The 72,089-nt window shown below is 40.7% G+C and overlaps 2 protein-coding genes across 3 annotated transcripts in view; both read left to right on the top strand.

The window, feature by feature from the left end:
* Positions 1–1,879, top strand: part of CPNE4 (copine 4) — a 433,799-nt gene extending 431,920 nt beyond the window's left edge. For both annotated transcript variants that reach the window (XM_072651321.1, XM_072651322.1), the window contains exon 16: positions 1,285–1,879. In XM_072651321.1, coding sequence (XP_072507422.1) covers positions 1,285–1,419 — 135 coding nt within the window. In that variant the 3' untranslated portion in view covers positions 1,420–1,879. The remainder of the gene's footprint in view (positions 1–1,284) is intronic.
* A 15,367-nt stretch (positions 1,880–17,246) lies between these two features.
* MRPL3 (mitochondrial ribosomal protein L3) lies at positions 17,247–51,856 on the top strand. The gene is made up of 10 exons (XM_072651323.1): positions 17,247–17,566; positions 19,130–19,314; positions 20,556–20,647; positions 21,470–21,568; positions 28,392–28,491; positions 33,639–33,699; positions 43,007–43,115; positions 45,924–46,001; positions 47,479–47,556; positions 51,503–51,856. The coding sequence occupies exons 1-10, from the start codon at positions 17,274–17,276 to the stop codon at positions 51,656–51,658; spliced, it is 1,251 nt and encodes a 416-aa protein (XP_072507424.1). The 5' UTR covers positions 17,247–17,273; the 3' UTR covers positions 51,659–51,856.
* Positions 51,857–72,089: the final 20,233 nt, after the last annotated feature.

Below are 72,089 nucleotides of genomic sequence, written 5' to 3'. Positions count from 1 at the left end.
TGTATACTCTCTCTATACATATATATCTTTATACATAAGTACATATGTGTGTAGATAGATGTAGATATGAGTATAAATTTAGAGCTATAGAAGGGCTATAAAAGTTTATCTATTTAAACCCCTTCATTTTACAAGGAAACTGAAGACCTTGTCCAAGGTTTCACAGTAGTAAGTGGCAGATCCAGGAGAAAGAGAGAGGGAGAGGGAGACAAAGAGGGAGAGAGAGAGAGAGAGAGGAAGAGGGAGAGGGAGAGGAAGAGAGAAGGAGGAAGGGAGAGGGAGAGAGAGAAAGAGAGAGAGGGAGGAAGGGAGAGGGAGAGGAAGAGGGAGAGGGAGAGACACACCTAGTATCTTTAGTACCTTTGCCAAGAAAATCCCAAATAGTGCCATCAAGAACTGAACACAACGGAAATGAACCAACAAATACACACACACATACATATGTGTGTATGCGTATATACATATATATATATGCATACACACATATCTAGGATCATACACACATGTATATCTTATCTAGACTTACAAATGTATAGCTAAAGCAATGATGTTGAAGTAGAAATAGAGATAAAAGAGAGATAAAAGGAGAAATACATTCCAGCAAAAAGTGGATGATGAGCTGTACATGACCTCAGCATCTCATCCTCCACCTCCATGCATTTGTAGTCTGTCCCCCATAAAACAAACATATTCCCTTTTCACTTTTACGTTTCCACCTCCTTATCTTCTTTTAAGGTTCCAGTGAAGTACCACCTCCCAGGGAAAAGGTTTTCCCGATTCTCTGAAAGTCACTGAACTTTCTCTTAAATTATCACATATTATGTGAATAGATACTTAACCCACCTCCCAGTACAACGTAAGCTCCTTGAGGGATAAATGTACTAGAATTTTGTCTGCCTTCCCCCAGGGCAGCCTTGTACCACATCTCTCTCAGTAGGTATTTTTAAAATGTCTGTTGAACATTCAATCAAATTGAATCAAAGTGGGCAGAGGTGTCAAGCATACAGCCTACAATACTCCCAAATTTATCCCAAACTAGATTAAAATGTAATTGGGAAACATTTAACAAAATAAAAATACAACAGAACATAGAAAATGTTAATGTGTGGTATTCTATGTCCATAAAAGGTGGCAGGGATCCTTAGGTACCGTATATTTGAACCTGACACCACTGCTGTAGAGGCCCAAGAGGGCATTGTTGAATGAGAGATGCCTGCCTAGAGCCCATGATTCCCATTCCCAGCCTTTAGAAATATGTCAGTCCACGTGCCTTCTCTCCTACAGGCGTCTCCAGCCGCACTGGCAAAGAGCGTTTTGGCTGAAGTTCCAAATCAAGTCGTGGACTATTACAACGGCAAAGGAATCAAACCCAAATGCTCCTCAGATATGTATGAGTCTTCCAGGACACTGGCACCATGAACTTCTCCACACACTTTTACAGAGTTCTCAAATATTATTCCTGCTAATACTTAATATTCCTACTATTCCAGTACTTAAAAAAATTAAAATAGCACGTTTTGGTGATTTTTAACTGACATTTTTTTTCTGCATGTGTAGCCCCAAGGCTTGGATCTGTTAAGCAGTTGTATTGTTGAAGACTTTTTATGAAGAAAAAAAAAAAAGAATTTACTCTTTACATTACAGCATGTCGCCTTGAAATAAAATGGTATCTGTATCTGTTTTTTATACAGGTTTGTTGAAATTTTGCTAAATTTCTTATTATCTTTACACTGTAAAGCATTTTGAAATATTTATTGAGCATCCATAGCCAAAAAAAAAGTATTTGGTTTTCTCTGCTAAAGGATGAAAGATTTTTTCAAAATGGCAGATGCATGGACTGTATTTTGCATGTTTCCAATAAAAATAATACCATTTTGCAGTTGATGTCTATGATTCTTCTCTGCCAAGATCGCTTTGTTCTTGTCAGGCTCTGCTTAGGGAACGGAGTGACACAGAGAGGCACAGGTTTCTTGAAGTAGCCCTGGGTCTTCTAAAAGACTTGGGCATTGAATGGGAAGATCAGCTCATACAGGACATCGCTATACTGCTTGAGAAGTGCACCATCTCTATGCCAGCAGCAGAATGACCACAGCAAACTACAAAGATATGAGAATGAAGGAAGGAGACTGAATCCACCAGGTCCACACTACAATGTCTCATTGCTTCATTACTGCACCTCTTACTACAGAATAGAGAAGCTTGGCCCAGCCCTGTCCTCCATGTTAACTAGCCTGCAGGGATGGTTCCATCTTTTGTCAGCCCCAAAGTTGTATAGATCTCAATGGAACTTGCCAATTCAATGCACAGAAAATAAGGCCATGTAATAGGACTTCAAGGAGGTCTCTAAGTTGGTTTTGTCCTTTCACTTAAAGTGACAAACTGTGTTTTGAGAAATTACCTAAAAGCATCAAGATGTTGGGGGGGGGGCGGGAATTAATGATTCCTTGATTTTTTTTCTGGAATGTTTTTAAGCCACAAATTTGAATGTTTTATTTCTATAAATCTCATGGAGTCACCATATCAAAGTTTGAATCCCAGCTCTTCCATGAACTATCTGTGTGATGTGAGGCAAGCCAATTAACTTCTCTGGACCTCAGTTTTCCTCAAATAGAAAATGGAGCATTAAGACCTCATGGCCTCTGAGATCTCTTCCAACTCTCGATCTATTCCTCTCATGAATAGAAGGGGCAGGTGCTTTATAAGCATGGACAGTAGAAAGTGCAATGGTTTTCCTTTAGAAGGATGAGGAAATAAATTTCAAGTCAATATTAAGCATTATTATTATTTTTTGTGTATGTTTTGATTCATTGTTACTTGTTTTTTTTAACGTGTAAATCAGAGACTTTGTGTGATCTACACTATCTTCCCAGTAGCTCCTAACTCTGCAAATCCATGTCAGCCAAATGCACAACATTCTGGGAATGATGGTGAAATGTTTGACTGAAAAACATCATCAATATTTAAACTGTATTGTTTTATGAATAAATTGGGTACTACAACATCCCTTTTTAAGAGTTGTGTTCTTGTTACTGTTTTCAAGACCATTTCCTAGTGATAATGTGGGTTGTGTGGGTGATGGGGCCCCTCCTCATTGAGAGTCCACTTTGCTCCAACACCACTAGGGCACAGATAGCCATTCTAGAGACATGTCTCTAACAACATAGGAAATATTGACTCTTCAGATGCTGAAACTCCCTGACTACTGCTCCTGGTCATTCACTGAGTTATCAATAGGCTTGAGGTATGTAGTGGTGAGTCTCAAATTGATTACAGAATAGTGAGCAGCTATTTTCCTATTATAGATTGAGTTCTCAATTAAAACAGGGTGTTTATATGGCATGTCAAGGTATCTATATGGTAACCAAGCACCTGCTGATGGACACATAGGAAGGGTATTTGGAGAGCATAGGATGGCAAATGAGTTACCCATCTCCTGCACAAGAACCTACATGATCAAGGAGATACTACTGCCATCCTCAGAGTCACTGGCCAGAGTTGTTCATTGTGTGATCCTCTTCTACCAAAAATCCATCCTCAGATACCTCACATGTCCATTTTGATGCAGTAACCAAGACTTTAGTAATGGCATCTTTCTACCTGATAAAATGGCTTTCATCAAAGTGACCCCAGTAGCTGGGCCTCCATCAATATATTTCCTAAGGATTTTCTCATAGTAGAAAGAAAGGGGGTACAAATAATAACAGTGGCTAGGTCATAGACTTATAGGTGGAAGGGACCTGAGAAGTCATCAAGTTCAACCTCATCATTTTACAGATTTGGAGACTGAGGCCAAGGGAGATGAAGTGACTTGTGGGGGATAACACGTTTTCAGTGACAGAGCTAAGATTTGAGTTTGGGTCCTCTGATTCCAACTACCTCTCTCTGTGTGCTTCATCGCCACTAAGAAGGGATATTGAAAAGTGGATTCCTTTTGTCTCTGGTTGAGACAGCTGAAATCCCATCTAAAACTTTGAGATGCTCTGATTCAGTGAACATTTCCATCATCGAACAAAAACAGCAAAATTATATTGGAGCAAAGAGGACACATTCATCCCTTCAGAAGATGGGCAGGCAAGTCTGCCTTTGTACACTACTGCCAGTTAACCCAAAACGCAGCCATTTGGGGAAACTCACAATTTCCTAGTATTATGCCCAAAGTCTCGATAGAAGATCTCCAATAAAACACTATTTAATATAACAAAATTCAAATACAAAACAATGTGTTTAGACCCTAAGATTTTGCTAATGAAATCTGAGTTTTAGCTTCCAGTATTGGAAAAGATTGGACAGCTTAATTACTAGCTTTGTTCCTGTCTCTACCCCACCCTCTTTGATCTTCTGTTACGTTTTTTTAAGTTTTCCAATTTTTCTCCCTCACTCCAACCCTCTTTCCCCACATCCCAATTTTGACTGGTCCCCTTATGAGCTGCTGGAAATGTTTTGTGCCAGTATATGGATAACTCAGGTCTGTGATCACAGATGGGTATAGAAGGCTTACTCTCTGCCTTCTGGACAGATTTGGGGACAGCTCTATGATGGGGTCCACCTGTGAGCACTGTGTGTAAATATCCAAAGGATCTGTAAATTCCTAAGCTTAGGAACCTCCTAGTGTGGGAACTCCTTTCACTAAAGATTGGCAATTCATCTATGACTTAGTAAATAAACCCTAGGGAATTCCCTGGGGGACATCTTGGCTAATCAGATGGCAGGCAAGTGTCAGAGGCAGGGTTCAAGCCCAGGCCTTCCTGACACCAAGTCTAGCACTCTCTCCACTCCACTGCTTGGTCTCTTGTCCCCCTGCTACTAGAATGAAAAAGGCTCATGTCCACAGACACCTTATAGGTACATGTTTCAGGGTCTGCCATTAGGCCTAATTTCTTGCCTAGGAATAAAAATGACTTGAGACACAACTCAGTTCCTTTGTTACATACATGGTCAAATTCACTCAAGACCATGCTTTTTTACATCCTTTACATCTACCCTGTTCCCTTTTCTCCATTTACACCTCCACAGCCCTAGTTTCTATCCTCATCATCTGAACTATCAAATCACCAGGACACATCCCTTGGACTCTGAAAATAGTCTAATTGCTCTCCCTGCCTTATATTTCCCATCCCAGCCCCATTTCTAGTTTCCCATATCTACCATCAGCTGCCAAATTGATATTCCTATAGCACAGGTTGGTCATTCCAGACCCCTGCTCAAGGAATTCCAGGGGCTCCCTACTACTTCTCTGTTTGGCATTTCAAGCCCTTCAAATCTGGCCTCAGCCTCTCCTTCGAGGCTTATGGAGCATTTCTCCTCTTCACACCCAACAGGCTCACTTGGTATGACATCTCCCATCTCCCTGGGCCTTTGCACTGTCTGATCCTAGTACCCACCTAGCACAGAGCCTGGCACATATAACAAACTTAATAAATGCTTAGTGAATGAATAGAAATGTATATATATATATATGTACATGTGAGAGAACATTAGCCCCTGGACAATCACATGAGATAAGAAAGGAGTCTTAGCAGGTCTATTAGCTAAACAACCCCCATTGTTCCTAATGATTCTTCCAATCAGACTGCCCATATGAAGGGTGTAAAGAAGAAAATTCTGTCCTTGGTGGTTCAGTGATTTATGGCTTTCAAAATGGAGATCTCCTTTACTTCTCTGCATATTAAGTCCATGTCTTTGTCACATAGAAACCTTCTAAAAGACGTTTAGTTTGCATTTGGAATTCACATTCATATTCCCAATAATACAGTACTCTAAGGATAACATCATTACATCAACGAATGCAATCAGGAAACCTGAGGCCAACTTGAGTGGGATGGGATACGATGGGATAGGGTGGGATGGGATGGGATGCTGAAAGCACATAATCTCACATGGCCAAAAAGAACTGAGTTAGCTTAGAACATCATCTCATTTTTCAGAACGATCCACTGAAAATTCAATATGAAACTAATGAATTGAAGATGATTAAACAGTACCACTCGTGAGGTGGCTTCCAGGACATGACTGAAAAATGAATAAACAAGAAGTGATCATATCTTTTCTTGATATATTCAGCAATATTAGCTGGTGAACCATCAATAAAGCACATGTTCTCTATATGTCTAGAGAAATGCTACAGTACTTCCATGGTGCCATGATATGATCAATGTGAGTGTTCTCTCCAAGGGTACAAATTTCATCTCAACCACATTTTTTCCATTAGTGGGATTCTTATCTATGACTTCCCATAAATTTTCCATGGGGCATCTACCCAATGCACTAGAGAACATCCTCTAAATCCTGTACCGTGACATGAATATCAGGGCAGTCCACAGGCCATCTATCTCTTATCCATTTCTCTGGCCACTTGTCTGATGCAATAGAGGAAAAAATATCTAGTACTTATATAAACTTTAAGGCTAACACAAAGCTTTACCTATGTACTACAGGTATTATTATTCCCATGCTATCGGTGAGGAAACTGAGGCTCAGAGGTCTGTGATACCATAGTTAGTAGGTTTCAGAGGCAGGATCACAACCGAGTTCTAATATTCATATAGCTAAACCACACTTTCCCTACTAGGACTCAAGATACAGATGGGCCTCAAACATAACATAACCATCTATAACGGGATCCCATGTCAGGTACAAGTTATTGATTATAACCTTAAGACCAAATATACACTGTTGGGAAGGGTGCTGTCTTACCATGAGAAGGCACTGTGACATAGTGAACACAGTGCTGGACTTGGAGTTTGAAAGCCCTGGATTTGAATCCTTCCTCGGACACTGATTAGCCACATGGTCTTGGACTTCACCACTCTGGGGATGGAGAGGGTTGGAGTGAGGATCAAAGGAGAAAGCATCTAAAGAGCTTTGGAAACATCAAAGCATCATGTAAATGTTTGCTCTGGTTATTGCCCACTTCTCTTCCTCCTAGAGCTCACCTTCTAAGGTGGCACCATCATCATAGGGGCAGCTAGGCAATAAGATGTCATTATTGCCTCCTAGAAATTACAGCTTAAAACCTCCACAAATCCCTTGTGCTCTTCCTGGTTTCAAATAGGATACTATCTATCTTTGATAAAATATAAACTCTCTCAACATTCCCTTCCAAACAACTTCAAAATAACACCTCAACTGAATTTTGGAGTGGCAGAGCCAACAGAAAGTCAGAGTGAGACATTTTTCAAGTCCAAGATAACATAGGAGGTCAGGAGGAAAGCTGTTTGACATGAGGGAGGAGGTTAGCTTAGGACCCAAATAGGTGCAACAGCAGTGGTGGGACTTAGTGGTGGTGACAGGAGCAGCAGTAGCAGCTTTGGAAGCTCGCAGTCAGAGATGGTAAGGTAATCTGGCAAATGGTCAGAAAGAGATAACAGAGGGCTCCCATCCCATTGCCTATATCCACTTCTGGGCTATGCTTCAAGGGCAGAGAGGAGCACTTTCAATTATGAGGGAGCAGAGTCTCCAAGGAGAAGAATGACTTCAAGTCACAAGGGAAAAGAGGCCCACAAGAGCAATATCAATTGCAATCTCAAGAAATCAGGGCCCTTCCTGGGTAAGGACCAGAGCACAGGCCAGAACAGCAGTCATCAAACCTTTCTTCAGATCACACCACCTTGGAAAGCATCAAAAACTTCCCAACTCCCAGCACTAGATTTGAAAACAAGAGCACAAAAAAAAAAAAAAAAAAAAAAAGCCTGAAGTTTGAGACAGTGCCCTTGCCTCTATATATCAGGAACAGAGTCCAACTTTACCATATAGTTCAAGTCAAAAAATAGGCTACAAAAAATAAACAAACAACCAAAAAAGAATCTGACTATAAAAGCTACTATGATAACAGGAAAGATCAAAACACAAACTCAGAAGACAACAACGTCTAAAGTCTCAAAGAAAAAGATATGAACTAGACGCAAACTCAACAAGAATTCCTGGAAGAGCAAAAATTGATTTTCAAAACCAAATAAGAGTGGTAAAGGGGAAAAAATGTATGAAGAAATGAGTGAGGGAAGAAAACTATGAAAAGACAATTAACAGCTTTGTAAAAAGAGGCACAAAAAATGAAAAAAAAAATAACACCTTAAAAAACAGAATTAGCCAAATGGAAAAAGAGGTACAAAAGCTCACTAAAGATAATAATTTCTTAAAAATTAGAATTGAGATGAACAGGATACTTTCAAAAGAATCTGAAAAGATTTACATAAATTGATGCAAAGTCAAATAAACAGAACCAGGAGAACATTGTACACAGTAACAACAATATTGTATGATGATCAATGGTGAATGACTTAGCTATTCTCAACTATACAATGATCCAAGAGAATTCCAAAGGACTTATAAAGAAAAATGCTATCCACTTCCAGAGAAAGAACTGATGGAGACTAAATGCAGATTGAAGCATGCTTTTTAACTTTATTATTCTTAGTTTAGAGTTTTTTTGTCTGCATTTTCTTTTGTAGCATGGCTAACATGGAAATGTTTTGCATGACTGCACATGTATAATCTATATCAAATTGCTTGCCCTTTCCAAGAAAGGTCTGGGGAGGAAGAGAATATGGAACTCAAAATTTAAAAAGAAAATGTTAAAATATTTGTTTAAATGTAATTGAGAAAAATAAAATAAAAATTAAATGTTAAAAAAAGAATTGGGTAACTGAAACTAACTCCATAAGATACCAAGAAACAATTTTTTTAAGTCAGCAGAATGAAAAAATAAAAGAAAATGTAAAATGTCTCATTGGAAAAACAACTGACCTGAAAAACAGAAGAGAGATAATTTAAGAATTATTGGACTAACTGAAAGACATGATCAGAAAAAGAGCCCAGACATCATATTTCAAGAAATTAGGAAGGAAAACTTCTCCAATATCCTAGAACCAGACAGAAAAACAGAAACAATCTACCTATCACCACCCTCAATGAAAACTCCCAGGACTATTATAGGCAAATTCCAAAGCTCCCAGGTCAAAGAGAAAATATTTCAGGCAACCAGAAAGTAACCAGACATATTGTGGAACCACGGTCAGGAGCACATAAGATTTAGCAGCTATCACATTAGGATATTGCAGAAGGCAAAAGAGCTGGGATTACAACCAAGGATAACTTACCCAGCAAAAGGGATGATAATCCTTCAGAGGTAAAAATGGATCTTTAATGAAATAGAAGACTTTAAAGCATTCCTGATGAAAAGACTAGAGCTGAAGAGAAAATCTGACTTTCAAATACAAGACTCAAAGAAGCACAAAAGGGTAAACAGGAAAGAGAAATCATAAGGAATTCAATAAGGTTAAACCTTTTATATTTGTACGTGGGAAGATGATACGGGTAGCTACGAAGAGGATAAAAACAGGCAAGGAAGAAACAAAACCAGCATTCTTTGCAGAAGATATGATGGCATACTTAGGAAATCGCAGAGAATCAACTAAAAGACTAGTTGAAACAATTAGCAGCCCTCTCCCCTACATAGCCCTTCCTGGCTCACAGGTCCTGGCTCCTTGACTTGTGTCCACATCCTTCTTCTGTCCAACCTGTAGGACTAGATAACCAGTTCTGGCGAGCCCCTCCTTCTCTGCTACTGTGGTCAGTGCTAAAGAGTATGGATTCTTCTCATGGTACTTTCCTGCCTCATCTATACCCAGGCTGCCTGACATAAAACAGTTTGGTGTTTTTTTTTAAGAATGTCATTTATTATAAGTCTGGCAGTCTGGCTTTATTTTCAGAGGACTCATAAACTATAGGGTAATTATAATAGCAGTGCTGTCTTAACCATCAATCCCACAGCTAGTAGCTTTAATATCAATAGCTCATGAACAGCGAGTTGGTTTCCCATGGCAGGAAGCCAGAGTGCTAGCCTTCCCAGCTTCTGTTTCATCTCTCATTCCCTGGTGACAAAATCCTTGGGGAGTCATAGCTCTCTCAATGGAACACCTAAAAGCAGAAGCATTAATATGAAGATGAGAGGCAGAGGGGGAGGGAATGAAGTAGATGGGGGAGAGAAGGAGATACGGACAGGGAAAGGAGGGGGAAGGAGACTTAGAAACTACTTAGTTGGAACTAAATACTTCTGCTTCAGTATTGTATGGTTCTCCTTAATATTTAATAATTAATTAATTCTACTTTAATACTTAAAAGTAGAATTTGGAATGAGAAAGAATAATACAGAACTACAGATTTAGAGGGGACCTCAAAGGTCATCTGATCTAATCTCATTTTTATACCTGAGGAAACTAAGGCATGGGACTTGCCCAAGGTAACTAAATAGCAGAGCCAGATTCTCAAAACCCAAATCCCCCATTATTCCACAGTATCACCCTGCTTCTCTATTTGTTTAGTTTTCTAGGTCAATAAATTCTGCCCACCCTAATCTATAAATGAGTACCAAGTGTTGTGGGTATAATAGCTGTGGAAGCTATTAAGGAAAATCATCTTGGAGGTACATAGCCTTTCTTCTTCATCATATAGCCTCCCTGGAACCAATATGACTAAAATTTTAAGTTTTACTGGTAGGTTAAGGGTCATTTTCAAAGTTATTCTAAGTCCATGTCTTGGACTTATTCAATTATTACATAGAAGCTGGCAAAGACAAGAAAGAAGAAAAAAAATATGGCAATAAGAATCTAATTACCATCCAATCATTCAATTGTTGGGAATATATCCTGAGAGTGTTATCAAAAACAAACAAAAATAGCTATTTGTTTGAAGATTTTTATAGCAGCATTATTTATAATTGTAAAGGGAGGAAAATAAAAAACAGAATCAGCTAAAAGTCCAACAATAGGGGGATGTTTAAATAAATTGATACATCAATGCAATGGGATATTATAATGCAAATAAGACCCAAAAGTATGAAGATATGAGCAAGTCTGAAAAGATGGTTAAAACAGAAGAATAGAAAGAGGGGGGTGAGTAAGCAGAGCCAGAATAGAATATATATCAGTTCCAACTAAGAAAAAAGCAAATGGGAATGGAAATTTAAATTAAAAAAAAAAGAATCCTACTGGACACATAGGAAGGACTCAAAAGTTTGACTTCCGACTTTTATGCATGAAAACTAAGTTATTTAAATGCAAATAGTTACAAAACAAGTCTACTTGGTTGTTTTGTTGTTTAATATTAATTTTTTGATTAGCCATTTTAAAATTTCATTACCATGTACATTTATTTAAAGGTGATTGATCTAATCGTCCATATCAGTACAAAATGACATATGATACAGATTACAACATGTGGCTTGACAGGTGAGCCAATCATTGGTGTACGTATGGCATATTAGTACTACAAATTGAAATGAGCTGCGCCCAATAATTAATAGGAAAAAGAATTGGGACTAGATTGTTTTGGGGAAATTGCACAGTGCTATCAATGAGATCAAGATGCTGATTACTGCAAAAGCCCATCTTTATGATAGTAATGTTGACCCTGTGGAAGAAGATCCAGAGGAATTCTTCCAGGAAATTATTCTGTGGAGCATCTAAGGAAGAGCATTGAGAAAAATCACACAAAATGAGAAAGTATGGATAGTAGGTGATTGGCACCAATGAGGGAGTGAGAAGGTCATTGATTCACTAAAGAATCTGATGAAATATATATGAAATGTAGTGATACTATATATGGCTGTAAATGGTGGAACCTCTCATCATCAGGAGAATCTAGATTGCAAACATCTCAGTGGGCAATGTAAGGAAACACAATCAATGTAAGTAGGCTGAAACACTTGGCCAAAGATGTCTCCTGGTGCACAGGGCAGACTGTCAGGGACACAGATGATGGGACGGTGATTTCATAAGAGTGAAAAGATGGCCTGAGCAACGTGCTATTACACATGAAATGTTAACCGCCTCAAAGGAAAAGCTCTAGTGCATTGAATGGGTCTGTTCATGATGATTTGTAAAAAGTCATAGATGACAAATGCACGTGGCAAGAAACCTCCATGGCAATGCTCTTAAAAGGAGGAGGATCATGGCGCCAATGAAGTAGGGGAACTCCCATGTAGCCACAGTGAGGGGTGGTGCAAGTCTGATGCCCATGAAAGGGTTTTCATTCCAAAAATATCAATGTAAAAGCTAGAAAATAACAATAAAACTCCAGTACGTACCACAATACCTAAGAAGAAATAATTTGCTTCAGCTAGAGAAGTATGGTGAAGCAGACAGACTGCCAGCTTGGAGACAGGGGAGACCTGGGTTTGAATTCCACCCTATACTTGTTAGCTGGCTACCGACATGGAAATAATTGAACCTCTTTGAGCCCCTATCTTTTAAGTTATAACTGAACTTCTATCTTGGACTTTATTCATCTGTAATAGGGAGATCAGAGACAGTACAGAATGGAGGCTAAAGAATGACAAGTACAGCACCTGAAACATAATAGGCTCTTAATAAACATTTAATTGATTGATGGATGGAGAACCAAGCCGGGAGCCCAGAAGAACTGAAGGCAGGGTTCCCCTCCAATACATACTAGTTCTGCGATCACAAGCAAGTCATTTCACCTCTCATTGTCCCCAGGAAATTCTCTAAAACTATCAATTATAGATAAGCACTAATGGATTCCCCATATAGGAGAAAGATCAGATTTTTAAAATTAAGGACATAATAATAAATATAGGTATATAGATTCCCATTTGATATTCATTCTTTATCACTTTACATATTTATCTTTATAACTGATCATATAGATATCTTTATTACTGGTGATATCATATGCAACATACACTGTCATGTAGCCAGCAATACAAATATAACATCTTTATTACTAATTATATATATATCTTTATTACTGAATATATAACATACGTGATATTATTACATTATCAAAAATAAAATTATATAAAGTAATAAACAATAGGATCAAATGGGAATAGCACTAATATTTGTCATACAATGCATATGTTATATAATAAATATCATATATAGTTTCTATAAACCTTAAAGGGACAGGCATAAGCACCCACACTGGGCCTTTTGTGTGCCAATTACAATGCTAAGCACTTCATAATTATTGTCTCACTTCATCCTCACAACAATCCTCCAAAGGAGGTGCTGTGATTACCCCTATTTTATAATTGAGTAAACCGAGGCAAAGAGAGGGTAAGTGATTTGCCCGGGGTCACAGAGCTAGGAGGTGTCTGAGGCTGGATTTGAACTCAGGTCTTCCTGACTCCAGACTCAGCGATCTATCCATTGTGCTAGCTAGCTGCTAAGTGACAGCTATTCATTACATTTCTGTCTTACTGTTGATAAGAAGGGCACCAGGAAAGACTGTGAAGGGACAAAAATACAGCCAGCTCCTTTCCCCAAGTATCTGGTAACCCCATCTTGGTTTTATTGACTCAGGCAAGGTGTTGGTGTTTTCTCTATTTCTTTGGCTTATCTAGGAATACACGGTGAGTGGCCTCAGGCTCCTCCTTCCCAACCTCTCTGCAGTATTTGGCACTGCTGACCACCTTCCCCTCCTCCCAGAAAGTCTCTCTTCTCTGGGCTTTTAAAGCAACCCTCTGGTTTCTTGGTTCTCCTCCTACCTGCCTGAACAATCCTTTTCAGTCTCTGCTGGATCTTTATGCAAGCCACACGCCTAACCATGAATGTCCCCCAAGGCTCCATGCTGGATTCTCTCCATCTCTTTTCTCTCTGCATTCATTCACTTGGTGATCCCATCAGTTACTATAAATTCAATCATCTTCTCTGTGCAGATGCCTTCCAAATCTATAAAATCAGTCCAAGGCTCTCTCACAAGCCAGTCCCATATCACCAGCTGTGTAATGGCGACATCTCAAACTCAACACATTTAAAACAGAACTCATTGTCTTTTCCACCAAACCCTCTCCATTCTTAAATTCACTCATTTTTTTCAAAGGCACCACCATTCTTCTAGTCATACAGACCCATAGCCTTGGCATCACCCTCCACTCCCCACTCTCAACCCCATTCAGCTGAGAGATCCTATCATCACATAACACCTCCCTCACTCATCCCCTTCTAAGGACTCACACACCACCACCCTCCTCAGGCTCTCATGACCTGGAATATTGCAATAGCTACTTAACTGTTCTCCCTGCCCAAAATTTCTCCTCTCACCAACTCAAACTCCACACAGTTTCTAGAATGATTTTCCTAAAGAGATGTAGGGAGCCGTTGAGGACCACAACAGTTCCATGAGTTCATGCTGGCCTGATAAGCCCACTCTATTGTGCTAATGGAGCAAAGGTTGTTGGTTAGGCCCTCCAGAATCTCATACAATACCCCCAAGGCTTTCGGGTCTTAGGTAAACATCTTAGTATTTGACAAACATCCTGAGGCAGTCATTGGGACATGCGTTTGTCATGAAAGAGGCCTGGTGAAAGTCATCACAGCACGAGCTTGCCACGAGAATGGAACTTCTGGCTGCACAGCATAGAAGGCTTGTACTTGCTAATAATAAACGGAGCTTGGAACATCTCTGTCTCCCGCCTCCTCACTGCGTGTCTGAGATCCAGACGTCCCACTGATCGGGGGTCTCTCCACTGAGACAGCCGTAGCAAAGAGAAAATCTTATAACCAAGAGAACATTGTATAGCGTAACAGCAATATTGTTTGAAGAATAATTGTGAACAGCCAAGTTATTCTGAGTGTTATAAATACTCAAATCCACTGCAAAGGACCTAAGAAGGAAGATGCTACTGATCTCCGGAGAAAGAACTGATAAACAGAAGCATGCAGAGTATGGTTTTACATATATTTATAAATCTGTGTCAAATGGTGTGGGGTGGGGAGGGAAGGAAGGAGGCAGTTTAGAACTTAAAATGTAACCAAAATAAATAAATATTTTTTAAAAGTGTAAATCACCATATTGTCCACTATTCAATCATCTCCACATCTTCTCTCTTACACTTTCATGATGAATTATAAATTCTTTTTTTGATATATAAACTCTTCACAACCTGACCCAACCTACCTTTCAACCTTATTACGCATTACTCCCCTCCATACACACTTCAGTCCAGTCAAACTGGCTATGTTACTCTTACTCATACGCAGCATTCCATTTTCCATCTCTCCCAACTCCAACATCCTCCATCATCCCAGCTCCCTTCTCCTTCCCTGAAGCCTTGGTTTCCCTTTCAGGACTCAGCTCAACTACCACCTTCTGAACAAGGCCATTCCTGCCCTTTCCTGCCTCCTCCCCCAACCCTTACAAACTTTTCTCCACAAATTTGCCTTGTATCTGCTTTTTATGAGCTTTGCACATACTTCTCTGTGCATATAGTGTCTCTCCTGTAAGATGTGAGCTCCTTGAAGTCAGGGAATATTTTCCTTTTGTCTCTGTCTCCCTGGTGACCAGCACTTGGTAGGTTAACTGATTGGTTGATGAGAGCACCCGTAACACACATGAAATCTAGGTCTAATTTTACTCCTGATTATCTACCTTGAATAAATCAATTAACCTTCCACATGCAAGGTTCTATAGGAAAGGTACAATTGATATATAATACATTCCTTACCTTTAAAGACCTTTGAATAACATATTTAGAGCTGGAAAGGACCTTAGAGATCATTTACTACAATCCCCTTATTGATAAATGGGAAACCTTAGGCCAAAAGAGGTTAACTGACTGGCCTGAGGTCATTCAGGAGTTCACAATCAAGTTGGCAAAGAAAGATTTTCACACACGCAACAGACTTACATGGGACAGAATGTAACAAAGGTCAAAATTATTTCTAATCAAGGGCAAAAACTTACCAGTCTGTGTTCAAAGCCAGGTAGAGGAGAAACAAGTGTTGGCCAGAGTCAATGGAGATGTTGTCATGGAAGAGTTGGGCCTTGAGATGAGGCTTGAAGGATAGGTGGGATTTGGACAGATGGAAGAGTGGGAAAAAGATATTTCCAATTTAGGGAATGAATCATGGAGCTCTCCAGCCAGTGTGGACAGTGGGTAGAGAGCTAGCTACCTTTAGAGGCAAAAAGACTCAGGTCAAGTCTTTACTCTGATGGCTAAAAGCTGTGACTCTAGGTAAGTAACTTAACCTCTAAGGCACCAGGAAACTCTTGGAGAATAGAAGGGGCCAAAATGCATTGGTTGGGTGTGAGAAGTAGCTTTTTCTCAATTTGGAGTTTCCTTAACCACTGAAACTTCAGGTGCATTTCCGGTTGACTCTCCCCCCTTATAGCCTTCCCAAGCCAGGATTCCCACTTATCAACTCCCAATGAACAGTGAAACACTTGCCAAATGAAAGTATTAGGAATATTGAAAGACTGTAGCTAGAATGTCAATAGAACACAGAAAATAAATTGGATGAAATAGTGTTTCAGGCAGAGATTGCCTCATCTATCCGAAACTGTTTATGTACTAGAGGTCTGCTCTCAGCATCTCAGGTGTAGAACTCATTGGCTTAGACAGAATGTGGGCTGTGAGGACAGCCTCTGGACATTAGTGGGAATTTCCCTCCCTCCCACCATTATTAAATAAACCCCCTGCCCTGCCAGGCTTCGCAGGTAATCAAACCCAAGGACATCTTTCCCTCATGAGCCTTCTCTCTCATTTTCCACAGTTCTGGGGGGGCAGGGGGAGTGAGAAAAGGGGTGGGGATGGCTCATCGATGTCTTTCCTTCTCCTTCAGTTCAGCAAACCCTCCAGGCAAGTTGTCAGGAGAGTGAGGCATTCCCTAGTGGGGTCTAAACACCGCAGATGGCAGATGCCAGAGCTGCATGACGTGGGGGGGGGGGGGGGGGTCTCTACTTCCTAAATCTACCCTCCCCGTGCCCACCCCCGCGGTCCTTAGCTCACACCACTTTCCAGCTTGAGCTCCCTGCCTCACTGACCACCTCCAGACACAGCCAGTCTCAGGGTCACCCACTTTCACTACTATTGCCCTGACGGCAGGACGGTTAGAACTAGATTGGGGGGGGAGGGGATGGCCACGCTTCCCATCGCCCCTCAGATCACACCCCGGGGTCAGAACCTCGTCCAGACGCTGGGGCAGGGGAGGAGGAGGAGGGTGTCCTGCCTCGCTGTGCCCCCAAGGCCTGGGGTCCTCGGGGTCCAGCACCGGCCCCTGTTTCCCTTAATGTTCCAATTTCCCTCGAAATAAGACAGCTCTGAGCACACAGACCGGCCCCCTCCTCGTCCTTGGGGTCACGGCCCTGGAGAGCCTGGCTGGGGGGGGCACCACGCCTACCCCCCCTTTCTACAGATGGGGAAACTGAGGCGGACCGGTGAAGTGACTGCTGGGGAGTCTGGGGCAGGCCTGTCCGACCGGAGGGCCAAGTCCCCCCACTCCCTTGTAGCCTCAGTTTGCTCATCTGTAGCAATGGGGGTGGGGAGGGTGGAGGGGCTCGGAGGTCGCCCCCAGCTCGGCCTCGAGTTCTTGGCACCGCGTGGGCGAGGAACCGCGGCTTCCGGGCGCTGTTTCCGGCCGGCCGGCTTTGTGCGCAGGACCGGAAGAGGGGCGGCCGCCGGGAGCGCCGGTTCCGGTGCTGCTCTGCCTGGAGAGAGGAAGAGGGAGCGGACGCGGCGGGAAGCTCCCCGCGCCATGGGGGGCTGGAGGCTGCTGGCCCGCGCGGCCGAGGGGCTGTGGGCCCGGGGCGGCGGCGGGGGCCGCGGGTACGTGGGGCCGGGGTGGGGCGGGGCCTGTTCAAGGTCACGCGGCCGGTCGTGCGCTCGGGGACTCCGTAAGCGCCTAATAAGTGCTGGCCGACCTGACGGTGACCGAGCGGCGGTCTGTCGGCATTTATTAAGCGCCAGTGGCGTGCGGAGCTGTGGGGAGACCGAGATAAATGGCCCGAGGGACGGGACCCGGCGAGCGCCCCCTTCACCCGGCACTGAGACTCTGGGGCCGGGTGGGGACCCCCGGGCCCCCCTCACGTTACAGTGTGATCCCCTCCGGACTGCAGCACCCAGGGGGTCTGACGGCGTGTGAGCGAGGCCTAGTGGGGGTAAATACAAGTACAGCCGTGCTCACGCAGGCCACGCGGGGCAGCCCGGGCATCTCGCGTGGGGGCAGCGGCCCCCTGCTGTGTGTGAGCTCGCGGCGCGTCTGGTGCCGAGCCATCCCCACGCCCCCACCGAGGCCTCGTCCTGGTTCGGTCCGGTAGCACCGGCCCAGGCAGCTGTTCCCTTCCAGTCTGTCCCCGCCCAGGACGCCTCCGAGAGCAGACACAGATCCCCTTCGTGCCCAGCCTGGCCCGCTGGCTGCCGTGCCCCGTGTCCCCCTCCCCCAGCACTCAGTGACGTGCCCACGGCGCCCAACACCCGTGTGCAGGAAGCTCTCAGGACGCTTCATCCTTCGCTTCTCAGTCCGGGTCCAGCCTCTTTCCAGACTGATGGCACCTTCCTTTCCCTCCCACCTCCGTGCCTTTGCCCAAGTCAGGGTGGGCAGCCTGCAGCCTCCGGGTCCCACGTGGCCCTCTGGGTCCTCGGGTGCAGCCTTTTGAACGAGTACAAGTTTAAAGAACAAATCCTTTAACAAAGGGATTTATTGTGTACAGTCTGGATTCAGTCAAGGGGCCACACCTGAGAGCCTGTGACCTTGATGCCCCTGGCTCCCCAGCTTTCTTCAGAGCCCATCCTTCGGGGAATCAGAATTATTAAAAAAGACTGGACAGATGCGTTTTGTTTATACCCTGTGCTTACTTGTCTGATCATGTGTCTCCCGCCCCCCCCACTGGGCTTCCTAACTGGTCTCCACGAGCTTGTTTGATATCTTGCTAAGGGCCTGCAGTATAATAGATTTCTTTTGTGATCTTGTGTTTGGTGCATTGAAGAACATAATTCTGAGGAGGCCGTAGGCTTCCGGGACTGCCAGGTTTGAGAACCTTTGAAACCTGGTAAAATGGAAACTGCTGGTGGGCAGAGACTCCCCTACTTTGGTATCCTTGGCCCCAGTCCCTGGCAAACGCTTTATCGTTCTTTAATCATTTGAATCAAATTGATAAGATGTGCTGGAGCTGTGAGAAATCAGGACTGCCCAAGACAAGACATCCAGTGAGCGCTTGGGTAGACCTGGCGTGCCTTTAAGGAATGCCGGGAGGGCTTCAGATTAAAAAAAGAGAGACCGAGCTGACTTTTCAGTTCATTTTACAGCTTTAGTTCCTTCTTGGGTTTTACAGTGCTCCTCTATGCCAGATTAGAGGAAATGATGTGACCTCTTTTCTCTTACATTGACAGGTCACACTTCAGCCTTCTTGTGAGAGGCACCCATGGGGCCAGTTCCACTTGGTGGCATGAACATCTGTCTGAAGAAAATTACGAGTTTCTGAAACAATTAACTGCTGAGGAGTATAAGGCCCAGACAGCCAGTAAACTGTGCCCTCTGAAAGATGAACCGTGGCCCATCCATCCTTGGGAGCCAGGTACACGTCTTATTTGTTTGAGGACTTTGCTTTTAGGCTCTGGTCACATCTTTTATGGCAGATGCACACATTTATATACTTATATTTCCATTCTTCTGGAGTAATAAAGTGTACCTGGGGATGAATAAATGATTATTTAATTGTATTTCAGGTTTGTGCTAAACTGTCTTAAACCTCTAGCCTTTCACTGAAAAGGTTCCCTACTAATAAATAATTTTTTTGAGTGACTTCTCATATTCCAGAGTTAAACTGTGTAAGGAGTAAGGGTCATTTTGCTCAGATATTAAAACCCAGGCTCAGTTTAAAAAGAAAAAAGATGACTTAAAAGAATTAAAGAAGAGGAGACCCAAGGTACTTACGTGACCCCGAGTGTCAGTGTCCCTGGGATGTTTCCGTATCCAGGGGCTGCCCTAGTGTTTGCTTCTTTAGTCTGGTAGAGTGCTTGCATTGAGTTCTTCCATGGCTTTGGTGAGCTAGGCCCTCTCTGCAGTCTCAGCTGTGCCATTTGTATTGTCCAGCGATCAGAAGGGTGAGGTGTCGCTTCTTAAGTTTGTACAGCAAATCCTCACACGTTGCGGCTGATTCGATACATCTGCTCTGACCGTTTCCCCCATCCTGGACTCTCCCAAGTGCCCCAGTCGTGGTCCTTTCTGGGACCTGAGTTCAAGAATATTCATCTAATACATTGAGAGGAGATGGACATTGCAGAGAGTAAAAGTGAGCTTAATGCTCCAAAAACAACTGTATTGGGCAGGCAGTGCCTGGTTGGTTTGTGTAAATTCCTACGCGGTTGGGTGTGGTTCCTGTGTGTCTATCACCAGTAGCTGTGTTTCATCCATGCATTGACTGTGTATATGTTTGAATAATAACTATTTGATATGCAGCTGGTGGTATAGCACACAGAGCACTGGGCCTGGAGTCAGGAAGACCTGAGTTCAAATCTAGCTTCAGGCACTTCGTAATTGTATAACCTTGGGCAAGTCACTTTGCCTGTTTGTCTCAATTTCCTCATCTGTAAAACGGGGATAATAATAGCACCTACCTCTTAGGGTTGTGAGGATCAAATGAAATAATAGTTATAAAGCACTTAGCACAGTGCCTGACACACAGTAAATACTATATAAATGCTATGTATTATTTGTGTGGAAGCCATATTATTTGGAAAGAAGAGAGATTTTAAGGTTGTGTTGCACGGTGGTGAAATCTTTGATTTTTTTTTTCTTTTTGTTTTTAATTTCTAGGTTCCTCAAGAGTTGGTCTTATTGCAGTAAAATTGGGCATGATGCCTTTATGGACCAAGGATGGTAAAAGACATGTTGTCACATTACTTCAGGTAATAAATGGAAAATAGAATAGGCCCCAATGAGTGTCAAATTAATTCTAACAATTATCAATAGACTATGTATATTGTAGCTGTTGATAAATATGATTATGTGTCAGTGTCCTATGGAAGAATAGAACATTTGGCAGGAAAGGGGAGGAGGCAGGAGCAGAGAAGACCTAGGATTTCATTAGTCGAGGGCATTCCAGTGAGGCTACACCCCAAATCAATGCAGATTAGTAGCTGCTGTGCCACTTAGAGACTTGGGGAGTTCCTTATTTCCTTAGGACAAGGACTTGCACCCAGCTCACACTTCCTGCAAGGCCAGCCTCTTCACCCCGTGTGGTAAAGAGTGAGGTGTTCTGATGAATTACGGAGATGGATCTTAATATTTCTTCTCAGATTTCTCCAGGAATCAGCATGAGGCTCCCTGATTTATATGATTCACTTTGATCTGGAACAAAAAGAACTTAACTTAGTCTAAATCAAGTCAGTGCCCGATCACATCTAATAACATGTGACTTGATTGACCCTGCTGTGCATGTTCTGGATTGACCTGATGCAGATGAGAACTTTCATCCATCCGCTAACTGTTCAAACTGAGATTGTGCTTTGCGTCTATTTGCTTCATCCCATGGGTCAGCCTCATGGCTTCTTCCAGCTCCCCAGTTCTGTGGTTATATACCAGAAGAAAGCTCTGCCTCCCTGTTAGAGACACAGTGAAAGAGGTTAGGTTTGTGCTTAATTTCGTAAACTTACGTAGCCATAGTTAATAATGCCATTTAAATAGATTTCTGCATTTTAACCTTTCGCTTACTTGTGTTTGTCTTTAAGGTACAAGACTGTCATGTCCTAAAATATACCCCAAAGGAAGAGTGTCAGAGGAATCGAGGAACTCTGATAGTAGGAGGAAAAAATGTATCACATTTTTCTGTAAGTTCCTATTTACAAAAGTAATTTGCATGAATTACTTATGAATTGTTTTGTGTCTTGAAGCTGTAATACTACAAATTATTTTTTTAGTCTGTGAGCCATTTACTTATATTTCTATGTCTTAGTCTCTTTGGAAAATCATAATATTTTCCTGAAGGAATAAATACAACTGGCAGTTATTAGATATATTTAGTAAAGAGCTTAGGGTCCTAAGAAAAATCTAATCATGAATCAAAATTTTTTTAAACTACAAGTATTCAGATAGAATGCTAATGTGACATCATTCTGAGTTTTTTAAATTTCTGTTCTAAAATTATATTACATCTCTTAATTCCTGAAAATAACCAGCTCGTCCATATTCATGTTTTTTCTTAGTTCTTAGAAAGAAAGTACATGTATTAACATCCCAATTTTGAGATATACTTTTCTTTCATTGTAAATCATTTTTAAGCAGACGATAAGCTTAGAGTATAACATGTACAACCTGCTGTAATAGCAACTGACATCTTTAATAAAGCCTAGAAAAGCAGAGGCCAAATGGGAAAATGATTCCTTTTAATTTGACTGATTCTTTGTGTGCCGTGCACAAAGCCACATAATCAGTTACGATAAATGGTGGGAGTACAAAGATAGAAATGAAATAGTGCCTGATGATAGAGAGAGAGAGATTATGTACAGGATAAATATAAGCTAAGTTTTGAGTACAGCCTCAGAAGTTGGGGCCATCAGGAAAGGTTTCATGTGAAAGGTGGTACCCAAGCAGAGTTCTGAAGGATTTTGAGCAAACAGGACTCAGGAGAGGAAAATCACTTTAGCAGTCACAGGGAGACTAGACTGGGGAGGGAAGGGGCCAGTTAGGATGTCCAGGTGGTGAGTGATGAGGCCTTGAAGTAGAGAGTGGTAGCTGTGTGAGGGGGAAGGAGTGGGGATACCAGAGAGATTGTAGATGCAGAAGCAGCAGGATTTGGCAGCTGATTGGGTGTGGAGAGTGAGAAGAGTGAGAAGTAGAGAGGTCAGTGCCAAGGTGGCACACTTGGGTATGTGGGATAACAGGGCCCTAGAGAAAAGTCATATTTTCAGAAGCAGAGAGGATGGGGGGGGGGGGGGGTGGCGGCGCAGGGAGAGAAGTTCATAAATGCTTGTCAGACTGACCTGAAGGTGCTCTTTTTTGTGACAGCAGCAAATACACATGCTTATCTCCCTCATCCTAACACAACCTTCACTTGATCTCTCCATCCCTGCTGTTCTCACCCCCTGCCTCTCCTCCACTTCTTTGACAAAGCTGTATACCCTTGGTCCCTCTGCACTCTCTCCTGTAACTCTCTTCCAGACTCTCTGTATTCTGGCTTCTGACCTAAGAATTCAACTGAAACTCCTCCCTCTGAAGGTCACTCCCAGACCTCATCCCCTTTTCTCAGTCCTCATCCTTCTTGACCTCTCTGTGGCATATGACCCTATTGGCTGCGCTGTTTTCCTCACTACTTTCTTTTTTCCAGGTATTTGTGATGCTACTTTCTTCCAGTTGTTCCTTCTCAGCCATTTTGTCCATGTTACACTCACTAACCATGGCTATCCCTCAGAAGTGTCCTGAGCCTTCTTTTCTTTTTGGCTCTGTGCTGCCTTTCTTGGTAATCTAATTAGCTTCCAAGGCTTCCGTTATCTTACATATAATTCCCAGATCTATTTACATTCCCCAAACTCTTGAGAGCTACATGCTCTCTTACCACCCAGTTGCCTTTTAGACAGCTTGAATTGGCTGACTCATAGGCATCTCAAATTCAGCATGTCAAAAATGGAGCTCAGTATCTTTTCCCAAAAAACTTTCCCCCCCCTTCCAAACTTTCTTGTTCCTATCAAGGGCACCATGGTTCTTCAGGTCCTCCAGACCCACAAACTCAGTGGCATTCTTGGCATCTCGCCTGCACTTACCCACACATCCATTCTGTTGTCAGATCTCATTTGTGCCTGTACACCAGCTCTCCTGTGTTCCATTGCTGCTGCCCAGACCTACTGCCTTGGTACAAAGCCTTCCACACTGACCCAGATGAGTGCCACAGCCTTCTGATGGAAACTTACCTGGTCTTAGGGCCTCTGGTCTCTTCCCCTGATCCTCCCTCTCCTCAGCTGCCAAGCGGATTTTTCTGAAACTTAGTTCTAATCATGTCATGCACCTTCCTCAGGTACCTCCATCTCCTCTCTATCTCTAGGATCCAGCAGCAGCTCTTGTGTTTTATATCTCGGGTTTTCATAACGTGGCCCCTCCTCCTGCTCTTCCCAGCACCCTCAGATCCAGCAGCACCAGCCTCTGCTGCTCCTGACATGAGAGTCTCCATCTCCTGCCTTAGTGTCCCTTCCTGGCTGTCCTCCTGCCTGGCATTCTCTGCCCTCTCACTTTCCTCTCTTAGCTGCCCAGTTGCTTCTTCCCCCTTCTGCTGGAGTCGTTTCCTGCTTGCCCCAGCTGCTGGGGCCTTCCTCTCTCAGATTAGCTCAGCGTGCCCCTCTGTTTTCATTGGGATGAAAGTTCTTTGAGAACAGGCACTGTTGTTTTCCCTTCTGTGGCAAGAACAGAGTATGATGGATAGCACTGGACCTGGAGTCAGGAAAACTGGAGGCCAAATCCTGCCTCAGATGCTCACTAGCTGTGTAGCCCTGGGTGAGTCACCTGTAAAATGGACATTATCATAGCACCTGCCTCCTAGCTTTGTTAGGAGATAACAGAAAGCACAGAAAGCCCTGACAGCTGCCAGCATTATTGCTGTTCCCATTATTCAGAGTGATAGGACACAGGGCTCCTGCCCTGGTTACTCAGCCATGACCTCCGACCTTGCTCCAGGGTCAGAGCCACACAGCTGCTGCCAGCTTCTGTCCTCTCTCCTTCCCCAGTACCCAGCCCTTGCCCTCGCATGCAGCCAGCAAGTCAGTTGCTCCTGGGTGCAAGTGTCCTCCTTAGTCAACACCAGATCTGCACAAGGTCAGAGGGATCGTTGAGCTAGCTGGCAGTTGGCTTCTGTTTGTGCTCCCTGCAGATTCAGGTTTTTTTGAATCAGAGGCTGCTTTTGGCTTTGGGACACAGCTATAGGTTTCGGTCCTTTGGATCCCCAAACTGGAAGGTTCTGTGTAACACCCTCCTGGGTAGAGCATGTCCCCAGCCCAAAGACCTCTGTCCATTTCTTTATGCTGACCTGGCATGGAGAAATAAATCTTGTGATTTCTCCTTGCGTTTCCCCATCATGTCTCAGTCTGGTGCTCAATCCAAACCTCTGAGGAGTATTTGGGGACAACTCTGCTTTACTGCTTTCTCCTTCTCTGCCATCTTTAACTCTCTTGTATAGAAATGTCGGTTACTTCCCCTTCCCCCCCGTTGTGGTCCTGCTACCCCTTTTAATTAACAATATTTTGAGGACTTAATGAATTCATGATTTGAAGAATCCCATAGTATTTTAAAAGCATAGTAAGATTTTTAGGGAATCTTTTTAAAAATATTAAATGTTTGTATTTTTCCAATGGGTTCCCGACCTTATGGGTGCAGTTCTTTAGACTGACAGTTGTGGGTTTTCTAGAACTACTTTTTCAATGGGTGGCCGGTCCCTCCTCTTCAACATTACAATCATGTTTGGAAATGTGTGCACTTTTTTTTAGTGTTTTATTCTTTTGCAAATGGTTTGTAATCCATATTGCTTCCAGTAGAACTTAGCAAATTAAACTAGAAATCTCTTCACTTTTGAATATTTTTTTAAATTTATTCCAGAGGTGAAGAACCAGAAGTCCAATGTGTGCTTAGAACCTCTCTAAACCAGTATTTAAATATTGTTCTGCAGAATCCTAGTATTTTTGGCTTTGTGTATATGGGTATTATGAAAGCATATCTGTGCTAGTGACATTTACTATTTTAGATGGGGAAATATAAACTGAGTTGTTAAAATATTTATTACATGTGGCAGTTTCAATATGAAATTCTGTCTTCAGCATTCCTCCATCTCCACCCCCCTGCACACACAGACACACCTTCCTTTGGTACCCCAGAAGTACTGGATCTCCATTTATGAATTCTTTCAGTACATTCCAAGCCATAGTACTACATGGCCGAATTAATTTTGGAAACTGTCCATTCATGCCAATGATAAGAACTGACTTGCCTCACGTATTTGTTAGTGAGCACTGTTGTAACAAAACACTCCCATGGAGCCATCACCTTCCTGCATTGATCTAGTTCCCAGTGCAGTCCTCGTCCTGTGGGATTCCGGCCATATTTTGGATAGCTCTTTCACAGAGGATCCCCTCAGCACGCCAGAGGCTTTCTTTGAGGCGTTTCTGTATTTTGTAGCTATTAGTAAGTCACTTGAACTGTTGGGCTGTTTTCCTTTCATTCTGTACAACCATCCAATCTCCTTTTCCGATTACATGTTGCCTCACTGATGACCCTTATGCCTCCTGGAGGGTAAGCCGCCATGTCTTCTCTGTTTTTCTCCATTGCCTTTTGAGTCACCTGCAGTTTTGCCTCCTCAGAGACCGTACGTCGTTTTTTTAATGATCCATCAGCATAGTATCACCACCTCAAGTTAAAGTTGGGAACCAGGCCAAGTAGAGACTAAAGAGGTCTTTGCCAGATAAACAGTCTTAAACATTAGAAATCACGTTACATGGATCTCAGGGAAAATAACATACCAGAGGAATGGAAAAAATCATGGGTAATCGTTGTGGTAGGGTTTGTCTCCCCCAAAACAATGTAGAGAACATCAGTAACTGGTGACCCACAGACAGGTTTCCTTATCTTTCATAAAAGTATTCACTCCATTGATTAGAAGATCCAAAAAATACAAGATCTCTATTATTTTTTTTTTGTTAATTGCAAAGACATTTGACTCAGCAGAGCAAAATATAGCCTTACACTCTCCTCCAATAAGGGGTCTATTTCTTAAGTACACACAAGTCTCTTTAATAATTGCAACCCAAGAGATATAATTTTGTTCACCAATCTTGTGGTAATTAATGTCAATTGAAGTAGAGAGCAGGAAGTTGTATGGTTTTCAAAGATACTCTTGCCCAAGGTCTAAGTAGAAGAGAAAAATCCCCTTAGATTGCAACAGAAGCCTTACTCTAATGACAGGTAATAGCGTTCCCCAGTCCTAGTCAGTATTTAAGGAATGTTCATTTTAAAATATTCTGGGTAGTCTGCTTGTATGGAAGTGATTTTTGACCTGTATAAATATTCATTTTTAATGACCTAAGCTTACTAAGGGACAGCTAGGTGGCTCAGGTGGTAGAATGCCAGGCCTGGAGTCAGGAAGACTCCACAATTCACATCTGGCCTCAGACACTAGCTGTGTGACCCTGGGCAAGTCACTTAACCCTGTTTGCCTCAGTTTCCTCATCTTTAAAATGAGCTGGAGAAAAAAATGGCAAACTCTTATTCCTGTGTCTTTGTCAAGAAAATCCAAATGGGATCAGACATGACTGAAGCGACTGAACAACAAAAATTTTAGTAAGCTTGTACATATCTGGTGTCACACGGGGCTCTTGATTCTGTGCTTTGCCCAGATACTGACCTTTGCTTTGAGGTGAGGAACTTACTTAGGAATTAGTCTAAATCATTTTCTTTATTCAGGCAAAGAAAAATGTTTGATTAGTACTGGGGGAAATGCATTATAATATGAGAGTGTAGTGACAAAAGCAGTCTCTTCAAATGACTCTTTATAATGATATGAAAATAGGTCTTCGACAATTCTTTATAAATAAAATATGCCCTTCTGCAGAGGAGGAAGAGGTCTGTTTTTTTAAAAGAACATCATCATTAGCCTACTTGCTGTTTGCCTGAGGACTACAGCATGAAATAGCCATTGAAAAATAAAAACTTAGGAGTATAAAATATTTAGGCATCTTAAAATAAATCTGTGAAGACTCTATGTGGTTTTTCTTGGGATAGGATTTTTTTTTAATCTGTGATAAATTTATGCCTATAATAAACTGAGTTCAATTACCTTTTTTGCTTACTTTTGCAACATTAGAAATACAAACTTAAGAAGTACATAGTACCTACAATTAAGGCATTAAATGGCCCCAAATTAATGTGAATCATTCATTTTAGGAGAAGAGAAGTGTTTCCACTGTAAAAAAGAGAATTGTAGGAAGCTTAGTAGGTCATGAGAAGTAATTTGGGCCAAATAGAAGACTGTCAGAGTTTCTACTAATGAAGTTAATTAGAGAGAACACCTTCAAGGGATGGTCAGTACAGTGTGTGACCATTCCTGTGTGTGGCTAAGGTGGAGTAAAGGTGTGAGATTGAGAGGGGTCAAGGAATTGGGGAGCTGGAAATCTTGAAGCCCCTTAGTGCAGAATGTGAGCCACACCTGAACTGGAGAAAGAGCAGAGAGGGGGCCATGTACAGCGCCCCCACTGTGTCCATGACTGCATCTCAGAAGAGGAGAGGTCACTGCATTAGGAGTTGATGGGAGAGTCTAAAGTGGCACCAGGGAGAGAGGTTTCCAGTTTCTCTTCCAGGCCCAATGGCTCAGGGTCTGGGGGAGAAGGTGCAGCCTGGGATGTAGCATTGTCAGGGCCAAGCCAGCTCTCAACACCTGCCTTCAAGTCCTCCTTTGACCCCTCAGCAAGTCACTGAAGTTGCCCGGGCCTCAGTTCCCTTATCTCTACAATGTGGGAGTTGTGCAAGATCACTCCTCAGGTCTCCTCTGCCTTGAGATCTGTATTCTCAAGAAGGGTAGTAGAAAAGTGGCGTTAGTATTATGGATGGCATTAACCTAGTGTGTGTTTTTACATTGAAAACTCATCTGCTTTATTTCCCTTAATGAGTACATTTTCCCCCTAGAAATCTGAGTCATTAATGAAAATGTACAGAGACGTTGGAGTGCCGCCAAAACAGAAATTCTCATCATTTCCTGTGACCGATAATGCTATAATTAAACCAGGTAACTAATTAAAGACTTAATCCTAGCACCTAGCACAGTACCTGGCACATAGTAGCATTTAGTACATTTTTGTTGATTGATTGATTGAGGTAACTGGTGGTCAGTTGTAGGGGGAGATGAAAATACCGTAAATATAATTGGTTTGATGCTGGTCATTTTGGTAAAATTGGAGCAAAGTTCAAGGTACTTAACTTTTGTTTGTATGTATAAAAAGGTTCTGATTGAATCACAAGAGACAAATTAAATCTCTACTTTTACATGAGGCATTTTGTAGCCGACTTCATTTTTAATAATAGGAAGAATACTGTCTGCAATACTGAGAGCTGCCCGTTTGGAAAAGCCATTCTAAGAAGCATTTCGTTTTTAAGGTTCATCATTTATATGTTGGGATGTTCCATTAAATGAATAGTTTGAAGGCAATTAGGCAGATTAACATTTGGCTCTGCCAGTAAGTAGCTCTGTGTCCAGTGAGGTGGAGATGAAAGAGGGGGTGTCTTAACAACTAAAAGGTGAATCAACAGACAATCAGAAGAGGCCTCTAGGTGACTCAAAATATCTTGGAAGACAGTTTGACTTCAACAAAGCTTGTTGAGAAGGAGGAGGTAGAAAAATTCTACTAAGGCTTGATAAGACCCTCCACTTTAAATCAGCATCCTTTTTAATACTCTGTGATATCAGCACAAAGGCATAGGGAAGCTCAGAAAACATGGGTGGTGAAACATAAACCAGGAGCACAAAATGAAAGATGCTGAAGATGTTTAATCAAAGCTATCAAATTCAAATAGAAAGCATTCCTGGCAAGGCTGCACGTTGACTTAGAAAACCACAAATTCACATTATCTTTGTTGCGCTGTGCTTCTATTCATTTTGTTAAACATTTCCCTATTAGTTTGACACTGTTTAGCTAGGGATGGGGAACCTGTGGCCACGTGTGGTGGTCTCCTAGGCCCTTAGGTTTGGCCTTTTGACTGAGTCCCAAGTTTTACAGAATAAATCCTTTAAGTAAGGGGACAATGTAGAATCCTCTCATTCAAGCAGAGACTTTAGAGGTATCAGACATAATGAGTTTCAGATTACATTACAAAACTAAAAGTTCATTATATTTCAACGGTCAGAAAATGACTGGTTACTGGTGCAAATCATTTCTGAGTTTTCTCTATATGGACAGATCATCAATGCGATATCAAGATACTAAATTAAAAGGAAGAATAAAATTAAGATATGCCATGCCGTTGAGGACTGCAACCTGATTATTTTTAAATGCTACTGAAGCTGAAAAAAATAGGAAATAGAATAATTTCAACACAGATGACTATTTCCTTAGAAGTTAACTATATTCAGTCCGTTGCCATAATGAAATCGAAAGACATTTAAAATCACCCGACAGTTAAAAAAAAGCAGTCCTTCTGGCAAAACTGAATAGTATGACAGCAAGTGAGTTAAAAAGATGAACTTTTTTTTTTTTCACAAAGGATGATTAAAGATTAGGTTACATACAAGATCATCGCACAATAATGAGAAATAGTAGAGAGAAGAAACACATGTGCAAAAAGCTCTCCTGCAATATCCAATTAACCTGCTCGTCCAGAAAGCATCTGCTTAAGGATGAAACCAAGATCACAATGGACTGATATCCTTACATGACTGCTTTCTTCATCATAGGCAGTAGAACAACCACATTTGCACTCTTGACTTCATTGTTCTGTGGTACCCAAGAAAATAAAAATAGGAAGCCCCTATGCACAAAGGAGGAAGTTCATACTAGAGACAACACGAATTTGAAAGTGTTGAAGGATCAAGTCTCAAGATAGAGGAAACAGGAAAATACCAACAGGGAAAGAGGGTGGACTTTGTTCTTATCAAAAAGAAAAAATGTGAAGCATTGACCCATATACCTGCTTACCACCTCAACAAAAATCTTTATTACTAATTACTAATGTACGCATATATAGAAGCCAAACCTTGAAAGTATAGAAGAATCAGAAAATTATTTTAGTGTCCAAGAGCAGACTGCAGGGTTGACTGAAAGGTACCAGTAAAGGAAGGATTTTTTAAGCACTTCCTCTGTGCAGACAGGCCTGTTGTCAATGGAGGAGACATCCCATGGGGAGAAAATTGGAAAGTCCCATGGCCTGCCAAGAGTGCCCCATCCCATGGGGCTTATTGTTGGACTATAAAGGAACATCTAATTCCTTAGAATAGAGTTCTCTGTTCAAAGGTTCTCCTCCATTAAGATGATTCTCATTGATGTGAAAATCATGTAAGATTTGTTGAAAGAGTAACAAATGGAGAATTTTGTTTTATCCTCTCTTTGATATCAAATGAGACATGAAAAAGTGAGATACTTGCTCTCCAAAGTTGTTCGTTGCTATTGGGGTGACCATCCAGCACGGAGCACAAAGCAGAGTCCAGGCAGTCCTGTTTGTCCTGATATTGTGCTAATGATTACCTCAAGCCTAGGAGCATGGCAGAGCTACATGATGAGATCCGTGATCATTCAATGAGTTCACGCTAAATGGATCCACAATAAAAACCAAGTGGGTAGAGAATGTCTGTTGCTCAGTTTCTGATTAGCAGATGGATAGACAGACCTCAGGGCTTTTCCATCAATATGAATCTCTTGAGCCCGTGCGGGTGGATGAATGGTGAACTGGGCTAACAGCTGAAAAAGCCCTAGGGGAAAACAGGCCAAATTGCCTTTGAAAAATTAGTTCTCCTGAAAACAAAAACCTGCTTTTTAAATTACAACAACCGTAACAATAACTAAAATTTAATGTTTTCAAAGCACTTTAGAAATATTTCATTTTATCCTCACCTCGCACCCTAGGTGATGGGTGCTTTTATATTTTACAGATGAGGAACCTAGCGTAGACAAAGATTAGGTAGGTGACTTGCTCAGGGTCACACAGCTCTCTGAGATCGTGCTTTGAATTCAGGTCTTCCTGACTCTAGGTCCAGCTATCTAGCTACTATAACCTGCCTACACCAAGAAAATTGTTCAAGTAATTACGTATGACCGGGAGTCATAGATTGTCATACTCTCTAAAGCTATGGCATCAGACTCAAATAGGAACCAGATTCCTGCAGGCCACAGATTGACTTAGAAAACCACAAACATTAGCTATGTTGTATTTTTATTTAATTTGTTAAATACTTCCCAGTTACATTTTAATCTGGTTCCAGCCACACTGGAAGTTTTGCCTGCTTCAAGTTTGATGTCCCTGCTCTAAAGAATTGAAATTTTAGGACCCCCAAAGAACATGGTTCCCTTCTTATATTTACCCTGTAGAATCCCTCTCTTCCCTCAGATAGCAGCTCAAGCGCCCCCTTCTTCCTAGTGTACCAGGTATACTCCCAAGTGTTTCCACATCCCGCCCACTTAGAACCCTCCCCTCAGATGACTTTGCATTTATTTGTGTTTATTCTACATACACACCTAAGCACATGAACACCACCGCAGGATGGGTCTCCCTTGTGTCCTAATTAGAATGTCAGCTTCTCAGGAGTAGTCATTATTTCGTTGTATACCCAGTGCCTGGCATACGGAAGGGACTTAGTAAAAGCATATTGATTGATTGGTGGGCACGAGTAGGTTGTAGCATATCACCAACAAAGAATGCCTGGCAGAAATGGCATAAAACGTGTCATCAAACAGACACATGGTCAGTAAAGGAGGTGGCCAACCCTGCAGGGAGAGAGGGATAACCATTGGGCAGTTGGCTTCCTCCTTTGGTATCTGCATGATGTCAGGATATCTGGAGCAAGACCCCTGGGCACATTGGGTAGGACTGCTGTCAAGGATTGGTGGAAAGGTGCAGTTGACTTCTGTTGACCTGAAAACTTGGTTAAAGAAAAGGCAACAGGCTAAATGCATGCATTTTAAGATTTAATTAATTAATCAATTCCCTATTAAAGAAAATGGTAACATAATGCATTATGGAGCCAGAAATGTTCTGGCTACCCAGTACAGAAATCTTCTGGCTTATATACATTTTGCTGTGAGAAAGGAACTCTCTTAGTTGAACAAATCATAAATTTCAGAAGACAAGACAATTAACAAAGTTGTGTCGGTTGGGCCTTGCGATTCCAGGCTGTGTAAACATATGTCTCTGTGACATACGATAAGAAAATCCCACCAGGCTTCCTGTCCTAAACGGGTACTCGAAATAGCTGACACAGGAAAGGGTAAACAAAGTTTCAATTGAAATTACAACTCAGGACATCTGTGTTTTTCCTTATCACTAAAATGCCAGGAGAAGGGTCTGGTAAGGAAGTCCAATTTGCTTGCTTAACACCAAAAGGCATTCTCTGAGTTTAACAAAGGAGACTATTAGGTCCAGGCTCTTCTTAATTCGAGCTTTGGCCCTTATTAAAGTCCAAAATTTGTATTAAATATTATCACCGCCTTGTGATATATTTCTTTGGAAACAGTATCTGAATTAATGAAATCAGAGCTAGCCAAGGCAAAAACCAGGTTCTATATGAGTACCTCTCATGATGTTAGGAACTAAAGCTCTGTAAATATTGGTGGCTAATTGGTAAGTGTGCATCAAAAATTAGATAATTCTCCTAAAAGGCAATTGTTGATTTTAAAAAATGTATAGGGTGATATTTCATATTTCATTACAAAATAAGTCTTGCTTTTTAAAATGATTCATCACAGAGTTCTTTTGAATAAATAATTTCTTTAGTATCTTTTAGATTTTATTTTTGTGCGTGTTTTCAGAAACACTTATATGAGGTATAATTCATTTCTTTTTGGGATTTGCTGGCTGCTAGGCTTTCTCTGTATAGTATGGTCAGGTCAATAAGCATTTATTAAACACTTAATGTGTAACTGGCGCAAGGAAAACAAAGACAGGTCCAGCCCTGAAGGAGCTTCATCGTAATGGGAGAAGATACAGGAGGGAGCTGAAAGGGGGTGGGGGAGGTACTTTTTGGGGGTGTGGCAGGAGAATCCAGAGAGGAGGGAAGGCCAGCTAGCTGGTGAACTTCCTCCAAATGGAGATTCCTGCAGGGTGTCACCAGTAGGATGCACAGACCCCAAAGGAGAACCAAGGCATGGTAGGACAATTTAGGTAGCATTCTGGATGTGAATTTGTTTTCCTGGTTGAGGAATCTCATGGAACGTTTTTTCCTTTATAAAGGCACACCTCTGTATGCAGCTCACTTTCGCCCTGGACAGTACGTAGATGTCACGGCCAAAACGTAAGTCCAGGGAAGGGCTCTTCTCTTTCTGCACCTGCATGGATCTAGAAGCCACTAGGGAAAGCTCACTGAAAATCTCATGCTTAAATATTAATGAACATAGATGTTTTAAAGCATTAGAATATGAAGGCCACTGGTTCCAATTAAGCCTGAAGCAAATTAAAATGGAGCTGAGGAAAAAGCATTATGGAGGAGTGGGGGATTGAGCCAGTGGAAAAATATCCTAAAATCCACCTCCATAGGCATGAAAGTCACCTCTGAAGGCGTCTGTTATTCAGAGCATTGTTTGGGTATTTTTAGTGTTAGCCTTGGGCTGCAGGGGCATCAAGGGCTACCCCCCCATCCTAGCTGGGGGATTCCTCAAGCTCCAGGCACCTTGGTTGACTCCACATTCCAGAGAATGTGTTGACCTACCTTGACTGAGGTCAGTTCCTCACTGGAGAGTTTCCTGTGCAATGAAATCACAAGTCCAGGAGAAATAACTAATTACAAATTACTATTTCTGTCTTGCTGCTCCTCTGTGACTTGTGCTGAGGCAGTTTTTATATATGTAGCCATGTGAAGGCACGGCATGAATTTCTGTACATACCTAACATACCTGTGAGCAGCAGGATCAAATTCTGATTATGCCTGTGCTCCCCAGGAGGTTAAATGGTGGGATGGCCATGGTGGGCGGGAAGGTAAGGGAATGTTGCATGTATTCCAATATGATAGCAGCGTTTTTGTGGTGGTAAGCACCCATAGACCATTGGACCTTGCCTTAAAAATGATGGGGGAGCCTAAGAGTCCAAGGTGAAGAGGTAGACCATCTCAGAAAGGACAGATGCCCTGGCAAAGGCAGAGAGCCAGGTGGGGGACAGAATGTCATATTGGGTACAACAGGTAGGTAAGGTGAGGTGGAAAGTGGGAGCAGAGCAGTATGAAAAGAGTTTGGAAAGGTAGGTAGGCACTGGGCACCAGGCTCCCCTTGGCGTAGAAATGTGAATCCCAGGGGTTGAGGAGCCTTAGATTACATAGATCAGGGGCTAATCGTGTGTCCAGGGGTGTCAAATTCAGAAATGAGAGCCACTAAAAACCATTGATAAGGATCCCTGTGGGTTGCATATTGACTTGCACAACCAGCATTTTTATTATTTCTTTTTATTAATAAACAACATTAAAGTCAGACAGGAATGGCATTTTAACCTGGTATTTGGAAGTGTTGCGACCTGTCTTCATTTCCAGGCTTCAGGTGTTACACTGTAATGTCCATCCTCTTTATTTTACAAAACAGGGAACTGAGGCACAGAGCATATTTAGGTGACTTACTTGCCCAGGGTTATATAGGTGGGTAAGTAGTGCAAACACTATTTGAACCCAGGTCCCCTGAATCAAATGCTTTTTCTACTCTGGTGCCTCTGGCCAGGATTTGATTTGCCAGAGCCTTTGCAGAGAATTTCCATTTCTTAAAACATGTGATGGGATCACCTGTTACTATAGTGGGAACGATGTGTGTGGAAGTTTCAGTGTGGGTTTCTAAAAATGTGATTATTGACTCTCAGGGAAAATTCCCTTTGCCCTTGAAAGAGCTGAATAGATGAGCCTCCATTTCCCCTTAAGTGGGCACGGCTCTCTACTGGGGTAGGAGTCAGCATTTGCCATGTTAGCTCCATCCAGGCCCTTCTCTTTTTCATGTTTTTATATGATTTCTCTTCATTTTCTGCCTCCATGCCCTTTTTTTCTCCTGTACTTTTCAACTTAATTCACTTATTTATTGGCCCCAGGATGTGATTTGGCTTTTCAGCTTTACTAAGGGCTAACGGGTTTACATAGGGCCGCAGAGGTCATCCTTAGACGTCACTGAGGAAGACTTCCTAGTTTTACAAATGAGAAAATAGACCTCGTGTGACCATATTACAGGCATAAGCAGACAGCTAGCATTAAACACAAGTTTTCTTGCCTCCAGACTACAGCCTTAGTTTAGGGCTCTTTTGTTGGAAAAAAAATGCTCTTTTTAACTTGGGAGTTTGAGGCTGCTCTGAATCCATTTGTGTGCAGTGGGATGGTCCGGACGTCACTTCGAGCCAGTAGGAAGACTCCAGGTGCCACAGAGTAAGCAAGAGTTAAAACTGCTTAATGGAGCTGCCTTTATTGTCCTGGTTATGTTCACCTTAACATTTCCCTCTTTTACTTGTAAATTTGTTTAGTTTATAACAAAAATGCCATTTATAAAGAAATTAAATATTAATATTTAAATAATATTAATTATAATTATGTTAATTAACTAATAATATTTAATAATACTTAATATTTTAAAATAGCATCCTATATAAAAGTGATCATATTAATACTGATACTTTAGTTAAAATGAACCTGAAAATTAAATTCTTTAGAAATTGGCTAATTTTAGTATCTCCCTTTTCTTTGGATAAAGGAAAAAAATTATTTGAAATTAAATTCTAATTTCCTCCTTAATACTAAGGTTCATGTTTTTGATTTTGAAATGTAAACTATGACATTTGCCTACAAGGAAAATGGAGTCTTCCAACATTTTTAAATATTCCCAGCATTTATTGTTATCAACTTTCAGATTTAGTTGCGGAGCCAGACATACATGGCAGCAAGAATTTTCTCTTGGGTTTGCAAAAATTACCACGGTGCCAACCCGGGCCTATTCAGGGCTTTTTAAAATTGAGTAGGACTTTTTTTAAAAATCCACATTACATGTAGCTTTTTAAATGTGTGTGTATGTATGTGTGTGTGTAATGGTGAGCTAGAGGCCACCCACTCTTTAAAGTAAATGCTTTTAATAGATTCTTAGCAACATGAAATCGGCTCAGATACTATTGAGGTATTTTGGTTTGGGTTGTCATCATTTTGGATGCTACTTTATATTTAAGTAATCAATCTAATAAAAAATGCGTTGATACTTTTAAATACGCTTTTTTTAAAACATGCCAAATCCTGAGTGACTGTTCTTATGTGGAGCTGCTTTAGAGTGGGAGGGGGTCCACATTCTCAACAAAAGATCATTTTTATGTTTCTACCGTAGGTATGTGCTCACGTAAATGCTTTGAGAAGATTTAGATTCAATTTTAACTGCATAGGAGAGACTTCATATCTTCTGTATATCAAACACATTCTGATAGAAGGGTTTTGACAGTATCACCACGTTACAAGGCATTGGAAAGTCCTGGTCTTTGAAATACAGGTCTTTATCTAGCTCACTCTGGGTTTAACTTGAAAACTGCTGATGCAAAGGAGTCTTTGAGTGTGGGTTTTTACTCAAAAAACCCTAAATCCCTATAATTTATAACTGTTCTAATAATGGGAGTGATTCCATTGTATCAAATTCTGACAGTTTGACTTGTCATTTGTGTTACTTATGTCACTCTTTACTATGCCTACTGTGGTATGGTTTTTGTGGTGGAGGTTAGGCCCCCCTCATCGAGGACTTTTTTCCTCCTCTGGTATGTATGAAGCACTGCTCTATCAACTCTTGGGATGAGCTTTGAACCCATGACAGTGATGTATTTGTGGTCTTTGTATGTGAAAGTAGGCCAGGAGGTGGGGATAGATGGGACATTCCTTTGTGTTCTCATGGTTGTTTCATATTTATTTGGAAATTAAAAGGAAAACTAAAAGCCTTAATTGTCTTAACTATTTCATCCATAGCATCTCTTAGCTCCTGTTTTTTTAATGCTGGTCATCACTGTACTCAGTGATGTACCCTTTGAATTAGGGTCAACTATGTGGCCCAGCTAGATGGCAAGGATATAGTGCCAGGCCTGGCACTATATCCTCTTGAGTTCAAAACTGTCCTCACATCCTTACTAGCTGTGGGGCCCGGGGCAAGTCATTTAGCCCTGTTTGCCTCAGTTTCCTCATCCGTAAAATGAGCTGAAGGAAGAAATGGCAAACCACTCCAGTATCTTTGCCAAGAAAACCCCAAATGGGGTCATGGAGAGTCAGTCATGACTAAAAGATGACTCAACAACAGCGTGTGGCCCAGCCTGGTGGTCGTTATTCATCACTGTTCTCTGCACTCTTGAAAATACGTAGAAAACAAAGTGATGGGAACAAAGGAGTTTTTGCATCTTTGGCCTGGGCAGTTGTACCAGCTTTTGGTCACCTCTGTGAAGAATCATCTCATGAGATCATGGAGATCTTGGAGACCAACACTCCATTTTACAAAGGAGCAAACTGAGGTGCATGAAGGAAGGAGTTGATTTATAAGGTCACACAGTTCACCGTAGAGCTGGGCAGGACACTCGGTTCTCCTGATTCCTTATCCAGCGTTTTTCTTAATCTCAGTCTCTGAAGTTAGAGGCTCCGTTGTCTGGAGATTGGAGAGGGTTGAAGATTGAAGAATTGAAAGTGGGTTAATCTTGAGCAATAAATGGATTTTGAAATGGAGCAAAGAGCCTACAACGTCCTAACTGGTGATTACGTATGTCCTTCTCACAGGGGGATGTAGGGTAAGGGCAGGAGCTGTCAGGCCTTCCGAAGGCTCCTAAGGCTTCAGAATAATTGGATTGGCAAGTCTTATAAAGTCTTGAAGTCCTTTAACAAGCGAGATTAAAAATAATTTAAAAAATGAACTCGTAGTTCAAAGGTAAAATGTGTTATTTGTAACAGTTGTTTTTTGTAACTCACCTGATTGGGGATGATACATTTCAGGATCAGTGAAGGGGTAGGTGGGTTTTCTCTATTGCAGACATGTTTTGTTGTCTGGGGGTTTAACTTCATAAGGTTGTTTTGGTTTTGTTCAAAGTCAGCATCCTCAGGCTTTGTTGGTGCTGACAAAATGGCCATTTTCAAAGAGCAGTGGACATCTAGGCTCTGTGATTAAATGGTCTGCTGTGCCAGTGTTGAGCCAATCACTTTACCTTTTCCAGATACCCAGGATTTCATCCGTAGCCTCTTCCTCAACCCCTCATTCTCTCTCTCTGTACATATCCAGTCATTGCCAGGTCTTGTTAGTGCTGCTATCACATCTCCATGGAGGCCCTTAGCATCTCGTTATTACAGTGGCCTCCTACTTGGTCTCCCTGCTGAGGTCTTTCCCTTTCCCAGACAGTCTTCCAAGCAGCCTTTAGATATCCTCTTCGAGCACAGGTCTGACCACATCATTCTCCTCCTCAATAAACTCCAAGGGCTCCCTTTTCCCTATGTGGTCATATACAGAGTCCTGTTTGGCTCTCAGTAGACTGGCCTCAGCCTACCTTTCCAGCTCTCTGCCTTAGGGGAACTGGCTTTCATGGCTTCCTCATGACCCTCCATCACAGGCTCTCCTCCACATCTTAGGATTCTCTTTTCTGTGACTTCAGTTCTTATTCCATCTTCTGCCTGCTAGAACACCCTCCCCTTCAAAAAAAAAATCTTGTACTTTCTTGTATATACTTCAAAAAAATAAACACATAAACCCACATTCTCCCCCAAATAGATGTAGGCTTGAAGCCAAGTTTTGTTTTCATCTTTGTATTGAGGTCATTTAGCCAAGAGTCTGGTGTGAAGGGGACTCTTAATACACTTACTGATTGAGGGATTGTACCAAGGGATTAAAATGTGCATATAGTAATCAATCAGTATACTTTCTATAAGCACCTGCTGTGTGCTGTATACTGTGCTGAGCATTAGGGAGAATTTTCTAGTGGAGAGTTTACACTGCAAAATAGCCCTTCGTGTCCAGCTAGTTTTCATTTTTCAGCCTGTTTTTACTTTCTGTTATCTAGCATCCTGCACTGTTTCCCCCTATGTTATTATGACTTTTGATGTGAAATTGTCTTAAATGCTTGTTACTTACCAGATTGTTTTGTTCGTTTTTTCATTTAAACAAAGTAAAGGTTATTATTTATTTTTGTCTAGAGAAAGAATGGTTAGAAATGCTAAGTTCACATAATCCCTGCATCACCCAGAAATCAGCGGTTGTACTCTGTTCTCTCAAGTAAGCCAGTAATTTAGCAAGCTTGATTCTTAGCCTTTTGTTTAAAGTTATTTATTGAAGAGGTTTCCATTGTATGTAGTGGAACATTTAGATTGAAAAACAGTCTGTAATTAGGCATAGATAATTAGTATTGTTAGTGCACCACTGTCATCTTAGATCATTTATTCTGAAAGTGAACTAAATTATCTTCTATAATTTACAGAGAAGGGAAGGAGAGAGAGAGGAAAGGGAGGGGGTTGTCAGGAGAATAAGTTTAGCTAAAATTACCTTGAAAAGATCTCTAAAGTTTTCTACCAAATATTAGGCAGTAAAAATATAGGTGGATTTTTTTTATGGGATTTCATTTTTAGATCTAATATCATTTTTTTCTTAGAAAGTACTTTTTGGGCTTAGGGGAAGGGCAGCAAGCTGCCCTGCAGGGGGTTTGATACCTCACTGCTCTAGGTGTTGTTCATCAATTTCAATCAATCTCTTACATCTAATCATACAGTATAGATTTTATATTATGTAAGTCAGATGCTTGTCTTAGCCCTTTGATCAGAAAAAAAAGCATTACTTTGGATTCTGAAGATAAAAAAGAAATACAGTAAATTATGCATACTCTGGTATATGTGTAATTGAATATAAGAAGGGTGTAAAACTATAATCGTTAAAGGCAGCACAATTCTTGATTTCTCCAAAACAATATCTATTCATTCACTAGCCTATCTTGTTATCTGCAAACATTAACATCTCGAGGATGCAGCCATCTTTGGGACTCTCTCATTTGAGCTTCGCACTAGACATACTACAAGATATTGGCAGGTCCCTTGGGGGAACATATGTTCCTTTTATCTATGTAGTTTGATAGATAATTGACACTCGTCTACATTAGCCATCAAAAAACGGTGACATGTAGACGAAGAGACAGCCCAAAAGCTTGTCCATCAGTATATTTATCTTGGCCAACTGCTGCAGATAAGTCTCTGACTTGGTCTCGGAATTGACAAGGCGTAGTACAGTGAGCTAGATTATATTGGGGAAATTGCACCATGCTAACCCCATTACTGTCCTTTATTCTTTTCATCTCCCTAGTTTTATAAAGTTCCTGTGAGGACTGACTATGCCTCAGTCTTCTTTCAGGTCCCTCACATCAGGGATCTGAAAGAACATTGCAGAGTTACCACCTACAGGGAGTTTATATATTATTACATATAATGTAAGTATTATAGTACCTAGAATAATGTCTCATGCTCAATAAATACTTGGAGATTGATTTTGAAATTTATTTTACATGTACTATGGTTGAAGGAAACTCAGTATTTAAAAATTAAACCTTGCAAAGCGTATAAATTAAAATCAGTTATTTCCTTTACAAAAAGTAAATTCTTACATAGCATTTTCCATTCATGGTTTTCAGACAGCATTTTACTTCAGCAGTTTGCATCTGTTCGATACGAAGAGGTATATACTTTGTTTTGTACTTTCAACAGTTTTACCCAAAGTTTTCCCTTTCTCATTTTCTTGCTCTCAAAACCCATTACTAAGTGTAAAGAGAATTATGTGTGAGTTAAAAAGTGGGGTTTTTTTGCATTCAAAATTTGGATCTGCCTAGCATCAGTAAAATGAACGTAGAAGTCCTGTGACATTTTAGAGCCTAGCTCAAATGTACTTAAAACTGCTGTTCACTTTCCAACCCTTCCATGAAATTAAATCTGGTCAATTTGAGGATGAAATGACATACTAAAAATTGATATAATTTCATGTACATTTTTAAATTTTAGAAGTCATTGCCTTTTTAAAAAATTTCCCTGGCTTCCACATTATTCACAAATCTGTGATATGTCCACTTTTAAAACTTAAAGGAAATTAAGTTTCACATTTTGGGTATCATTACTGTATGAGCTTTATGAGCCATGCAGCAGTGACACCAAACATGTGGACCATGAGTTCGGATAAGATAAGGAGATTGTTATGTTCTGTTTTTGGAAATTGCAGTATTCTTCCCATCTTCTTTCTGAAACAAAGGCTCATCTTTTTAAACTCCTATTTTGTGGCTGCTCTACTACTGTCTCTGAAGATTTGAGAAATGATTATCACTCAGAAGGCAATCCAGAGGCACCTGCCTGGTGGGAAGAGATGTCTGAGTGAAAAGGATTAGCTGGTCTGAGGATGAGAGGGAAGAGTGGATTGCTCGTGTACCCCTCCCTATTGTTGTTCTTGTGATGTCCAGGGGAGGGAGGAAGGAGCCCAGCCTGTTAGGTGCATTCCCTTAGACCTATCCATAGGAGGATATGGACAAAAGCCATAGCGGATGGATGCATGAGGAAGAACCCAAATGTGTGAGATCACAGATCGTCCGGAATATTTTTATGCTGTTTACTTTTAAGTGCTTCAAGTTATTAAAAGCTGAGATGTCAAACACACAGGATTTCACAACACTCCCAAGTATGGCTGAGCCAGATTAAATTGCATTTGGGAAATTTTAACAAAATAAAAATACGACAGAACACAGATAATGTTAATATGTGGTTTTGTAAGTCAATATCTAGCCCCCAGGCATTGTTATATATAGCTTAGTGGCCCCCATTCTATTTGATTTTGACACCCCTAATTAAAATCAAGGTCTGCTTTTCAGCAAGCTTCCTAATACTGCTTTCTCTTACCAATTTATGAAGATTAAAACTCTCTGTAATTTTAGTTTATTCCTTCATTTCTTCTAAATATATAATTTACACAATCACAATAAGAAATTGCTTAGGAAAACCTCGTTTTTTTCTGTTTCTATCAGTACAAAAAACCATGGCAATCTTAATACTTTTGTGCACATGTCTGTTGGATTATGTATTTAGCAACAATATTACATAACTTCATATGCATACTAATCAATACATCAGGAAAATGCATAGGGAAAGAAAAAGTGAATAAGTTAGAGATTCAGAAACTACTTTACATTGCTTAAAAAATTTAATTAAAATATTATGAAAAATGCTGATGTTTCAGAAATTTAGGCACTCCTTTCTGTGTTACTGTGGTTGATAGCACTTTAGTTGTTTTATAATCTATAAATTATCAGAATTATTTGAGCCTCTTCTGTGTAAAATGATGGTATTATACTTTTTACATTATAGTAACATAATGACCTTTAATAGTGAGATTTTTTTTTTCCACATTGAATGACAATCCAAGAAAGGATAAAATTCAAGATAAGGATGAGTGTATGAGCTGACAAATATATATGTATCTGTCTTGGTCTGACATGGTGGGTTGTTAGAAGTTTAAGGTCTACTAGACTAAGGCAGTGAGAGATATGACCTTTACTAAAATTCTCAGGTGCCATCAGATGAGTGAGAATCCTAGGGTTGTTCATAATTTAAGCTGTCATCTTTTGTTTGGTTCCAGAATTGGCAAAGGTTTTCAAGGAGTCATGAAAAGGTGGGGATTTAAAGGACAGCCTGCCAGTCATGGTCAGACCAAAACCCACAGAAGACCTGGAGCAATAGCCACAGGGGTGAGTACAGATGGGCATTTTCTTTTCTGTCTGTGCCCCCTTTATAACAACCATTATTTAACTTACGGTGGTCTCCATGACTCTGGTGCAGTTTAGAACCCTTTCATGTCAGAGTAGATTGTAATCAGAGTAGATTGTAATCAGAGTTGCCATGGTCTCAAGCATTCATCATTTTATGGCCAGTGTCTGGTGGGCGGAGGATCTTGGAGTTGAGGAAAGTTGCTCAGTGAATGGCCACCACTGGGGTTTTTGTACCTTTCCTTATTCATAGAACTTGCCAGACCTCACATTCTACTGCTGTAAACCTCAGGAATTGGAATTCTTAAGCTGATTTTATTGAAAGAGAAGTTCTGTGGGTTACATTTTGTTAATTGGATCTAGCTATGAAATAACCTCGCTGCCTCCTCACTGAATTCATGGTCATTTACAAAATTGTACTACTGCAGGAAAAATAAGGTCGATGGATCTATACCAAAATATAGATTTTTATTTAAAGCTCAGAGGAACTTTAGAGGACATTTAGTGCAGCTTCTTCACCTTCGATGAGGAGACTGGGGCTCAGGGAGATAAATGACTTGTCCCCTGGCACACAGGCTAGTAAATAGAGGAGCCAGGAACAGAGGTCACATCTGCATGGTCTACGTTCAGCACTTCTCAGATTTTGATGTGTAATTGCATGAGCAACCCATTTATTTAGATGATCACGCATGTGTCCTAGAGCAGTACTGCCAACAACAGTGAGCTGGCCCCAAAGGGAAGAGATGATACTGACTTGAGGAAGGACACGATTCTTTCAAGTGATTCCCAGACCTTTGTTGCTGCCCACACCGATCTAAGACTAGTGTTCTTCCAGTGGTGGTGTTTACCAGTGCATCATAGGATATCACAATCTCTGAAGAGTCATGCTTGCCAGTGACCAGGGTGAAGGAAAGAAGGAAATAAGCGTGTTAAGCACCTGCTCTGTGCCAGGCCTCTGTGCCTTTATGAGTGTTTTCTCATTTAAGGGTCCTACATAAAGACATGTAAGGGGTACAAGTCGATTTTAGGCTCCAGCCCACAGTCAGCCGTGACTGATGTGCAGGGGCCATAAAAGACATCACCAGTGACATGAATGGTAGAGGAAAGTGGATTGATCTAGAGAGGGAGGGATGCCAGGCGTGAGCTGTGTGTTGTGCAGGAAGTAGCAAAACAAGCAGATGAGGCCTTGTAGCCAGAGCTAGCACACTGGGTCAGTCTTTGAAAGGAAGAAAGTGAGTGCACACGTAAGGGTGTTCAGTGTATACCCTAAAAATTAGTTCCCATCACAGCCTTGTTTTGGGACAGAGAATTGTAGGCCGCCTTCCAAGAAAGCCAGGGGAGCATTGAGTACTTTGCAGGGAGATGCCCGGATTTGTGGAGGCACTTGGAGCCCACAGCATGCCTTGCAACAACAACAGATGCTGTGGCCATATCCCTCCAGTACACATGGGTGATAGAAACTGTTGCTTCTGCTGCCACTGAAGAAACAAGGGAGACCTAGTCAGTGACATAATGGGACCGGAGCAAGCTCTGGCCTTCCTCTAAACCAAGGTTTCCAGTGAGGCCTTTGGAGTAATGGAAATGTGGATGTCTAGAGATGCACCTCCATCACCTGAGCCACTTCATCAGTTCCAAATGGTCTGCTGAATTATGTTGGGGTGTGTATGAAGTTGCATGTAAAAGCCAATTGGTACAAAGGCATCCTCCTTTTTTTCTAACTTCTGACAGTCTAGGGCTGATGGTGACTGATCACAGTGGGGGGGGGCTTTTAATCAGGTCATCTTGGCTAAAAGCATTCTGCTAATTCTCTGAAGAACTTGGTGCATGAAACTTTAGACTTTTTTTTTTAAAGCTAGATTATTTTGGTTCAGATCCGTGATTTCAGCAGTATAGGAAATTCCCTGTATGGAAAATTCCTCTGCCCCTGCAGAACAGAAGCTTGTCTAGTTCTTATATTCTTAGAAAGTTGCCTCGGGCCATTATGTGACATGCCCAAGGACACAGAGCTGGAATGTGTTGGGGACAGAACTTGGAGCCTGACCCCTCTCTCCTGCTGCCTCTGAGAAGACTTTGGTGTGGGAGTTGTTAAGTGTTATTAAGTGCTAAGTCTCAGATAACGAGCTCTTACAGCCTTATCTCCTTATAGTCTCCATCTTTCTCTATTTATTAACACCTTAAAGAAGTTTTCTGTCCTGAGAATTCACATGCCGCAGGGAAGCTTTTGCCCAACTCCTGTGTGAGATGGCCTCCCAGTCTGTTATAGCTATCCATCACCGGAATCAGCCTGGCCTTGGCTGGTGGCGGCTGTTTGATTATATGAATCAGAGACCAGAACAACAAACTCATTATCCTAGCAACCAGTTCTGCTCTTTAATCACCCTGGCTTCAAGGGAAAAGTAGTATCAAAAGAATGGATGAGAGGACTGAGGCTGTTCCAGAGCAGGGACTCACTTAAATCACTGTGCCTTAGTGTAACAAGAGAGAGACTGTGTGGTAGGAAGGTTTTTTTATTTTTCTCTGTGACTTTTTCCTAAGTACCACCTTGCTGTGCAACTAGGAGTCTGTCACTGATACCTCTAGCAAAATCTCTTCCCTGTCCTCTCATCCAGTTTTTATCTTGTCAGTCTAAATTAGAAAATAATCCTTTTAGATAAAGTGTATTTTGAGTCAATATATAACTTACTAAGGGTGCACAACACCTTTTGATGTAATGGATTTTTAAATTTAATTAATGCCCTTAGAAATCAAGAAAGTACCAAATTCTACTTATTTTTCCTTTTATTCTTATAGGACATTGCCAGAGTTTGGCCTGGAAAGAAAATGCCTGGTAAAATGGGTAACATATATCGAACAGAATTCGGACTAAAGGTGAGTTTTAGATGTGTAAAGAAAATGCTTTTTGGGACCACTTGCACTAAGCAGAAAGATGTCAAGATATATTCATATATACTTATATGTCATTCTTCCAGGAGTTTTTCTTTTTAGAAGAAATGCAACAAATCTATTATTGCTTTTTTTAATGGAAAAAGTGCTTATAATTCTTGAGAATCTGGCATCTTTAAAAGGGTTAGCCTGAGAGAGTTACATGTATGTTTGTCTCAGCTTTGTAGTTGTATACAGTTGGCAGATTTTATATGTGTATCCTTAAAGGTATTAGAAGTAATTAGTAATTCACTATCATCCTACATTTTATCAATGTAGTTGGATCTCCTGGTGAAATTTGTGGATTTCCTTGGAATAAATCATAAGTTAATCTATAGAAATGCTCAACGCATCCCCAATTAGAGTGCAGAATATACAAGTTGAGTTGTTTTCTACCAATTGAGTTCTGACCTGGTAATAGTGAGAAGTTGGTTGGCCTTCTGTTTAGAGTTGAAGCTTTTCAGCTTGTGCAAAGAATATCTTAGATGCTTCTTCTAAAAAGTTTGTAAACTAATTTTTATTTTTACTTCATTATCTTGTAAGCCAACCTCACCTTTCATGAATGATGATCCTGCATATTCATCTCATAATTTCAAAAGAAAATCTCAAAGCCATCATTTATTAAACACCCCCTTTGCACCTGGGCAGGGTACAGGTTCTTCAAGCCAAGCATTCATCCCTTATCTGTCAAGTGAAGAGTTTCAGTGGATTTCCGATGATCTGATTGATTCCCCATCCAACTCAACATCCTGTATTCTTTACAGTTGGTTGTAAATTTTGTGACATCAGTTTTCATGTAATTAAATCAGTCCTCTTCTCATGAATCCAGGTGGAATGAAATGATTTTCCTATCTAAACTAAGCTTAATGAGCTAGTTCTCCTCCAGGGAGACAGTAGAGGAAACCCTGGCCTCCCCTGGTTTCATAAAGAGAGTCACAATGAAAAATGAGTTTTTTGTCATTGAAAGGTACCAGGAAAATTGAGTCTTAGTCTCCATCACTTAAAAAAAGACAGTTTCTTCCAAGGAGAGTTCAGATACTTTGCTTTCCTGTTCGATATCATCCCTAATACCTTTTTAAATATTTCAAAAAAGTTTGATTAGAAACCAGCCTGATGTTTGGTGACAGTGCCGATATCCATTAGCGTGATCCAAAGGATTATGGGGATTTGGCCGTGATTTACATTTGGAAAAAGTCATCCCAGCCATCTGTAAGATACATTATAGCACTTAAAGCTTCCTGCACTGCATATTGTAAGGGTGTAAAGTGCTTGTTTGAGGGCATTTTATAGGTGATGGTTTTCCTTGTGCTTCACCAAAGCTCATGAAAGCAGCAGGATTCAACTTTTGAAGCTCCTGTGTGAGTGTGGAAAGCAGATTTCAGAATTACATAACTGAAACTTTAATTTTCATTTTCTGCCATAGGTGTGGAGAGTAAACACAAAACACAATGTAATCTATGTGAATGGCTCTGTGCCTGGACATAAGAATTGCTTAGTGAAGGTAAGTATAATTTTTTCACCGTCTAAGGTTAAATATACCTGATCCAAAGTTTAAAACCTTGAGTGAGAGTAGAGAAATCATTAATTCCCCAATTGTAATAACCTTAGCCCACAAGCCATATGACAACAGCCAGTGGTACAGATTTGACCCTCGGGCCATAGTGTGCTAACCCTGGTTTATTTCATTCTTTGTTTGTTGTTTGCCTGTTATCTCATTTCCTTTTTCAAAGCAAGTGTTCCCGTTATAAAGGAGTAAGGTTTCGGTAAACTCTCCAAATCCTCCCAGCCTTGGCCTCTCCTCTAATTTCTTCTCTCCTCCCTATTTCCTACCTTTGCATTTAAGGGGTCAGGTTTCAGCACATATGTTGAAGAGTCTTATCAAGTTCATCATAGAATTTCTCTACTACTCAGCATCCAACATAAGCCTGAATTATTTTTGGAGGAGTTTGGGGGACAACTCAATGAGCTCCCTGCTTTCACTCCACCATTTTGGCTCTGCCCTCAACCTGAATTATTTTTGTGACAATCCTTGGGAATATATCATCCCTCATCCTGCAAGATGTGATCACTCTGAACCCCATGAAATAATACAGCTTGTGACCCAAGTATCTGAGCTGTCCTCCCCGCAAGTTGAGACTCCTTCTCATTAGGTTGGGAGCCACTTTGTCAAAGTTTGTATGTGGGCTGTTGTAGCAACTCTCAAGTGAAGTTTGTGAGCGATCCAGAGACCAAGATTCTTAGCTCCCAGTTCCCCTCTGATACTGAAGCAAAGGGGAATGAAGATGCATAGGATTAAGAGCTGTTTTTGTTTTCCTTTATTTCATGGGTTTCCCTCATCCCCTCCCCCCAGAAAATAATTATCACATTTTGGTGGTGTGCCTCTTTCGGATTAGGTCACTGGGTCCTCAGGAAAGAGAAATGGAGTGGGAAGTGATGACCCACACCTGTAATCCCTGCTCCTGAGAGGCTGGTCGATTTCTGAGCTTGAGAGTCTCAACCATGGTAGGACTAGAACCAGTTGTATGCCTCTACTGAGTCCAACATTGATATGGTGAGCCCTGGGGGAAGGGGGGACCTACAGCAGAAAAGAAGGTACAAATAGGGGAATGTAGAGCAGAGAAGCTAGAAGAGAATGGAGCCAGAAGTGCATAGAGAGGATTGATCTTGACAGAGAAAAAGGCCACCTCCCATCAGCAGCTGGGGAAAGGAGGGAATGAAGGAGAATTTCAGGGGGTTGAGATTAAAAGAATAGAAGAAGGAACTCACTTAGAATGGCATCAGTCTCTCAGTGAAGAAAGAAGTTCTCAGCTGAGGAGGTGCGTGTGGAAGGGAGCAGATGCTCCTGGATCACAGGGAGAGCTGGTGTAGGAGTCTCCCTCAGGGTGACTTAATTGGAATGGAGAAATGTGTGGGTTCAGTACTCTCCATAGTGATGATGTCCAACTGGCCAGACCTAGTGACTTTTCTGGTGTCTTCTTGGATGTTTCAAATGTAAAGTGTTCAAAAGACATTTCCTCTTGTCCCCAAACCCACCTCTTTTCCATACTTCCTATTTCTGTTGAAGACCTCAACATTCTAGTCTCCCACATTCATGGCCTGAGTATTCTCAACTTCCCACTGTACTCTGAACCTCCAGTCACTTAATAAATCTAATTATTTTTACCCCATCTTTCCTGTGGTCCCTTCTCTGTACTTACACAGAAACCGCCAGACCTCAGCCCTTCACCACCTCAGGCCTGACTCACCTGGCACCACTCTAGTCCTTCCCACGCTATGGTGGACTTGGGAGTGATAGAATCTCCTCTGGCTAGCTCTTGAATCCCGTCACATGTAGCCTCCACCTGATTGTCCCATTTGTCTCACACACGATAATTCTCATCTCCGTGGCATTTTCCTCCCATAGAACGCGTGTGTCTCTGCCCTGGCAACCCTAGGCTCTGAGAGATGAGCCATCACACTTAGTGTGCCTACTTTTAGGCCCTTACCCAGCCCTGTCAGCACTGCTGTGCGTGCCCCTGGATTTGTCTTCCCCTCCTAGAAAGCTGCTTTTCATGCTCTAAAAGTGACTTGTTGTAGTATAGGTTAATGTGGATGTAGAGAAAGTGAAGGTTGGATTTATACCTCGTTTCTCACAGTAAAAATTGATAATGAGGTGGGGAAGTGGAGTGTCTGTCAGGCTGACCAAGCTCCATCGCGATTGAAACCTTATGACTCTCAACCTGGTTAACACTTGGCTCCTTTAAAATTGTTCACCTATGGTTTGGTAGCATCATTCCACTGGGAAATATTTAATAAGCCTTTGAATTTTTTAACCTCGTTAAGTATAAGACTAGAACTTTTATTGAAATTAAATTCAAGTTTAGGGAAATAAGAAAAGTAGCTTAAGTTATTTTGATAATTTTTATGAACAATCTTAGAAGAGATTAAAATAGATAAATTTTTCTGTAGGTACAGAGCTGTGTACTTATTTCAACCAAGCTATTCATTTTCTTATTGCCAAAATGATTATGCCTCATTTTTCTCTGTGTGCATAATTATAGGTAATTTTAAAAAATGCCCTCTGAATGAGGACTTTAAATAATAAGTCAAATGCTGTTGAGAAATCAGGGATTTTTTTTCTAAAAAATATTGCTAACATTTTAGAGCATACCGATAATTTTTACTGTAACAATTTTCTGTGAATTACCAGGTAACATCATGATATCACAGCATAATAAAAAATCACCACCAGAGATAAGGTATAAAGTATACTTGGCTCTTTGTGAAGGGAAGAACCGGGATATAAGCAAGGTTTAAGTACCTCCTGTGTGCCAGGCATTGTGCTGTAATAAGCACATTAGAATTATTTCATTTCATCTCAATAACCAGCCCTGTGAGGTAGGAGCTGTTATGATCCCTGCTTTACAGTTGAAGAAACTGAGGCAGAGGTTAAAAGCCTTGCCCAGAACCTCATCTGGAAAGTGTCTGATGCTGGACTGGAACTATTATTTAAGCACTATAAATTGTAACAGAAATGTGTGTCACCATTAAGGAGTGGCCTGTGCGTAGATTCCAAATAGGACGAGAGATCTGTAGATACATGTAGACAAAGCTAGAAGGGGCAGCTAGGGGGCATAGTGGGTGGAGCACCAGCCTTGGAGTAAGGAAGACCCGAGTTCAAATACAGCTTCAGACACTTGGCACCTATTAGCTGTGTGACCCTGAGTAAGTCAAATAACCCAATTGCCTCATCAAAAAAAATATATACACACATACTTATACTGACCGTATCTCACACCCACATTTCCACCTGCATTTTGAGATCAGATAAGGTATAGTCTCATTGTTTAGCTTCACAGAACAGCCCGCTTTCAAGATGTAGAGATTAAAATTGAAGGGGCCTTTACATCAGTAGATTTGATAATGGCTCCTTCCTTTCCAACTGAACAACAGCTCGTCAGTATATGGGCAGGTAAGTGGCACAGTGGATAGTGCTGGGCCTGGAGTCATGACATTTAACTAGCTGTGTGACCCTGGGCAAGTCACTTCACCCTGTTTGCATCAGTTTCCTCATCTATAAAATGAGCTGGAGAAGGAAATGGCAAAATGCTCCAGTATCTTTGCTCTCACCCCCCCCCCCCCCCCAAAAAAATAAAAACAAAAAAATGGGATCCCAAAGAATATCTGAACCACTACAAATTTTGTATATAATGTGCCACAACAGATGGTGGTTTGGAATTTCAGATTCGTACTCATCAGAGATCAGTGTTCTCTGGGATGGCTAAGGTTCAGTAAGGGATGATAATCAGTGATGAAGAAAGGGGAGGGTGTGGACAGAATGTCAGTTCTTGTCTTGCCTCTCAAACCAGACCAGTCAGGATTGTTGTTTTATATAATTCTTAGAATAATCAGCATTTAAGTCAACTTAGTGACAGTGTTGATTAGTAATGTATTACTTCTTTTTCTAGATCCGGGATTCTTCCCTGCCTGCCTATAGAGACTTCGCCAGAATTTTACCATTCCCTACCTATTTTCCTGATAACGATAATGGAGAGGAACTACCAGAAGATTTATATGCTGACGATGTTTGTCAGCCCAGTGAACCTTCTATCATATACAGTTAACATCCCTGCACATGGCAGACTCTCATTTTCTATGGATGTTACAGAGCCAGCGACCACCTCCTTTTTTCAGTCTCACTAGTAGCACCTTGGGCCCTTTGTGTTAAGTGAACCGCTCAACCTGGACTTTTAAATCATCTTATTAAGTAGAGCTGATTGATGGTTGAATTTGCATATTAAAAATCTTTTTTTATATAATAATAATGTTGTGGATTTTATTCTCTCCTTATCCAATAGATCCAGTTATATTAGTCATTTTGTTTTTCAGAACTGAATTCCTTTTAGTCAGTTTTTCTGCTGTACTTTGAGAGATTAATGTAATGGGGTAATGAGGCAAGGGGGAGCCAAACCTAGTATGTTTCAGCTTACTCATCTGCATCCATTCTGGTGCAGTTTGCACCTTCCTTCTCCCTCTACTATCCCCTTACAGAGACGCACAGGTTATAGGAAGGACCACACCTGGGGTGTCTGGCACAGTCAGTCTGGGAGATTTCAGCCCTCATTTTGAAGCAGGGATAGCAGTTTTTAAAACTGCTTCCCAGAGGAGCCTGTGCGTGTTTGTCTTGTCAAACACTTGCCCTGCCCTATCATAGAAATTCCATTTATTCCTTCCACATCAGTTGACAAAGAATCTTCTTTATAAAAGAATTCTGCAAGGTCATGGAAGACATCCCAGACAGACCAGATAGGACTCCTGCCTTCATAGCATCCCTAGGGTTCAGCAGATTACACAACAAATGCCTTGTAATGGTACAGAACCCAGTATCAGGCAAGGTCTGAGAAGGAATGACTATCCAATATTTACTCACAGCATCTCCTCCCCCTCTGCCCATCAAGCTACTGGCATTAGCAGCTGTGATATGGAAAGTCTCATGAAGTAGCTAACATGGGAGTTAAGCTTCGCAGAATCAGAAGGAATTCAGCAAAGATGACAAAGGACATTGTAGTCCTGAGGATCACTGAGCAAAGGCCCAAAGGGAATCAAGGTGCAATCAAGTAACAGAGTGTGGTCTAGTTTTATTAAGCTCTTACCTAGATGAGAAAAACACAAGTTAAGACTGAAATTGTCCAGTGACACCAGATTATACTAGTCTTTGAATGGTGGATGCAGAGGCTTTGAGCAGGGGCAGGAGGACCCCCAAAAGAGTCTAGTTTTTTAGTAGAGGAGAGCTCTGCAAGATTAGCAGCCCCAGAAAGAGGAGGGAGAAGGTTCATTAGAAAGTATTGGGGGGGGGGCTTCTGTCACTGGTGGCAAATGGGGGTGAGGAAGTGAGGTAGGATGTACCAAATAAGGCTGCCCAGGTGAATGCCATTTCAGCAGTGACATCCATCATCAAGTGTGTAGACCCACAAAGCTAGCCCCCTGCATTTCTAGGGGTCCCTGAGAATTGGTCCATGTCACCCCTTTAACTCCATGGTGTGAAGCTGCTTCGCTGTCTGTGGTGGCCGAATGGAGAAAAGTCCCACTACCCCTGGGGCAAGACAAAGATTCACCTACAATCTACAGTAGCCAAGTAACCACATCTCTGTTGGTGGAACAGCTTTCGGTGATGCTTATGCAAGTCTGGGGTCGTAGATCGGAGCCTGTCATGTCAGTTTCATGACAATAATGATAACAACTGCTCTAGAATGAAAAACTTTGGGAATGGATTTAAGCCATTTTTGTCATGAATAAATGGATGCATGAAAGAAAATCCTCAACATGCCCAGCACACCCAGATGAGACACTGAAATTTTACCCAAATTGTATTTTGATATGAACTGGCAGCTGGATGGTGCAGTGGAGAGAGCACCAGACCTGAAGTCAGGCAGCCTCAACTTCTTGAGGTCAAATCCGGCCTCAGACACTTCCTAGCTGTGTGACCCTGGGCAAGTCACTTACCCTGTTGGTCTTAGTTTCCTCATCTGTAAAATGAGCTGAAGAAGGAAATGACAAATCACCGCAGTATCTTTGCCAAGAAAACCCTAAATGGGGTCACAGAGTCAGACGTGACTGAAAAATAATAAACTTGAAAACGTATAGTTTTAGTGAATTAAATGACAGCCATGAAATAAAATCCCCATATCCAGTATCCAGGCTATTTTGCTTATCCCAGTCTTACATACATTCATTTTCTTAAGAAAATTTTTTCTCAGTTTTAAGTGGAATAGGACACCCCATATATCATCATTGCAAAGGGGTTTTCAATTGGCCTATAGTTTTAATAAAAAGTCCTTTTTCCTAAAAAATACTGATCTTTAGAAGGTTATGTGAAGGTTGTTGCTCCTTGTATATGACTTGAGGCTTAAAATATTGATTTCTCCTATAGATTACCTCTGCTCCTAAAATTAGCTGCAGACCACAGGAATTTAATGACCTAAGAAGCCTCAGGGAATGTACTTAGATAGGACATTCAAAAAACCTCGGTGATGGGAGAAATGGAATCTCTTCTGCCTAAAGGACCATCTTTGGAGTAGCAGAAGGGATCCCTGGCAGTTTTGGGGGGTTTTCTGTTTGCTTTGTCTTTAAAGGAAACGACCAGACCAATGCAATTTTCTTCCCTTACCTTGGCCAGCACATTATGTTAAGCATGCTCTTCTCTGTCATTTCAAATGATAAAAGAACTGTAATTATAAACTATTAATTTTCAAAGTAGTAAAATTTTGATAAGAGACTAGCTGCCAAATACTGATAATGGGAATTATCAGTATTATAAAGAATCAACCACACTTTTTAAGCAGACTGACTCCTACAGCTGATTGAGATTCAGTGTTCTCAGGACTGCTGGGTTACATGGCCAAGCAAATGGAGGACCAGACATTATCTTCAGTCCTCACAACCCCTCAACTCTCCCCAAAAGAGAAACTGGACCAAATATAAATCATTTTCAGCTGTCTCCATGGTCTAGGACACAAAGTATTACTAAAAGGTAAGAATACCTATTATTTACTCACAGCATTTCCTCCCCTACTGCCCATTAAGCTACTGCCCACCAAGCAAGGTGGCATTAGCCACCTGACCCCAGAAAAGTCTTGCAATAGAATATGACTCCACACTCCAATGCCCCCATCCCCTTTCCCAGTACCAGGGAAATCCAAACTCCAAAAGGCAGGAGTTTTGCTGAGGCTGCAATAGCTCATATGGCAGTGTTCTGTGCTTGAACACAGCTCAGCCAAAGTGGAACAACAGAGGGAATGGGGCAGGACATATGTCAGGGCTTATAATAAGAATTCACCTGTATACCTTGTTCCTTGTTTCCTTCAAGTGCCACAAAGAACCACCCTCCAAGTGGCAGGCTACAAAAGAATACTTAAAATATCTCCAGGAAAAAAAGCAAAAAACCCAAGGCTGCAAACTCCAAGACACATAATGGCTAAACTGAGTAGTTGTATTGAGAAACAAATTCTGCAAAGAGCCAAGAGAAAGACCTTCAAACACAAAGTAAAAGAAATTCAGTTAAGATTATTCTTCACCCACAAGAAAAAGCAGGAGGGAATGGACTAATGTATTCCAAAGAGCAATGGTGCTCAAGATTTAGCACATGACTTCTGGTGAAAATTTGAGCTTAATCATGACTGAAAAAAAAAGATACATGTTTAATAATAAAGAAGCATTTGAAATATTCTTAGAAGAACCAGACCTATTGAGATTATTTGCTTCAAAAGAAATAGAAGTAAATGAGAGTAGCCACAAAGAACTAGAGCAACCAGAGAACATCAGAGACCCTGTTAGGAGACTTCTCTCTAAAGGTACATCAGGAGACAAGGGAGAAAGCAACAATCAAATTAGATGTGATGGTGGAAAAACATGCCTGAAACAGCATGGGCTAGGCTTTACAACACCTGGCCTACAAGTGAATTAGTCCTTTTTGTTGTACTAAACTATAAAATGGTGGGGGGCAAGTGCATAAAAAGAGGAAAAGGAAGAAGATAGAAGAGACTGAAAAAGGGGAAGGAAAAGAGAGAAACCTTGCTTCAGTGCTAAGAGGAGGTACCACTGATGGGTAAAAAGAGATGTTCTAGAAAGGGAAATGAACCCCTTACAGTGGATATTATCTGAAGCGATCTAATGCTAAGACCGCAATCATGCCTCAAGAGAAGAGGAATCAGAGCTCCTGAATGAAATCAACAACCAAAAGAGAGGGGAGGGCATGGACCCAGGAAAGAGGTTTTGAGGCAAATGGGGAAAAATTACCAAAAGAAGGGCAAAGGTCAGTGATGACCTGCATCATCAAGGAAGAATTTCACCAAGGGAATCCATCTTCTCTATCACCTGCACAAACTGACATTTTTCTAAGAATGAGGCACAACACAAAAAAGGGGTCCAGGGAGCAAACCTAAACTAGGTACGTCAAAAGTTTTAATTTCATGAGGATTACAGAGAATAAGGACAGAACTAAATGAGTATAAAGGCTTTGAACCAAAGAATAAAAGTCTACAATAGATTGTAAAGATTAATAATTAAGAGAGTGGGAGGGAGGGAAATAGCCTAGAAAAAGCACAGAAAATTAAATTTATAAAAACAAAGGAAATTGAAAGGGAGAAGGGAGATTCTGCTTGGCTAAACGAGAAGAAGGAAAAAAGGGCAGAATTAATTAACCAGATAAGAGCAAGAAAGAAAAATAAACTGACAAGCAAAAGTCCAAAGAAAAAAGGGGTAACATGGGAGGGGGGTCAAGGATAAAGGGAAGAGATTTGGTGGGAATTTTTTTAATTAACCTAAGCTAACTGAAGAATTAGGTTTACAGCAAAAAGCAGAAAAAATCATAACTTTTTTAAAACTTTAGAGATGAATGGAGGAAAATATAAACATACCCTTCAACGTTAAATATGGAATATTGGAGTAAACCATCCAATAGAACAAAAAAGAGTGACAGATTGTGTAAAACAAAACTTGACAATCTGTTGCTTTTAGGAAATATTTTAAAAACAAAGACATAAAAAGAATAAAAATAAGGGAGTAGAAAAAAATTTTTACTATGCATTAAATGAATCCAAAATGACATTTGTAATAATGCCATTAGACAAAGCAAAAATAAACGTTAAAAGATGAAAAGAACCAAACAAGGAAATCACATTATGCTGAGATGAACCAAAAGAACAAACCAGTACCGATATTAAACATAAATGCTCCAAATGTCTTACCATTCAAATTAATAAACAGTATCTAGAGATGATAATACATTAATGAAAAGAGACTTCAATATCCCTCTCCATTCTGGATAATTCTAACAGATAAAACAGGAAAATATAGAATTCAGCTAATTGCTGGAGAATCTGGAATGAAAAGATAAGACATCTTCTAAATGGACCATAAGAGAATAAACATATTCCTCAGTATGAGATGAAGCTTTTACAAAAATTGAGCATGTATTAGGGCACAGAAATATTGCAAATAAAGTGGAGAAAGGAAAAAATAGTCAATATATCCTTTATAGACCATAATGCAATAATTAATAATAATACAATGTTGACATGCAAATGGAGATTTAACGTTGAAATCCTAAAAGAGTGGATCAAAGACAAATCACAGAAACCATAATTATGTTTTTAAAATTATGATAAAACAGCAACAAAATTCCTAGAATGCCGCTCAAGCAGTCATTAGAGGAAAAATCATATCCCTGTAAACATAAATTTAAGAAAAGAGATGATTAATGAACTGCATGTGCATTTTTTAAAACTAGAAAGTCAACAAATAAGCAAGCCTAGAATAAGCACAGAAGTGAAGATACTAAAAATTAAAGGAGAAATAGATTAACTGGAAAAATAATATAATAATAATATGCAATAATAACAATAATTAATTATATTATGACATAATATTAATCATTAATAATTAAATAATATAAATAAGTAAAATAAGTTATGCTATAATAATGTAACATGAATAATTAACAGTTAATTGTATTAATAATACATTTATTATATATAATGTGTTATAATAATAAAATAGAAATCATAAATAAAATTAAACCCTGGTTCATTGAAAAAATTACTAAAAATCATAATCTAATTTGATTCCAAAGAAGAGGGCAGAAAATCAAATCAATGAGCAAGGGAAAGTCACAACAAAACTAGAATAAAAAGAATAATCAGAATCTATTGCGTATAATTATGTGCTAAGAATACTCAAGAACACAAAAGAAGAGAGGAGTATCTTCAAAAAAATTTTTTTTTATTTAACTTTTAACATTCATTTTCACAAAATTTTGGGTTGCAAATTTTCTCCCCTTTTATCCCCTCCCCCCACCAAACACCAAGCATTCTAATTACCCCTATGACCAATCTGTTCTCTCTTCTATCATCCCTCTCTGCCCTTGTCTCCATCTTCTCTTTTGTCCTGTAGGGCCAGATAGCTTTCTATACCCCTTTACCTGTATTTCTTATTTCCTAGTGGTAAGAACATTACAGTTGATCCTAACACTTTGAGTTCCAACTTCTTTACCTCCCTCCCTCTCCACCCCTTCCCTTTGGAAGGCAAGCAAATCAATATGGGCCATATCTGTGTAGTTTTGCAAATGACTTCCATAATAGTTGTGTTGTATAGGACTAACTATATTTCCCTCCCTCCTATCCTGTCCCCCATTACTTCTATTCTCTTTTGATCCTATCCCTCCCCATGAGTGTCGACCTCAAATTGCACTCTCCTCCCCATGCCCTCCCTTCTATCATCCCCCCCACCCTGCTTGTCCCCTTATCCCCCACTTTCCTGTATTGTAAGATAGGTTTTCCTACTAAAATGAGTGTGCATTTTATTCTTTCCTTTAGTGGAATGTGATGAGAGTAGACTTCATGTTTTTCTCTCACCTCCCCTCTTTATCCCTCCACTAATGAGTCTTTTGCTTGTCTCTTTTATGAGAGATAATTTGCCCCATTCAATTTCTCCCTTTCTCCTCCCAATATATTTCTCTCTCACTGCTTGATTTCATTTTTTTTTAAGATATGATCCCAACCTCTTCAATTCACTCTGTGCACTCTGCCTCTATGTATGTGTGCATGTGTGCATGTGTGTGTGTGTACTCCCACCCAGTATCCAGATACTGAAATGTTTCAAGAGTTACAAATATTGTCTTTCCATGTAGGAATGTAAACAGTTCAACTTTAGTAAGTCCCTTATGACTTCTCTTTGCTGTTCACCTTTTCATGGTTCTCTTCATTCTTGTGTTTGAAAGTCAAATTTTCTTTTCAGCTCTGGACTTTTCATCAAGAATGCTTGAAAATCCTCTATTTCATTGAAAGACCATTTTTTCCCCTGAAGTATTATACTCAGTTTTGCTGGGTAGGTGATTCTTGGTTTTAGTCCTAGTTCCTTTGACTTCTGAAATATCCTATTCCATGCCCTTCGATCCCTTAATGTAGAGGCTGCTAGATCTTGTGTTATCCTGATTGTATTTCCACAATACTTGAATTGTTTCTTTCTAGCTGCTTGCAATATTTTCTCCTTGACCTGGGAGCTCTGGAATTTGGCCACAATGTTCCTAGGAGTTTCTCTTTTTGGATCTCTTTCATGTGGTGTTCTGCGGATTCCTTGAATATTTATTTTGCCCTCTGGTTCTAGAATCTCAGGGCAGTTTTCCTTGATAATTTCATGGAAGATGATGTCTAGGCTCTTCTTTTGATCATGGCTTTCAGGTAGTCCCAAAATTTTTAAATTGTCTCTCCTGAATCTATTTTCCAGGTCAGTTGTTTTTCCAATGAGATATTTCACATTATCTTCCATTTTTCCATTCTTCTCTCTTTGTTCTGTGATATCATGCTTTCTCGCAAAGTCCTTAGCCTCCATCTGTGCCATTCTAGTTTTGAAAGAACTATTTTCTTCAGTGAGCTTTTGAATCTCCTTTTCCATTTGGCTAATTCTGCTTTTGAAAGCATTCTTCTCCTCATTGGCTTTTTGACCCTCTTTTGCCAATTGAGTTAGGCTAGTTTTCAAGGTGTTAATTTCTTCAACATTTTTTTGGTTCTCCTTTAGCAGGGAGCTGATCTGCTTTTCATGTTTTTCTTTCATTTCTCTCATTTCTCTTCCCAGTTTTTCCTCCACCTCTCTAACTTGATTTTCAAAATTCTTTTTGAGCTCTTCCATGGCCTGAGCCCATGGGGTGGGCTGTGACACAGAAGGCTTGATTTCTGTGTCTTTGCCTGATGGTAAGCATTGTTCTTCCTCATCAGAAAGGAAGGGAGGAAATGCCTGTTCTCCAAGAAAGTAGCCTTCAATAGTCTTATTTCTTTTCCCTTTTCTGGGCATTTTCCCAGCCAGTGGCTTGACCTCTGAATATTCTCCTCACACCCACCTCGCCTCCTGATCCTCCCAGCCAGCGTTTGGGGACTGAAATTCAAATGCTGCTTCCAGCCTTAGGGCTTTTGGTGGGGGCAGGGCTGCTATTCAGTGTGAGATTATGTTCAGGTGGTCAGGTCGGGGCAGGGCTGCTTCTCAGGCTCAGTTCCCTCAGGGGGTTTATGCACAGACCTTTCACAATGGATTCACGCTCCCGCCCGCTTGGGGAGCCCTGTTCTGCAGCCACCTGTCAGCTTCTACCTCGGGGGGGGGGGCCCCGAATCATGGGGGCACCCCACTCCCCTCTCGACCCACCAAAGAGACTCTCTCACCGACCCCCGTCACCTGTGGGCGGAGGGACTTGTGCGGCCGCTGGAGATCCTGTCCCTGAAGCCTGCTCGGGTCTGTTTCTCTTGGTGCCGTGGCAGCAGCAGGTCTGGGCTGGGCTCCGCGTCTGCAGCACGACGGACCTTTTGGAGAGGTTTGCAGGTCCCTCTGTGGGTGGGGGGACCCACCTGGCCACTGGAGATCCCGTCCCCGAAGCCCGCTCGGATCTTTTCCTCTTGGTGCCGCCGCAGCGGCAGGGCTGCCCTCAGCTCCCAGTCCCGGCACCCAGTCCACAGCGCGAAGGACCCCCCGCGAGAGGTTTGCAGGTCCCTCCGGAACAGAAATCTCCCTCGCTCCAATATTCCATGGCCTCTGGGTGCAGAATTTGCCATGAGTTACTCCCCTGTAGCCGTTCTGTGGGTTGTGGGTTCGGAGCTATGTGTATGTGCATCTTTCTACCCAAAAATTTTTAATACCCAAGCTATCAGAACATCAGATAGAAATCTTAACCCAATCTCAGGAAAAGAAATAGAACTAGGTATAAAGGGACTACCACAGGGAGAAAAATAAAAAATAAAAAAAACTCCTGGTCCTGATGGATTCACAAGAGAGTTCAATCAAACTTTTAAAGAACAATTAGTACTCATACTACACAAATTATTCTCAAAAAATGAGAAAGTATCTACCAGGATCCTTTTAAGAGACAAATACAGTCTTGATACATTAACAAAGAAATGACAAAACACAGAAGGAAAAGTATAGACCAATATTATTAATACAAATTAATTCAAAAGTTTCCAACCAAAAATCTTGTCACAAAGACTATGGAAATTTATCCAAAAAATCATTCCATTACTATCACCAAGTTGGATTTTTGCCAGGGATGAAAGGCTATTTCAGCATTGGGATATAATTAATCATATTAAAAAACACAACATCCAAAACCACAAAATCATCTCAATAGATACAAAGAAGGCCTTTGACAAAGTCTAGCACTCTCTTATGTTAAAAAACTCTGCAAAGTATAGGCATAGATGGACCTTTTTAAAAAAAATATCATAAGTATCTATCTAAAATCAAAAGCAAGCATCTTCTGCAATAAGGATACACTAGAACACTTCCCAGTAAATATGAGAGTAAGGCAAGGATGCCCACTCTTCGTAGCATTATTTGATACTGGAAATAGTGGCAACAGTAATAAGAGAAAGAAATTAAAGGCATAAACACAGGTGAAGAGGAACTAAAACTATGCCTCTTTGCTGAAGTCATACTTGGACTATTCTCGAGATCAGCAAAGATTCTAATTGTGATAATTAATAGCCTCTCCAAAAATCAGCTGCATTTTTTTGTAATAGTAATAAAATCCAAGAAGCAGTACTAAAAGGGGAAATCCCATTCCAATTAACTACAAAATGCGTAAAATATCTGGAGATTGATCAACCAAAGAACATAAAAGCTTCCTATGGATTCCATTACAAAATGATTTTAAAAAAATAAATATCAAATAGAAGAAGTTATTGAATGTTTATGGCTGTGCCATGCCAATATAGTAAAAATGACAACACTATCAAAGTTAATCTGCACTTCTAATGCTATACTAATAAAATTACCAAGAGGACACTTTGTAGAATTTGATCAAGTATAATAACATTAATTTAGAAATACAGACGATCTAAAATGTCAAGGGAAATGACAATAAGAGACAGGGACAAATGGGGGATAGCATTTCCAGACCTCAAATTACATTATAAAGCAACAGTCATCAAAATCATCCGGTACTGTTTAAAAAAATAGAGGTAGATCGATAGAGGAGGCTTAACATGGGAGAATCATAAACAAAGGAGCTCACAATCCAGTATTCAATAAAGTGGAAAACATAAATTACCAAAGACCTCCCAATCTGATTGTTTAAAAAGTGCTGGGAAAACTGGAAAGTGATCTGACAGATATTAGACAGACCAACCACTTACACCATGTTCCACAAATACACATTCCAAATGGATTCATGGCCTTAATATTTCTATATCAATAATATAATATTAACTATAATATTATATTAATAATATAATATATAATATTATAATATTAACTAGAAAAAAATTAGATGAGAAGCAGATCATACACATCTAACAGCTACTAGGTGGAGATGTGTTCTTAACCAAACCAAGCATAGAGGCAATTAGAAAAGTTAAAACAAATAACTGAATACATGTAACTGAAAAACTCCTGCACAAAGAAAATGGAAGCAGTAAAAATGGGAGTGGGGGAATCTTTCTATCAGATTTTTCTGGTAAGGGTTTAGCATCCAAGATACATGAACAATTCACATACATACACACACACACACACACACACACACACAAACATAAAACTGCTAGCCATTCCCCAATAGATAAATGATCAAAAAATATTTACAAAAATTTCTCAAAAGAAGAATTGAAAAGTATTAAAGCCATACAAAAGAATGCTCCTAATCACTAATAATAAGAAAAATCTGAATTAAACTAAACCTTTTCACCTCAAATCCTGCATAGATGGATGTTGTTGGATGGATGAATATTCACCCTGAAAAAAGGGCAATGCTTATACTGGCAGGGTTATGGGATGATAAACACATTAATACATTATTGGTGGAGCTGTGAAATGGTCCATCTATTTTGGACAGCAATTTAGAATTATGTAAAAAAAAAAAAGTGACACTATTCATACCCACGGAGCCAGAGGTTCCATTTCTGGCCTTACACACCAAGGAAGCCAGTCATAAGAACAAAGTTCCCATTTACACCAAAATATTTATGGCAGCACTTTTGGGGAGACAAAGAATTGAAAACAGAAATAGATGCCTATCAATTGAGGAAATACTAAACAAATTGTGGTGATGAACAAAATAGAAATGATCAATGTGTTGATTACAGAGTAGCACGGCAAGATATACGAGAAATTATGCATAGTACCGTAAACAGAGTCAAGAAACAACATACGTAGTAACTGTTCACTCACGTCCAACACTTTGTGACCCAGTGGACCGTAGCACGCCAAGCTCAGTACTCTCTATGGGTCTGTTTGGTTTTGGGGGAGTTTTGTTGGTTTGGTTTTTGGCCAAGGTACTGGAATGGTTTGCCGTTTCCTTCTCCAGTGAATCACCTTGAACACAGAGAGATACACAGTAACTACCACAGCATAGCTGGAAAGTGTAGTACAACATACAGCAAAGTCAAAAGTGAATGTTGCAAAATTTTAAAGACCAAGTAAGACTCAAACGTAGAGCTACAAGGACACTCCCAATCCCCACCTTTGCAGGAGGAGCACCCGCAGGTGTTTCACACTGCAACTTTGTAAAGTACAAAAACATCGCAAAGTTTTCAGACTTTTTCAGTGTTGACAAATAGTACAGTTTTCCGCCCCTATTTTTCTTTGTTTTTGTCTTTAAATAAAATGCTGTTTGTTACATGGAAAGGCTATCTTGGAGGGGAGAGGAAGGTATATCTTGTGGGGAGGGGGGAAGGGGAAACTACGATGATGTCATTTTTAAAAAGGCATCAATAAACACATTTAAAAATCAAAGATTCAGTGTTCATTGAGTTTCCTTAAGGTTATTTATTCAGTCCTTTTTTCCAGGTATATATTTAGATAGTTAACCACAGAAGAAAGTCAAGAATCACTCGTTTTTTAAGTATCTACACTATGTGCCAAGTACTGTGTTGGCTCCATGAATATGGATGCACCAAGTCCTTTCCCTTACATTTTATGGGGGAGACAAGATGTACATATGTAAATACATATGAAGTAGGTACAATGTTATTTTAGGTGGGAAGGGGCACTTGTAGCAGAGGGTGGGGAGGCTTCAGAAAAAAATGATGTAAAAGGAGAGGACTTGTAGAAAGGTGCTTGACAAAAAGCATCCCTACCCTCAAGAGGCTTATAGTCTGCTCAAAGCAGAAATTAAAATCTTGTTTGCCAGAGGGACCTAATCTTTTCCAACCCCTTTATTTTCTAGATCAGCACAGAGGGCCAGAGAAGTTAAACAAACAAAAAGTAGTAAGGTCAATTAAAGAAGGTGCTGGACATGGTGTGTGGTCCTGGAATCTTGCCACTTAACTCCAGTCAAGTCACATCTCTGAACATCTGCTTCTTCAAGATGAGAATGATATCTGAACATGTTTGTCCCAAAGAAAGAACCTTATAAATGGCTCCCGAATGACAGCTTCCTCAGTCAGACAGAAAGGAGCCAAGCTGAGACAAAGTCACAGACTTTTTCCTTAGCTGTTTCAATAGTAACAATGCTTCCCACTCATCTAGATCCTAAGACCCTGCACACACCCTAACGACTTGATTTTTGTACTCGTTTTTATACCTCCAAAAGTTGTTCCACCTCCTAGGCTGTCCCAGAAACTGTCTGAATAATGCCTCCTCCCTCACCCCATATCAGGTTATCAAACCAGTAAGCCCATGAGTCTTGACTTTAAAGGACATTCAGAGAGACAGGTCATTTTTCTTTCTGACCATTGTGGCAATATCACACTGAAATCCATTCTGGCAGGAAGGAAATCACCAATCCCATTACTGACGAGAAAGAGGCTGCTTGGTGGTTTGGTTCTCAAGAAAAAACTCTCCTTATGATATAGATAGAGAACATATATATAGTTACATACTGCATTTATTACATAATAAAACTATATATTCATTATATAATGAAGATTTTTTTCCTCCAAATTTATTTGTTTTCAATTTTCAACAATCACTTCCATGAGTTTCTAATTTTCTCTCCCTCCCTCCCCAAGACAGCATGAAATCTTTATATGGACTCTACACATACATTCTTATTAAACACATTTTCACATTGGTCATGTTGCACAGAAGAATTAAAACAAGAGGGAGAAAGCACGAGTAAAACTAAACAAAACCAAATATAACAAAAGAGAAAACAGTCTGTTTCATTCTGCATTCTAACTCGATAGCTCTTTCTCTGGACATGTATGGCCTTTTGTATCATGAGTCTGTGTGGAATAGATTTAGTGAAGACTTCTCAGATTGTAATTCTTCTCCCAGGGGTAAAGGAGACCGAGAGACTCAGGTTGCCACGCCTTCAGAGTGGAATATTTCCCACATAAGGATATAAATTATGTAGTGTATTAGGGTCTCAATGACTGGATAAAACTTATATAACTTTTTGATGCCTTCATTTCAAAAGAGATGGGCTAGATTTCGCATCTAGAATGTAAGATCATATTCTCAGCTAATGAGGATAACGGTCAGTGGTAGGAGGAGGGATTTGCATTAGGGTCTCTCTCTCTCTATATATATATCATCGCTTTTCCTTTGGCTTTGGCTTTTTCCTGCTCCAGACCACCTGGTGGAGGAATTGCCCCCCTTCTAGAAAATCAAATAAATAAACTTTCTGTCATCACTTTGAGAGGCCTCTGAGTAGTTAATTTGAGTCAGGGATCTTGTCATCCCATACAAGTCCTTTGGAAATGTTTTCAGTCCTTGTCTTGCTGTGGAGGACTAAGTCTATCAAAACCAGTCGTCACACGTTGTGTCTGTTACTGTGTATAACGTTCTCCTGGCTCTGCTCACTTCACTCAGCATCAGTTCATATAAGTCTTTCCAGGTTTTTTTGAAGTCTGCCTGTTTGTCATTTCTTATAGTACAATAGTATTCAATTACATTCATATACCATAACTTGCTCCCCAGTTGATGGGCATTCCCTCGATTTCCAGTTCTTGGCCACCACAAAAAAGAGCTGCTATAAATATTTTTGTATATGTGAGTCTTTTCCCCATTTTTTATGATTTCTTTGGGATACAGCCCTAGAAGCATTATTACTGGGTCAAAAGGTATGCACATTTTTGTAGCCCTTTGGGCATAGCTCCAGATTGCTCTCCAGAATGATTGGATCAGCTCACAGCTCTACCAACAATGGATTAGTGTTCCAACACTCCCATATCTTCTCCAACATCTATCATTTTACTGTTTTGTGTGATGTGGTACCTCAGTTGTTTTGATTTGCATCTCTCTTATCAATGGTGATTTAGAACACTTTTTCATATGACTATAGATAGCTTTAATTTCTTCCTCTGAAAACTGCCTGTTCATATCTTTTGACCATTTATCAACTGAGGAATGGCATATTCTTTTAATTTTGACTCAGTTCTCTATATATTTTAGAAATGAGGTCTTTATCACAGACAGTAATTGTAAAAATTCTTTCCCAGTTTTCTCCTTTCTTCCTAATCTTGGTTGCATTGGCTTTGTTTATGCAAAAACTTTCCAATGAAGATATTTTTATATTGAGTGGTTTCAGTTGTGTCAACTCTTTGTGATCCCATTTGGAATTCTCTTGGCAAAGATACTGGAATGTTTTGTCATTTCCTTCTCCAGCTCATCTTACAGGTGAAGAAACTGAGGCAATCAGTGCTAAGTAACTTGCTCAGGGTCACACAGCTAGTATATGTGTATATATACACACATATACACAGATGTATTAGAAGAAATGATGAAGCTCCTAGTGCAAAGTTCTTAATACTGTAAGGACAAGCAAGCTGGTTTGTTTTCTGGTGTGGCAGCTCTTTATTTGAGGACTTTCTACTGCTCAGGGAGGAGTCTGGTTAGACCAGAGATTCTCTGATCCAGTTCTAACCTTGTTACCCTAACTCCAAATCACATCCTGCTCTGTAGCGGTCTACATCAACATGGCCCATGGTCATGGCAGAGTTCACCTATCACTTCAGACCATAAATGGAGAGCTCTTCCAGGGAGTTTAGAGGCTATGGGATAATGAATTTAGGGCAAGAAGTGACCATAGGGGCCATCTGGTTCAGTACCCTCACTTTATAACTAAAGAAACTAGCCCAAAGACATGACTGACTCATGAGCCATAGATTGGAAGACCTAGACTTCAAACCCAGGCTCTCTCCAGATCCAGTGCTATGTCCACTAAGCCCCCTGACTATCTGTCCCCCAGGGCCCTCTTCACTTAACAGTCATTTAAACATCTGTCTAATTGAAAAGGTTGCTTAGGACAACTTCATTGCTACTCACAAAACTTTGATCTAATGGAGATGACTGTAGCTCACTGACCACCCTGGACCATCTCCTTTTTTCCCATCTGGAGGAGGATTTCCAAAACCCTAAAGCCAGCATACTAACAGAGAACTTTCATCCTGGAACCACTGGGGGCAGCTGAGTATAGGATGGATTGGATGGGGAGAGGCTAGAGGCAGGGAGATCAATTAGGAATAGATTACAACAGTCCAGGTGAGAGGGAGCTAAGGCCTGAGTAGGATGGTCGCCATGTGAGGGACCTGAAGATAGAAATCACAAGATTGAGTAACATAGAGTCCACATACTAAATATGGCTCACTCTATGTTCTCTGCTAATAAATGTGTACTAGAGTTAAGTCAAAGCACCATAACAACAGGTCACTGACTTGTTTCCATGCCAGAGAGAAGGATGAGGGATGTTCAGAACCTGCCTTCACAGCCTTGAATTCTTGGACTAACAGAAGAAGATTAGAGCATCACTGTCAATTCCAGAACACTAGAACCACATGTGAGAGTGACTGGCCTGGATTCCATTCTTTCTTGGTTGGGCTCTTGGATGTCATTTCAGAAGGAGCAGCAGCTGCCTTTTGTACCACTTATTTCTTTTTTTTTTCCTTTTTGTGATTAATGAGGAGGCACATGTGAAAAAGACAGGCTGAATTAATCTTAACACATGCATTCCTTAGCAGCACAAAAGCAAATTATTTCAACTTGGCTGCCACCTTTAGTTTAGAAAAGCTTGTGAGATTCACTGGCATATTTGGGGCTATGAGTGAGACAAAGATGAATAATTTCTTTTTGGAGCCCTAACCAGGGTAGGGTAATGGGGGCTTTGCCACCAAGCACTGACATGAGAGGGAGTCATACTCTGAGACTGGTCGCCCCCTTTCAGGGCACAATTGCATCCAACTATACTCTCCACTCCAACCTACTGCCCCAACCCAAAAAAATTATTTTTTCAACTGACTGCACCACAGGCAAAGAATTTCTATTTGCCCTTCAGGCTCCAGAAGCAACTATTCTATGAAAAGTGTTAGTGTTTGTAAATGTTTGGAGAGAGGAGAAGAAAGGGAATGAGATTTATGCTAAACTCAAAACTTCTGACTTAGCATTGACAAGGATTCCTGATCTGGAAAAGGGGGTAATTGAATAACACTCTCTCATAGCAGTTTTGACAGACATATATGTCAGACTCAGTTAATGGAACCAACACAACTGCCTGCTTGGGCATCAATATAAATTTGACCCTGAAAAAAAAAACTAGTTTATTTCACAGGAAATGTGTAAATAAAATTGTCATCATCTCTGATAGAGAGAGTCATAAAGGTCTGGGCTATTGGATGTGATTTATCTGGGCTGCATTGCTAACTCAAGCTCTGTTATTAACAGCCTGTGTATCTTCCAACCCACCTTCTCAAAAACTGAGCTCTGGGGAATTTGACAGACTGCGTCATGACTGTGGCCGCATTCTGAGGCTGATGCTAAAATATTCATTGTAAGAATGTAGATGGCAACTGGAAGGGGCATGCTGGATATTGGGGGAAAGCAGGAATCCACATTTATAGTGACTACCAACAAAAAAGGTAGAGAAAAGCAGCCACATTTGAAAATAACTTAGTTCCCTTGATTTGGAATGTTTTCCAAAAGTTAATTTTCCTTACGGGGCAGCTGGGTGGCACAATGGATAGAGGAGTGGGTCTGGAATCAGGAAGACTCCTCTTCATGAGTTCAAATCCAGAATGAGACATTTATTAGCTATGTGATCCTGGGTATGTCATTTAATCCTATTTGCCTCAGTTTCCTCATCTGCAAAATGAGCTGGAGAAGGAAACTGGCAAACCACTCTAATATCTTTGCCAAAAAAACCCCAAATGGAGTCACAATGAGTCAGACACAACTGAAATGACTGAACAACAACAGATTTACCTTATAACATAATTTCTCTAGCAAAACTGATGAGAAATTCTTAGCCCACATGGTAATGGAGCAGGGGTTCTTGATTTGGGATCCATGGAGAGATTTAAGGAGGATTTTGTGATCTTGCATAGGAAAAAAATTGCATGCTTATCTTCACTAACCACTTACTAAAATTTAGCATCGCCTTGAACAATTTTTTTTTAAGATTCAGAGAAGGGGTCTCTAGGCTCTACTTACTGCCCAAAGTATCCATGACATCCACAAAAAGTCTAAGAAAGCTGTAATAGAGAATTTCAATTTAATGGCTTTGGAATCGAACTTTGAAGCAAAAAGTTCAGAGGCTAACCGAATTGATGGGGGAGTGGGATGGTGATAATATTAATAATAATATTATAATAATAGCATTTAGTTCATGGAGGCTTCGTGAATATAAAATAGCATACATTAAGTGTTTTGCAAACTTTAAAGCACTGTGTAAATGCCAGTTATCATCAATCAACTAAAATTTAGAAAGTGCCTACTATGTGTCTACTATTGGCACAGTAGGGAGACAAAGAAAGGCAAAAAATAACAATAGGAAGTAGCTGCTCTGAAGAAACTCACAGTCTGGGGTTGGAGGGTGAGACAATATGCACGCAATTATGTACAAGCAAAATCTATCCAGGATAAATCAGAGAGAATCTCAAGGGGAAGACATTAACCTTAGGAGGGACCTTGCGGAAGGTGGGACTCTAGTTGATACTTGAAGAAAGTCAGGGAGACTAAGAGGTGGCGATGGCAAGGGAACCATCCTTTCAACCATAACACAGCAGGAATCCCTTAGAATAAACCTTAGAAGAATCAGAGTTAAGAGGTAATTAAGTCAACAAGTTAGCAAGTTTCTGCTCTGAACTGGACACTGCTAGGTTTGGGGTGTTGGGAAAGGGGCCCCTACCCTTGTGGTATTTACAAGAGCTCTAAGACACAGTGCAGAAAGCTGCAGCTCAAACATGTGGGACAAATAATGAGGATGAGAATTCTGACACACCTAAAGGCGTTTGGGTGGGGAGAGACCTGAAATAAAGGAAGGACTAAGAGGATTGTGGAATTTCAACTGGCCAAGATAATGATGGAGTGCATTCCAGGCATGAGGAAATACAAGAACAAAGTCACAGAGGTGGGAAAGGGCAGAATAATTTGGGGGAAGATAAGTGACCACTTTGGCAGGAGTACAGTACTTGTTGGCTTCTAATTGGATTTGTATGTGTGTATTTTCTGTTTTAAACATTAATTAACTGAAACACAAGTCAAAAATCTAAAGGGTAACTGAAAAAGAAAGTGTAAAAGCTAGCTTGAAGCTTAAATTAAAAAAACAAAAACCTAAGATCCTGGCAACTGGTCCCATCATTTCTTGGCAAATAGAGAGAAGAAATGGAAGAGGTGTCAGATTTTCTATTCGTGAGCTCAGAGATCACTGCAGACAGCAAATGCAGCCATGAAATGAAAAGACTCTGGCTGCTTGGAAGGAAAAGGTAGACCTGGACAGCATACTAAAGAGCAGAGACATCATCTTGCTGACAAAGGTCCATAGAGTCAAAGCTAGGTTTTCTTCAGAAGTAATGTATGGCTGTGAAAGTTGGACTATAAGGAGAGCTGAGTGCTGCAGAATCAATACTTTCTAACTGTGGTGCTTGGGCAGCAAGGAGATCCAATCAGTCAATGCTTAAAGAAATTAATTCAGGCTATTCATTGGAAGGTCAAATACTTTAGCCACATAATAAGAAGATGGGACTGTGATGCTGAGGAAAATTGAAGGAAAAGGCAAAGGGGATGGCAGAGGATGGGATGGGTAGATGGTGTCATGGAAGCAATGAACATGAACGTGGACAGGCTTTGGAAGTGCTATGGTCCATGAGGTCACCAAGAGTTGGACACAACTGAATGACTAGACAACAAAAGCATGGACTAGATTTGGTAACTGATGGAATATCAGAGGGAAGGGAGAGAAATTGAATGACCAAAGGAAACATGCACAAGAGTGCAGGGGAATAATAACCATAACCAGAGAAAGAAAACCAGGAGAAAAGATTTTAAAGCAAAAATTAAGCTCTCCTTGGGACATGGCAGGGCACCAGGAAATACTGTGAGGAAAGAACAGAGCTGTAAATAAAAACTTTAGAGTCACTCCCACAGAGATGATTTAGTTAAAACTGGGGTGGGGGGGTATGGATCAAATTGGAAAGAAAAGAGAATATAGTTAAAAAGAAGTGATCTTAGTGTCAGAAGACCTGTATTCTAGTCTTAGCTCTAACTTTTAGGGTTTATGAATCTGAATAAATTATTTCAACCTCCCTAGGTCTCAATTTCTTATCTATAAAATGGGGATATGTGTATGTGTCTATCTATCTATATGTATGTGTCTTTATGTGGATATATATATAATACACACATACATACATATATATATATCCCCATATACACACACACGCACACCACATACACCTCAAAGCATTAGTCAGGATATCACTTTGTAAGACCTAAAGTGCTATATAAATGAGATTACTATTATCAGGGTCCAAGGAGAAGAGATCTAAGGGAAGTGCCTTAGGGATTCCTAAATTAGAGTGAGGTGAAGGAGTAAGAGTTGGAAATCAGGAAAGTAAATTGGAAATAAGCTGATTATCTTTATGGATTATAATTTGGATATTTATGGATATTATAATTATGGATATTTATGGATTATAATTATTATATTTCAATTAAGATGACATCCCATAGGCTCTCTCTGGGTGCTAAATTTTTCGATACAAAGACCACAAGCCACTGGTCTCTCTTGTGCCTTTCCCAAGGAGCAGTGGTTTTCCTCTGAATTACTTGAACATGCTGTCAATACCCAAACCCAGGGACAACATC

The sequence above is a fragment of the Notamacropus eugenii genome, chromosome 3 (genome assembly GCF_028372415.1).
Source record: "Notamacropus eugenii isolate mMacEug1 chromosome 3, mMacEug1.pri_v2, whole genome shotgun sequence".
NCBI classification, from domain to species: Eukaryota; Metazoa; Chordata; class Mammalia; order Diprotodontia; family Macropodidae; genus Notamacropus; species Notamacropus eugenii.
This window is presented reverse-complemented; position numbering and strand designations above follow the sequence as displayed.

What these genes read in the sequence shown, in the direction of transcription:
- MRPL3 (XM_072651323.1), top strand. Translation starts at nt 17,274, where the DNA reads ATGGGGGTGGGGAGGGTGGAGGGGCTCGGAGGTCGCCCCCAGCTCGGC. An exon ending in CATCCATCCTTGGGAGCCAG is followed by an intron (nt 19,315 to 20,555) that starts GTACACGTCTTA and finishes TTTAATTTCTAG; the next exon opens with GTTCCTCAAGAGTTGGTCTT. An exon ending in CTGGAGCAATAGCCACAGGG is followed by an intron (nt 43,116 to 45,923) that starts GTGAGTACAGAT and finishes TTATTCTTATAG; the next exon opens with GACATTGCCAGAGTTTGGCC.